The sequence below is a fragment of the Dermacentor variabilis genome, chromosome 1 (genome assembly GCF_050947875.1).
Source record: "Dermacentor variabilis isolate Ectoservices chromosome 1, ASM5094787v1, whole genome shotgun sequence".
NCBI lineage: Eukaryota > Metazoa > Arthropoda > Arachnida > Ixodida > Ixodidae > Dermacentor > Dermacentor variabilis.
Genome location: NC_134568.1, coordinates 132,752,017 through 132,824,105, shown reverse-complemented (window position 1 = coordinate 132,824,105; position 72,089 = coordinate 132,752,017).

The window sequence follows — 72,089 nt, the reverse complement described above, 5'->3', positions numbered from 1 at the left end:
TCAATTGGACATTAATGCTTTCGCGTTCACAACTTATAACAAGTGCTCAAGAGTCCTCAGATTTTTTTGTCACAAGATCGAGGAAATGCGATGGCTGAACGGCGAGCCCGAGATCAACAGCTTGCTTTCCCACTGAGTCTGTTTCATGGTGCTGCTATCCCGTGCACGGTAAGCCCCCTGAATAAAACTAAAGGTAGCGACATGCTTTCATCATGCTTTCATCTTGCCGCCCGAGCCGGCGAGAGAGGACAGGCGAGGAGGTCCGCGTTTCCTCTTTAGGTGGAGCGGAGTCACGTGGTTGCGCTCGCGCCGTCCCCACGGAAACAAGCTCGCCCTGCCGGCGGCGCCTCTTATTTCCTTGATCTTCTTTCTTTTTTTTCCGTCTTTTTTTTAAGTTGCGTCGGCGCCGCAAGGTATATGGACGCCATGCAACTTGCTCTCACTGCGCTGCGGATGGCAATGTGTGCGGCGTCTTTCGCGTAAGTTTCGCTGCCGCTACTGTCGTCGCAGAAGTTTCTCTCGCGCGGTGTTCTGCTGCGAAGTCTGAAGAATGCGACAATGGAAAAATGGGGCTGCATTATAGCAAAACTGGGCTTTCTAAACTGCGCAAAACTAGTGGCTCTCGCACTACGCAACAGCGCAATGCGAGAGCCATTACACTCGCAAATCTTCGCGGCATCCGCCGCCAAGGTTTGTGAGTGGTAGCAATGGTTAACACTCCCAGGGTTACTTTTGACAGTAAAAAAAAAAAAAAAAACATAAATACTGCAGAAAGTGGACGGGAAAACGGCGTCGCGGTAGCTCAGTTGATCAGAGCATCGCACGCGTTATGCGAAGAGGTGGGTTCGTATTCCAACTGCAGCCAGTTGTTTTTGCGTCCCATTTCATTTCCATTAATTTCTCATCTTTAACTCACTTAGTAGGTACAAGTAATTTCCCCTTTATTGTCCTTGGTGTCCTTGTTTCCTGGCATATGATATGATTAATAAAAATCGGGCCACTCGGTTCCCTTTCTTCTCGTTCAAAGGGGAAAAAAATACAATAAATAAATACAAACAATAAATACTCTGTGCTGACCCATTGGGTATTATGTAGAAGGGTTATGTAGGGTGAAAACTAGAGAGGTCAAGGATTGCACTCAGTTTGAAAATAAAAATAGCAAAATTAGTCAAGAAGAAATAGGCACATCTGGAAACAGTCAGGGGAAAATCAGATAAATTCAGGCTATAGTGCTTGCGAACAAATGTGCGGCCATAGAACAGGAAGATGAAACTTACATAGATATAGGAAAGAGACCATAACTGGAACAATTTCAGAGGCCAAAGTTGAACTTCGAGGTAATGCACCAAGACAAGAAACGGGTAAGATCTCCCATGTAACAAACGACCTAATAAAGAAACAACAAAGCCTGAAAGTGTCTAACTCAAGAGATCGGACAGGCGAGTTGGCTAGTTGATAGTTAGGCTGGTTGATAGTTCAGCCAAACCCGAATTGGCTGAACTATCAATGCTGATAAGTAAGAAAAAAGGGAGTGATATCTGAATTTACAAAATTGAAAACATTGAGGAAGTAGTAAGAAATTGGACCGGGACGAAATCAATCAGAAGGAAACTTGGCATAGGAAAGAGAACCGTGTATTCACTGAAAGATAAGCATGGTAATGTCTTTCGCAATTTCGATCATACTATACTAAAGGCGGCAGACGAATTCTATACTGAACTGTAAAGTACCAAAGGCAGCCAGGTTACCTTCCTAGTGTTCAAAGCAACTGTGACGATGCGAAAGCTTAATGCTATTGAGTGGCCCCTCCGAATATTTTACCTCGTGCGAAATGACAAATCTCATTCCTTTATTAAATTTTCTAATTCAAATATAAACAAAAAAATCACAGGGAGCTGAGCACGACGAAAAGGGTGGTTGGAAAACGCCGACACATCAGTGAAAGGCAAAATCGTCACAGAGAGACCGAAACGTCACAGACAAAGCAGTGCGAGTTGGCGCGCGGTCGTGATGGAGAAATCAATTACCCGCATTCGACAATTTTGAGCGTTTTCCTCGCACATCTCTCTCAATCGACTCAATACCTCCTAGTAATATTGCTGTTGAGAGTCTGTCCAGGAGGAGCCAATTCCCGCTACACAATTCTGAGAACGCCGAACAAAAAAATAAAAATAAATAAGGACAAACAATGGCCATGGCCATCACACGAGCGCGCTTGCGGCAATTCTTTTTTTTTTTTCGGCCTTTGTGAACAAGGGGCCCTCAATAGGCCAAAAACCTGATTCATTTCGGCGTCATATCCATAGCACCACCTTTCGTTGTCCTTGATGATCTTCGAAAGAAAGTTTGGGTTACTTTCGAGGTGATTTTTCTAATCCTGGAATAAATCAAATAAGTGTTCGCTGTTTGCTTTTTTTTTTCTCCTTTGTTAGCAGGCGGCGAACAGACTTTCCGGCAACACGTGGCATGCCGAAGTCAGCACTCGAAACCTACTCACCACAGCTCCAAATCACACCAGCAGCTTCCGAAACCATGTCAATTTGAAGCTTTTGTTTCTTTTCTTGTTGATAAACGTCGATTTTGCATTGCATTGTTGCTGCAGTATCTTTGTAACTAGTTTTTCACAATTACCTGTTTGTTCGTAACGTATACCGACTAATTTTCATGTCGCTACTTGTATATCATTGAGTATATGTATGGACGTGTTTCAAAGTTTTAGATTAATCTTTTTTTGTACTGTACCACTCCCCTCAGTAAAGCCCCTGTGGCCTTGAGGGAACCTGGAATAAATAAATAAATAAATAAATAAATAAATAAATAAATAAATAAATAAAGAAGTTGTATACCTATTACTCTGGTTACTTTTTTGTTCAACCTTTGTGACAATTAGTGAGGTACGCCTGGCAGAAGGTCGGCCGAAATTAGGAAAATTTTTAACGCTCATTTATCCTCTAGGAACCTCTCAAACCACTCAAACACTCGCGTATGGCTCAGTTTCTCCTCCATAACCGTTATTTGAAGCATTTCAAGTGTTTCTTTGATCACTTTTCAAAGGAGGAACCAAAATCTCAGCAAGATTTACTGTTAGTTAAAAAACTGGCGTCCCGATTCCACAAGAGTCGCGCGACAACAGTTGCGGCAAGTGTCACCACAAACCCGAACGACAGCTTACCGTGGCGTCGGCTTTGCACAAAACTTGTGAAATGTCCACCTACACCCACGTAGCGAGAGAACATAGCAACACAATTTTTCGAGGAGTACCATGAAGCTATCCCGGGTTTACTACTTGCTTATTATTTTCTGGTAATTGAAGTAAATAATAATGTGACAAGAGCAAAAAACATCAAGACTTCGGAAAATTCTGCGCGATGACAGTGTAAACGAAGTTCCGACATAGTCCTAGACGCCCTGGAGCACACAGATACAAAAGGCGAGAGTATAAACTCCACTGCGCACACTGTACTATGATGCGCCTATTATACAGAAAAAGAAAGAAATAAAGAAATACAGAAGGAACACAACGCAAAGCCAAAAACTGTACATCTTATCACGGCGTAGCCGTGGCGGCCAAGGCAATTTACATTGCACACTACACGACGACGTTTACGGGCCGAAATTCTCAAATTAAAGGGCACTCACGCGAGCAGCCTCCTCGGTAAGCGCTGCTGAGCAAACACGGCATCGAAATCAGAGTTACACGGGCGCAATATTAATTACCAAAACTGCGCTGCCTTAAAGCTGGTCCCGAGAAAAACCGGTCGACAGAAGGGTTGTCACGTCCTACGGAAACCGCACCGTGGGAGAGAACAACGTGAAAGTAAAATCCCTCCGTTCTCTTTCGGTGTGGAAATCCCCTTAGCGATTGTGCTCCTCTTTATGAGCGTGGAGATAAGCTCACCATTCCCACCGTATCGTTACACCATGACGAACAGCGCAGTTTGCAGTGAACGCATAATGAACGCGCAGAATAAATAGCTATAATTGTGCACGGCGTTATTTAGTTAACAGGGACCGAGTGTGTCCTGGTCGCGTAACGAATAGAGGGCGAAGTGAGATCACCAGGTCAGCGATGTCGTGGAAACTTGGCAGCATTCCAATACCATGGCGTGTACTAGGCTGTGGCGCACGCAGTGAAAACGCAAACGGCTATGGACATTTCGTGAGTTGGGTCATCCTGCAAGCCTAAATATACAACATGTGATCGAGAGCCTGCGTAAAGGCACGTGGATTTAATGCATAGCGTTGCGGCTCGCTGGAACCCGGGCACGTTTCCTCTTTATAGGGCGAAAGCCGCACGGTTGCGTCTGCTCGTGTACGGCGTGCATTACTTGCAGCGTCGGAAGGAGCGCTCGTTTCGGATACGTGCGTTGCATAGCGTGCGCCTCGACTCACTCAGGCTGGTATAAGAGCTGTCTATTCGTGACACGCTGTTATTACACGCGGGATGTTTCTTGATATTTTTTATGTCTTATTCGCAGTGTATACCCGCGTAGAAGGGCCCCTGCTTAACTTCAGTGTTTCCAAACCTATTGCTTTTTTTTTCTTACTAAGGCATCTACACTCGTCTTCTCTTATTAATTGCCAATGGTTAATCCTCCCCCTATAGCCTACCTTGCGCATTCAGATAAAAAGCTAACTGAAACGCCATTGAGTCTCACTGCTCATTTTATGCGCCAGTTTATTTGGTTGAGTCAGGACACATAATTCATACATTTTTAATATGAAGGAGGAGGTGCCGGTTGAAAAATTGTATGGGGACCTCTAGTCAGTGATGGTACGTCGAGCGAAATAATACTACTAAATCTCAAGCATAGCCAGACAAATTAAAAACACTGAAAGAAAGACATACTCGAAACGGTTAACGTATTGCATTTTATGCATTCATACCTGACATGGCACTCTGTTACTTAATAAGAATGCAAATAAACTGGTTTATTTCCCGCAGTCGGCAGCATATGATTGACATGATGTTCTAACTTCGTATGATTTTCACTAGCAAGAGCAGCAAACTGAGATCACTCATGAGGAGGAGGCAGATCAGTTATTATTATTTTTAACGCTGTTAAAAATAATAATAACTGATCTGCCTCCTCCTCATGAGTGATCTCAGTTTGCTCTTAAAAATAATAATAACTCATCTGCCTCCTCCTCATGAGTGATCTCAGTTTGCTGCTCTTGCTAGTGAAAATCATACGAAGTTAGAACATCATGTCAATCATGTCAAGCATAGCCAGACAAATTAAAGACACTGAAAATAAGACATAGTCGAAACGGTTAACGTATTGCATTTTATGCATTCATACCTGACATGGCACTCTGTTACTTAATAAGAATGCAAATAAACTGGTTTATTTTCCGCAGTCGGCAGCATATGATTGACATGATGTTCTAACTTCGTATGATTTTCACTAGCAAGAGCAGCAAACTGAGATCACTCATGAGGAGGAGGCAGATCAGTTATTATTATTTTTAACTGTGTCACTGCAAATTTATTTGAGGAGGCGATTTGCTAAAATGATCTTGTAGCCATGACGTGGAGTTAAAGCGTTGTTAAGTAATACGCAGGCAGGAAGTTATTATTCGGACGTGCTATGACTTTGTACAAAAGCGAATTGCACAAGCAGTGTATCGAACCCTCGCAGCGCACTGCGGATTTTGTTTATTTCTTCATTTCTTTGTAAGATTATCGTAAAGCACTTGGCAATTCCTGCAGCGGTCATCGTCGGACACGGGCAGGCATCAAAACGACTAGGAGAGTGCAGCGCATAACAGCTAGCAGCATAACAGCTAGCAGCGCACAAACGAAGCCTCCTTTTTTTCCCCAACAATTAGGGAATGCCAAGAAAGAGAAAAAGCTACTCCTTTAAGTGCCGTATGCGATTCATTTCCAAGAACGCTCACTCCGTGAGTGCTACTAAGAGAGAGAGACAGAAAGGAAAGGGGAAAGGCAGGGAGGTTAACCAGAGAGGGAGATCCGGTTTGCTACCCTGGCGCTGGGGAAGAGGAGAGGGGAGGTAAAGTGATAAAAAAGTAGAGATAAAGAAAGAAAGGAAGGAGCATAGACACACAATCACAGTCGGCCACTGTCGCCGCATACTGTCACCGCACAGCACAGTAGCACTTGCAGCACTATGAACATCTGTTCATGCTACAGCCGCTTGCCCTATTCTGTCGCCCTCAAAAACCACAACAGTGCCCTCGTCACCCTCTGCTGCGATGACTTGTGATGGAGAGGTCTGTTAGAGGTCTTCGGTCAAAGCGCGCTATCGCGTTTGCGAGCTATCGTCTCTGTAAATTATAGCGAGGACAATCACAGAGAAGGTCTTGAAGAGTCTCCTCGTTACCACAATCATCACACGAGGCGTTGTCGGCCCATTCGATTCGTAAAGCAAAAGACTTGATGATTGCCACCCCTAGCCATATTCGACAAAGCAGGGTAGCTTCTAAAGTGTGCTTAAGAGCTAACAGGTTGGCCTATTTTCACAATGGCCCACCCTGCATCTGCGATACGCACCGAATTTGCCCTTAGGTTCAGGTTTTACTTAAGTATAAATTGTATATTTCAGGTTCCTTCCTTCTTCAAAAGCTACCTTTCGTACGTAACGTGGCCGTTGTCACGTTTATTTGTACGCAATTTAATTGTTTTCTTCAGGCAGCTATAAATTCGGTTCATTATATGTATATATATATCGCCAACACGGCAAGATTACCTGCATTTACCAGCCGCCAATATCTTGTGCTACAGTAGCACAATACCTGCGCATTCATGCAGATATTTGCGCTTCGTCAATATGGTCGGAAGCGTCGGAGCTCGTGTTCCCAGCAAAACTTCTTACGCTGTATTTGTTCGTGTACGAAACGATGCCAGCCGACTGCGACATCGAGCTTGTGATTAACGAAGGTGGCAAGACAACTGCAATCAGAATTTATGGAAGAAAGGCTTTGTGTTGAACTCGGCCCTGCAGTGGGCCTCCGTAAGAGTTGACATTGTCTTCCACCGTAATTTAATTGATCGAAAAATGTGGCGAGAACGTCAAAGCCAAGAAAAGATACCTGCGTATCGATTTCATCAGCTATGATAGGCCCCATATTTTTATAGAGATGACAAAGACAGCAAAAGGAAATAAACAAAAAGAACGGCGCTTCTGTTTTTGTTTACTACAAATTCGTTATTTCGTGATATTGAAACTAGTAATCTTAATTGCGGCGATTCAGCTATGCAGCATCTTTCTTTTCTTTTCTTTTTTTTTACTGCGAGCATTCTTTTTCCAATATAGAGCCCACAAAGTTCATTCAAATCACGTTCCTACAGATACATTACCTGCCCGGGCAGACATAATTTGCAAGAAACCACAGTAATCAATTGACTAATACGACTAATTACACCAATTAGCTTCTGAGTTAAAAACTGTCTATATATGTTTAAATATGTTTATATCGAAGAGCAGAAGGCGATCGTCGTAAGAGTCTAGTTCCTCGTTTCGACATTTCAAAAAAGGACATGTAGACCGAAATGCCTGGTGTCTCATTGTTCCATGACTTTGTCTGATTACACACGCAACACCACGAAGCGCGCCTCCTGGCGCACGCCTCGTCACGTTGCAGATCGGCATAAAACACAGCTTCGCTATAGCGCGCGGTAAAGCTGTCTGTCTCGCCCATAATGTTGAAGAGACTATGCGTCTGATCGGCACTTGCGTAAATTCGCCAATCAGAATCGGCTCGTGGGAAGTTTTATTTGCGCTTTCTTTTACGCAACATTTTTACGTCCCACAGGGGTTGAACGGAGAGCCGCGTGCGTAAGCAGGTAAATTGACCGAATAATTTGACGCCCGTTATTTCAATCTACATGGCCATTATAAAATGTAGAAGCCCGTAACTAGACTTCTATTGCGATTCCCTTCAACTTTCTAATGTAAACACATGCCATAAACTTTATAACAAAGAAGTGAGTTAGCATAATTAGTGGGGTTTACGAAGAGGTTGCTGCGGCTTTTCTTGCAAATCACGTCTGCCCGCGCAGATAGTTTTTCTGTAGTGATTGGATGGATGGATGGATGAAAAACTTTATTAGGGTCCTTTAGGGCGCGCACTAGCGCGCAGCGGGCCGCTCCCACGTCGGGACAGAGAGGCCGAGTCTCTCCGCCGCGTCGCGGGCCCGTTGGACAGCCCATAACTGTTCTTCGAGGTTGGGGCTGTGTAGGACCGCATCCCAACGTGAAGAAGTATTGTTTTTATCGCTGTGTAACGCGGGACATCGCCAGAGCATGTGAGGTAAATTTGCTAAATCATTGCATAGTGCACATGCATTTGTTGTCTGAATTTCGGGGTACACCTTGTGAAGAAGTAGGGGGTTTGGGTAAGCCCCCGTCTGTAGAAGCCTTAGTGTCAAAGCTTGAGGTCTATTGAGTTTGCAATGTGGGAGGGGGTAGATCCTCCGAGCCAAATAAAAGTGCTTAGTAATTTCCGTGTAGGAGGAAGGAGAGTCCCGATTGTCAGTAGCCCCAGCGTCACGCTGCCCGGTAGCTACGCGGTTGATGATCCCTCGCGCAGCTCCGTGTGCCGACTCGTTGAGGTTGGGCGGGGCACCCTCGATCTGTCCCATGTGGGCTGGAAACCATATCAATGTGTGTGGCTTGATCTCCTTGCTTCCTAGTATCCTTAGGGCCAGCTCGGATATGGTTCCTTTGGCAAACGCCCTAACAGCTGATATGGAGTCACTGTAGATTGATGTCCTCTTGTCGTCCAATAAGGCCATCGCTATTGCAACCTGCTCTGCGATCTCAGAGGACGTCGTCCGAATCGAGATTGCGTTTGTTATTTGCCTTTCATGATCTACGCTAACTACAGCGAAGGCCTGTCCGTCGACGTAGCGCGCTGCGTCTACGAAACTGTTCTCCGAAGCCCGTTCACGAGCCTTTTCCAGGAGAGCCTTCGCGCGCGCCCGACGTCTTCCCACGTTGTGCTCTGGATGGACGTTTCGTGGGATCGGGGCGACAATGATGCGGTCCCGCTGCTCTCGAGGGATGCTACAGAATTTTGATTTGATTACTGTGGGGGAAACGCCCAGCTCCTGTAAGATGTGTCTTCCAGCTTGTGTGGTAGATAGCCTGACGAACTGGGCCCTCTCCGGTGCTTCCGCTATTTCCTCTAGCGTGTTATGCATGCCAAGTTGAAGTAAGCGTTCCGTGTAAGTGTATATGGGGAGGCCAAGAGCTCTCTTTATTCCTTTTCTGATTAATGCGTTGAGCTTATCCCGCTCCGATCTTTGCCAGTTGTGCATAGCCGCGACGTAAGTGAAATGACACATTACGAACGCATGTACCAATCTCACGAGGTTATCTTCTCCGAGGCCTTGCTGCCGGTTGGCCACTCTTCTAATTAGTCTGATGGCATTGTCCGTCTTCTTAGTGAGTCGCAGCACTGTCTGGTTGTTTGAACCATTCGACTCTACCATCATGCCGAGAATCCGGATAGCATCCACCCTCGGAATATATCCTCCGTCGTTTGTGCGCAGGTTTATGTCGCAATCGGCGAGTGGTTTCCACCCCTTTGGTTTCGGGCCTCTTCGCTTGGGTCGATAAAGTAGCAGTTCCGACTTGTGCGGTGAGCACCGAAGGCCCGTGGACTCAAGGTATCTCTGGGTAGCATCAATCGCCTCTTGCAGGGCCGTCTCTACCTGTCCGTCACTACCTCCCGTACACCAGATGGTAACGTCGTCTGCGTATATGGTATGACTGATACCATCGATAGCAGAGAGTGTCCTGGATAGCCCAATCATGACGAGGTTAAAGAGAGTTGGGGATATGACTGCCCCTTGTGGCGTCCCCTTAGACCCCAGCTTGATCATGTCTGAAGTCAGGTCCCCGATCTTAAGGGTGGCTTCTCTGTTTGACAGGAAAGATCTCGTGTAGGAATGAAAGTGCTTCCCCAGGTTAAGACTCGAGATTGTGATCAAAACGAACGAGTGAAGAACGTTATCGAAGGCCTTTTCCAGATCTAGACCTAGTATGGCTCTCGTGTCCCGCGTAGTACAGTCAATAATGTGATGCTTGATGAGCTTCATCGCGTCCTGCGTCGACAGTCCGACCCTGAAGCCGATCATGTTGTGCGGGTAAATGTCGTGGTCCTCCAGGTAGCGTGAAAGCCTGTTTAGGATTGCGTGCTCAGCAACCTTCCCTACGCACGATGTGAGCGAAATTGGGCGGAGGTTATCGAGGCTGGGCGGCTTGCCTGGCTTGGGGATAAGAATGGTGTTGGCCGATTTCCACATTTCCGGGACTTTACCGCTGCTCCATGTTTGGTTAATGATGTCCGTTAGGTATTCGATGGACTTTTCGTCCAGGTTCCGTAGAGCTTTGTTTGTGATCTTGTCCGGACCCGGAGCCGATCTGCCGTTGAGGGCATGGAGCGCCTGCCTGATCTCCTCAATCCCGAATTCTGCGTCGAGCTCAGGGTTGTCGGAGCCTTCGTAGTCAGGGGAAGGTGGTGTAGGGCCCGATGCGACTGATAGGTACTTCTTCACTAGTTTGGATAAAATTTCATTGTTCGAATATTTTCGCTTTGCTGTGTGTAGGGTGCGCGCCAGTGTGTTGCGTTGGTTGGTTTTAGTGTTTGTCTCGTCGAGGAGATGCTTTAGGAGGTTCCAGGTGCCCCCGTTGCGCAGCTGCCCGTCGATCGAGTTACACACCTCATCCCATTGTTGCTTAGAAAGGGCTCTGCAGTGTTCCTCTATAGTTCTATTGATTTCCGATATCTTTTTTCTTAGCCTACGGTTGAGCCGTTGTCCTTTCCACCTGGCGAGGAGCGACTGCTTCGCCTCCAACAGGTGAGCCAGACGGCTGTCCATCTTTTCCACTGGAAGATCGGTACAAACCTCTTTGGTAGTAGCTTTGATGTCTTGTTTAACCTGTACAACCCATTGTTCGAGGCTAGGCTTCTCCACACACTCCGTTCGCTCTTCCCTAATTTTGCGAAATTTGTCCCAGTCTGCGTACTGGAACATACGCTGTCTCTTCTGCTCGACTTGGAGGTGCGTGGCCAAGATGTAATGGTCGCTACCAAAGTCTACCCCGAGGTTCGTCCACTTGACGGCTGCATTGCTCCTGATAAAGGTGAGATCCGGTGTCGTGTCACGGCTCGACGATGTTCCACATCTGGTGGGGAACGCTGGGTCCGTGACTAGCATCAAGTTTAGGTTTATGGCCTCACGCCAGAGTTCCTCCCCCTTGTTAGTGTTATATGGGTAGCCCCAGGTGTGGTACGGCGCGTTGAAATCACCAGCTATGATCAAAGGGGAGTCGCGTGCTAGTTGCGTGGCCTTGGTGATTAGGGCTTTGAAGCGTTGTCGTGGAGCTTTGGGACTACTGTAGACATTCAGGATGAATATACTTTCGCGGTTAGTTGGGCTAGGAATTATCTCTATCATCATGTATTCGACTGTACTTGCGTTCATATTAAGGTCGTGAGTGATGTGGGTCAGCTTGTTGCTAATCAGTACGGCGATCCCCCGTCCTTCTTCATGTTTTGCTACGGGCTTGTAGCCAGACAGCGTGAGGTTAGATGTTAATGTTTCTTGTAAAACGATAACATTTGGCTTCTCTGCGTGTGAGCGAATATATTGTTGCAGGGGAGCCCTCTTGGGAAGGAAACCCCTGCAATTCCATTGCCACATTCTGAATGAGCTAGTTTGAGTGGCCATCGTATTGCTCTTGAGGTGCTGTGCTAACCTTTGGAGGGCCGATCGCCCCCGAGCTGTTACTAGTCGATGCTGTTGCTGGGAGTGTAGGAGCTTTAGGTACCAGCACAGGTGTTACAACGTTTTCTAAGAAGGATTCAATTTTGCTGATCCGCTGATTAGTGCGCTCCTCCATGGAAGCCATGTTGCTGTGGAAGAGCGAGAACTTTTCATTTATCTGCTTTATGCTGTCACTTAGAGCGGAGAGCAACTCGCGAATCTCCGATTTGGCCCTGCCTGGTGCTCTTTCTTGCTCGTTAGCGATTGCCCTCTTCTTAGCGGGCCTCTCTGTATCGATCATCTCAACCATGGGGACTTCCATTGGCTGAGGAGCTGCCGGTTGCTTATCCGAATCGCTCTTCTTAACCATGGGGACTTCCATTGGCTGGGGAGTGGCTGGCTGCTTGTCAGCCATGACGGGTTGACTACCCTTCTTAATTTCGGCAATTTCTGTCATCAATCGAGCTATGGTGTTCTTCATCATCTCGTTTTCGCGCTCAAGTTGTGCTAGTCTGTTGTTACCTCTATCATGTTCTGGCGGTGAGCCCCGCGTTACCTTTTCCGGCGTTCCTCGAACTCGGTCGGCCCAGGTTGGGTAGCACTCGGGTCGGCGATCCCTGGAGCAGGACCTCGAGCAGGACCTGAACCGGACTTGACTGCCTCGGCGCCAGGATCCGGAACGACCCCTGGAGCGTGATCTGGTCCTGGTTCTGGAACAAGAGCGCCCTCTGGATCGAGAGCGACTCCGTGGGCTCCCTCTGGAGCCAGAGCGTCCCATGGATCGGGAGCGCCCCCTAGGCTCTTGCGGTGGAAGTTGCTCGAAGTGATTCTTGATGTCGCTGCTATGTGGTGTTGACGAAGCCCCACTTGTTGAAGCTTCCACCGTCGCACTCTCCCATCGCCTCCTTCTGACGATGTATGGGATCTGGAATCTCTCCTTGCACGTTTTGTCCGCCGTAGGGTGTGGGCCTCCGCACAACCCACACTTTGGCGTGCACTGGTGTTGATCGTCCGGGTTGACTGCCCCACATCCTCTGCAGGTGGACTCTTCGGGAGTCGGGCAAACGTCGGCACGATGGCCGAGTTTGCCGCACGCGTAGCAGATGTCAACTTGTTTGCGATAAAGAAAGCATTTCACAAGGACTGGGCCATAGCGTACGAAGTTCGGAACCTTGAGTCCGTCGAAAGCAATGATGATTGTGCCTGTGTTCTTAATTCTCTTGACCGCCAAGGCCAGCGGGTTTCTCTCGTTGATGATGTTACGTTCCAGGTCCGATGGACTGTCGTTGAGGTCGATGTGTCTGATTACCCCTTTACACGTGGTGTGGGGGGCGGCCTCGTATGCACTGACTTCAAACATTCTTCCAGCCACATGAATTGCCCTGATTCTTGTGTATTTTGAAGCGTTGTCTCGGTTGGGCGTGCTGGCCACCAGAATGTTTTGTAGTATGTTAGGACAAATGATGTCCGAGCTTATCTGCGTAGGGGTAAGACCCGCCGCTTCCACGATCGCCTTGCCGATCACGGTCGGTCCTGTCTTGGCAATATTCAGCCCTCCGCGGGGCCGTATAATAATTTTGGCATGTTCCTTGGGCATGGGAGGCATCCGTGACGCCCTGATGATTTTGCTCTTGAGCTTATCTCCATTTTCCTGAGTTCTGAATGAGGCGCCGGCGTTACGCCTATTCCCCCATATGTCGCCGCTAGGCCGGTTGGCAGAGTCCGCCTTGGCGGACATACGCTTCGAAACTGCCGACTGCCATCCAAATTCTGCTGAAAATTCTTCAGGAGGAAGATCCTGCCCTTCCACCGTCATCTGCATAGTTACTGAGATCTCAGAATTCTTGCTCCAGCTACACTTGGCGACGCCAATGGGCGCTACGCCGGGCTAGGCTTGTCGTTAGGGCGAGAAAGGCGGCGACGTAGTCCGAGCACAAAAACGTTCATAAAATGGAAGAGGCCACCCACCGGAGAAAATCCGATATCGATGTGATCCTCTTCCCCTTAGACGTGCGTTGGTCACAACATGATGGAGATTAGAGGCGAAAATCTTGCCAAAACACACACACACACACACACACACACATGCGCGCGCGCGCGCGCGCCCACATACACGCACGTACACACACGCGCGCACATACATACACGCACACACACTGTACAAATGGCGCAGACCCTTCGCAAGGTCGACTATACGACCGCAAATAATGCTACGCTTACCATCCTTGCATGTATTACGTCCAGTACTCTTGAGCCAACGAATAAAGACTACGAAGTGCCCAGTACACGTGGGTAGCGGGGCGAACACACGTTAGGTATCGAGCGGACTCTTCATTGCGACATTGCTTTCTTTATCGAAGTTTCCTAGCGAAACCGCCCGTGACTGTCCTGACCGTGGCTTCTCGGTGCTGCAGCTGTCTCGCCGAATAGCTCGCACATAAAAAAAGAAAGTTAAGCAAGTGCGTTATCGAACTTCGGCCCACCAGCAGATTAGGCCGATGCTCTAACCATTCGACCGGAATCACAGCTTTTTCTTTTCTATTACAGGGAATCAAGAACGTAGGACTTACACTAAGCATACCACAAGTCAATGTATACTCCTATCGTGCCAACGCCAGCCATCTCTTTAAGATTATTCTCGCGTGTTGGTTGTGAGGATGGTTTCCATACTTTGGCACGTATACCCACAACGAGCATTAGTTGCCTAAGAAGCGGGCGGTACATTTGAAGTAATTACGAACTGAATAAATTCAAGCCAATATACGTACTGTCACAGTGTGTAGCACGGGGGCGCGAAAGTACAAGCGCGTGCGCCTGCTTCCTTTACGCCAAAGACGCACGAATGAAATGGGAAAATTTATAGCATATATAATTAACCGCTTCACGAAAGCTTCGCTTCAGAATGTTTCTATATATGCGCGTTCAATCTGCATTATTATTATTATTATTATTATTATTATTATTATTATTATTATTATTATTATTATTATTATTATTATTATTATTGAATTCTTCACTGTAGGACAGAGATAAATGGAGTATACCCGAGATTCTCTTTGAATCCCTCCACATCAATCGATATATAACAGAACGGTTCTGATATATTTTAGTTTGACAATAGAATTTGGTTCGAAACCACCTTGCCACTGTTTTCTCCATCCGCATTGCATGAATAGACGTGCTTGTTCCAAAATAATCTGTCGCATCAGCACCTGATTCAACACGAGATTACTCGGTGGGTAGATTTCCTCGATCTGGGCCCGTAGCCTGCGACCTGAGATGCTGAACCGTTTGAAGCAAGGTGTGCTCAATGTTCGCAGAGAGAAAAAAAAGAATTCTGGTCTACCCTGAGTGTATGAACGGCTTGTTGTACTGAACATCATCAGTTAACGTACAGTGCGACCCACTGCTAAACGGAAAGCCTAGTTCAAACTTTGCCATCGATTGTAGCTGAGATACATGAAGACCTGCGGGCTACTGATATGCACAGATGTCTACCTGGACCTGTTTCTTCGTAGAAATGACATTTTCCAATAAAGTTGAAAAGATGTAAAGCTTATAACAGTTTCAGTGTTCCCTTGAAGACTGGACCGAAATGTACTTTTTATATTTCATGTATACCCTACATCTCGTGACTAATAACTCCGCCTCAAGGTCTCTGTGCGATATTCTGAATATGGCGCGAATTGGGGCTGCAGCGGCTGTTAGCGTCCTGCATTACCGTGGCACGCAGTGGTTGTTATAGACGACTCGCGCGATTCAAAGAATATACTTCTATATACTTGAGTCGATAATGTTGCTGATACGAGAGAAACTTTACCGGTGAGACTAGAAGTCCGCTGCTTCAGCCACAGTTTCAGTTCTTCACATCCATAACTAAGCTGACACCAGCCGCGAAGACATTACAGCATTAGACGGCGTCAGCTATGCCTGCGCAAGAATATTATTCGATGTTGCCTCCAAAATACTTGAGCACGCTTCGCCAATCTCCGTTTTTATGCTTAAAAACGCGATAATAGCACCATATCAGGCACGATGTTTTTCTGCGTGTGTTTGCACGCATTAACTGCGTTAATGTATACCTTTCGCATACCTACAGTGGTTAACGGGGTCTACAATTGCTAAGTCTATTACTAAGTTTATTGCGGGATCCATTATTAAGTCTGAAAAGCTCAATATTTTCTCGTGTAAGCGTGCTAGTAGGAGAGAACCTCCCTGGTTTTGAACAGCTGGGAGCGTGTTCGATTGTCCGGCTTGTTTCACTCGTCCGTATATGCCAGTTCTGGGCATTCTGTACATTGAAGCCAAGCCATAAACTTCTCATCCAATCGTTTTAGAAACGGCACATTGAGTGTGGGGGCGTTGTCGGGTCCCAGCACTTGACCTTCGTATAAGTTTAAATGCTGTATGACTTCGATCATACATTTTTCTCAGTACGCAAGCAGGGCCCAACGTGTTGGCGGTCGCCCTCCGGCAACAACATTTCGCTTGCGCCGACAAACTTGCCCTTGCTTAACCCGAAAGCTCTCCGTCGCCGCCAGACGAAAGCCGGCCGGACCACGGAAAGCCCCGTCATAACTGTGCTGCGAACGGTCGTTAGCTGACAAATATCATAAGGCAACCCGCGTCTTTCCGCATCGATTGATTTCTCAGAGCTCCATCGTTTGTGCTCCGCACAATGGGTTTTATTCGGGGGCTTTTTGAGCGTACGCGGAAACGGCCCGCTCATCGTGTCCTTGACGTGTGTTTTGTGGCGGCCTCTATTGAGAGCTTTGCTACGCACTAACCGTTTACGGACGGTTGCACGCCGATATCGTACAGAAGCGCAATGCGGTGTATTTTTAGCAACGAGGCAACGCTCGGGCGGTCGGTGTGCGTGTAACGTGAAAGAAGCCCATCTGTACTCGTAGTACGCCCGACCGTTCACGACATTGCCACGAGCTTCGCGCAGACATACGCAAGATTGCCGGCAAGCGATGCGAAAACTGTTGCCAAGTGCATGCGAGCGGTTCATTAATTTGTTAACGTCAATGCAGTCGGTGCTGTTCGCCGAGGCGGACGCAGAAATAGTGTTCGCGCCCGCAACATTAACGTACCCATTTTGGCACGTATTGCTTACGCCGGGACGCTCGATGACGCATTTATTTAAGTCAGGGCTGTTCATCGGCCTGAAGAACGCTCACCGGCTGATACAGCAATTTAGGAGCGCGTGTAATGATTAAAAAAAACAGATCAGACACACCACTAGGTCCCTGCTCTCACCTACTCAGCTGCACAAAATTCATACGAGTAGGAACGTATTATTTATTTATTTATTTATTTATTTATTTATTTATTTATTTATTTATTTTTACGTGTGGGCCGGCGTTCGAAGATCACAAAATGACACACAGTGGTTTAACCCCGCAAGGAAAGGGCACATAATGCGCCTAGTAGGATTCCAGTCGAGAAGCGCGAAAGATAAAAACGCCGTTAGAACATAGCGTATCTTCAAGAGAATGGGCCCTACAATGTAAAACTATTCCAATATGTTTTTATTCCAATCTCCTCACGTCAAATGTGCGTAAGCCCCGACGGAAGGATCGAACGGTCACCCGCAGGGTTATCTGAACACACCAATCAAACGCTCTCCTCGTTCATAGGAGGTCACTTTTGCTTGCTTGAAAAGCGAATAACATTGCCTACACTGAGCAGCTTGTCTTATCTAATTGGCGTACAAGAGGCGAGGAGCACGCTCAAGTGGAGAGGGATTCGATGTGGCCGAGCCACTGCACTCAAAATCGATAACCGAATCAAGAGGGTGGTGCCGGCGTCTACGATTGGTCCTCTTTCCCTTACTTAGCTTGCGGTGGCTCGTCGAAAGTCGCGGCGGCATGCAACGGAAGCTTAAGAATGACGCCGAAACGGATTCTCAGCAAAGAAGAGTTGGCAGAACTAGGTCGTAAATGTGCCGAAAGTGCTCGAAAACTTTACACGGCCACGCAAAAAGTTTAATTATACGCAATTAAACCCATGCGCTTCGGCAGGTGCGAGTCGGCAGTGCCTGAGCGATCGGAGGCAGCCATTTTTTATTCCTTTCGGAACGGGGGCGCTATAACGCAAAACTATTCCAATTCTGCAATCAGCCTTCCGTGATTGGTGAAAAACTTTCTTGGACCACCCCCATTTCACCTGTGTGTCACGCGACGTCACGAAAACCGCGATAGCTCCGCATCTGATATGACGTGTATACACGGATTATGCATGATTTGACCAAACAAAAGAAAAATAGTTATTTCTAATTCGACGCCTCTTCGTCATTAGCCCTCGGCTATCGGTCAAAAGTTTTCAGGCTGCACTCACTTCACCTGCCTCTCACGCGACGTCACGAAACCGCAAAAACTCACCGCGTCAAAGTGACGTGTACGCGATAAAGATGCATTAATATGCCGAACAAAACTGAATTTTCTTCTGAATAGCCGCCCAATTCCTCATCCGCCGCGGTGAGGCATAGAGCGCAATGAGGCCACCTCGCGGGATGAAACCTTGGCCGGGCGGCCGCATTTCGATGGGGGGCGAAGTGCAAAAACCACGCGTGTACTTAGATTTAGGTGTACGTTAAATAACCCCGGGTGGTGAAAATTATTCCGGAGTCCACCACACGGCATGCGTCATAATTATGTGGTGGTTTTGGTAGATAAAACCCCAGAATTTAATTAAGAGGATGCCTGACATCTTGCATAATCAATCTAGGCGAAACGCGGATATGCTCCCATCTGGCAACCCAGGAGCCGATTTCAATTACACATGTTTCTGTTAAAAACAATAAGAAAGAAGAGAAAAAGTAAGCAAATTAGGCTTTAAAAAATATTTGAGCACAAACTTCTTGTGCACTTTAATGGTTTTTTAAAGAAATGTCACAAAAGGCGGACAAATACAGGCACACACATACAGAAAAAAGAATCACCACTAGAACTGACGACCGGGTTAGCTGCTAATGATTTATTATACGTACGGTAGCGCAACGCAACACGATTACAAGGACGGGAACAGGACGGGCGGCCGTCCTGTTCCTCTCCTTCTCGTTCTGCTGTATAGTGTTATCGTCCTCGTAATGAATGAACCACCAAGTCCAAAAATCTGATATAACTTCCAAACAACAACCAAAAAACTAATTGCAATCGCGCGGACATCAGTGGATAGTCTGTTTTAAGCACATAAATGTAGGAAATATTTTACAGTTAAGTAAAATGCTCACTTTTGTTTATTAGACAGATAATGATACCAAGAAAAGCGTAGGGAAAAGTGACAGTTTAGAACCAATTATGAATGACAGCACTATTTGGCGCCTTTTTCCCAAAAGAGGGGTGTATATTAGAGAAGTTGCATATATCTGTTTCCTCTACTTCCTCCTCCTTCGCAGCGATTCTTTCGTATACCGGAATAATTTTCAATACAGAAGTTTTGTTCGCTATAGAAGCATTAACAAATTCTGTTTACAAAACTGCAATATATAGGCTTGCACCTCAAACATATTGCCTCGATATTACGTTTCCTTTCCTGAGTTTTGTTGATTCGTAAATAAAAGAAAAATGCCTCAAAGCTTCAACAGATGTGGTCGTAGCAGTGACTGCATTTCGAGAGTTTTTTTTTTTTTTCATGGGGGCAAGATTTTTTTTTTTTTCAGATCGATTCAACCGCAGTCTTAAAAAAAAAAACCTTTTGCGATTCACATATGTTTAAACCCTGAGGGCAATAGCTAAGACTTCCTCTCGAATGTCGGTGTTTAGAGAGCTCTCGCGCATTACTTTCGTCCCTGTTAGGCAGGCGACGGTTTAGGAACGCTGAATTCTTGTGCGTGCATTACGTCATCTGTGTATTTTCTTACTTTGTACACCTGTTCAACTTGGACCGCATCTTGGCCTTGCGCACGTGTGCGGAACTCATTATACGCGCGTGTGTCGGGACTCCGTATATAGTGTGTGGTGCAACGAGTCCTCGCCTGTTGTCTCTGCATGTGGCAGCGTGTCTACGACTATATGCGGACTTGGTTCGCTCTCTTACCTAACCGCTCTCTATATTTTCCGAATGTGTGACGTTACTTATTATTTGACGATATTTGCCTTAATCTCTTTACATTATAGTGAACAGGCGTAGCCGTCACCATTATAGTGTGACAAAATGCATTTCCTTTACTTTAATTTCAATAGGGGGAAAAAAGAAGCGCACAGCGGATGTCTGAATCTAATTGTAGCCTCATATTCGCAAGTGCCCGTCGTTCAGAGAGTTGGCGTAGGTCCAGAGTTATTCAAACAATGCAGATGAGAAGACGTCCCGAAATGAACGACGTTCGCCTTGCATTGTCCACCTCACTTCGGTGCTGTCGTATTCGTACGTTGTTTCTATGATGTTAAATCCCGACCAACTACTGCAACTTCGTGCGCTCACGTTCAGTTTACTTCTTGTACACCGCGCACGCACATCAGACATATTGACAACTGCAGCCTTCTCGCGATCGAATGTGGAGCGTATGTTTAGCTGTCTGCAAGCAAGTTATGCTGGTGGCCTATGGTTTAATGAGCGTGCGAATGCGTTTTTATATTGTACAGCATATTCCGACTTCTTCGCTTCTCTGTAAACTTAAAGATTGATCGCAGTCTAGCGATACCACTTGCGCCTCGATGCCACCTGTACGCATCGCGACTTCTTGCATCGTGCGAAGGACGTCGTGCACTAACCACGATAGCTTCCGTGCAGCACTGCTACGTTGTGTACCTACGATGTGGACAGCCGTGAGGGGTCCTTCGTAGTCGTCTCAGCGCCTTGGATAGGCGCTTCCTCTCTGTGCAGACAGTGTTTGAACCATATTCGTGCCCCTGCAGGAAAAATACAGGGTGTCCCAACTATCACGCACCGGGGTTTGAAAATATGCGAATGCCACGTAGCTGGACAGAACCAAGGTTATGTTGTTTGCCGTCACTTGGAGACACTCAGACTGTTCTTTTTTCTAGATTCCGCCTAATTACATAATTAGCTGTAATTAATTGATCAACTTCTCAAATATAAGTAGATTAAAAGTGTCAGTGAGAAAATTGTAGAGGAACATGAAAAATTTACAATACAGCGTTCCGTTGCTCAGTATGTGCTACGTGAAAGTTCTTTTCCGAGCGCGAAAGAAGCCCGCGAATACACGCAAAGTGCCTCGAGCGGCCAGTCGTGCGGCAATGTAGCTATGTAGCATTTGCATATATTTAAATTTTGGTGCATGGCAACTGGGATGCTCTGTATATTGGATTGACAAAGGTGATGTGGGAAAAGCCGGGAAATTAATCAGGCTGAGCCGAGTTAAATAACCTTCCATAGGAAAGGGGAAAAGGAACAGAAATTAGGATTTTCTCATTGATAGGGATCGCATCGATTCTTTGTAAGCAAGAAGTTATGCGCTTTTTTTTCTTCTGTTGTCGATTTTCCATTCATGCTTGAGTTGTTCGTGTGCTGCTATAATGTATGTCTTTTTCATTGTTTTTATTCGTGGTCCATGCACTTGTTTTGTTATTTCTATTTGTCGTTTTCGTTTTCTTGTTTTTGCTTGGCTAACATTTTGAGATAGCCATTCTTATAAGGGGCAAATCTTTCCATCCTTCCCAGCTAATAAAGAAGCAACAGAAAGCTCAACGTCATTTGTATTTCAATATGAAATTTAGCCTGATGTGGACGATCACTGCGAGCTCAATATAATATAAACTTGAAAGACCGTCGGTTAGGGCGTGTTGGTAATTCATAACTGAGGTTTTTTTAGCTCACGAAAAGGGACGAGAGACAGAGGCAAGTCCGCGCCTTGCCTCTGTCTCTCGTCCCTTTTCATGCGCTAAAAAACCTCACTTATAATATATTCAGTACGCGCTCAAAAATAAAAAAAAATGTTTCAGCATTATTTTTTTTCTCCGTATTGTTTAAGTTCAAAATGTTTAGCGGAAGCGCTCGAAAAATGCACATCTCACCCCAGCTTTACGCTCCCATTGTGACGCACTTAGCACTTCCCTATACAGGGTTGTTCGTCAAGTAACCAGATTGGGTCTGGCAAAAAATATATATATATATATATATATTGATCCGATTGATACATATTATTATAATTCTTTAAAATCGTCTCCTCGGGCGTCGATACAGCGCTGTCAACGCGATTCACAAGCTGCAAAGCTTCCCCGGAAATCGGCTGCCGTAACCTCTTTCAGAGACTCTGTGACAGCCCGTTGAATGGCGGGAACATCGTCGAAACGGTGACCTTTCAGGCTGCGATGTGCGCTTCTAGCTTTAATTAACCCTCTATTGCATGGCGTCCCAGATTTGGCACATAGCGATTACCATTTTTTTTATCTGCAGGTGTGAGAGGCCCAGCTGAGGACGTGATACATTCAGAGTAATTGTCATAGTCATGCGTATTTATTATGAGCAGAGTGCTACCATCACTTGAGCAGTACACAAAGCAGAGGTGAAGTAGATTTCGTGAAGCCGCGTGAAAGTCGGATGGGAGAACAAGAGCAATTGCTATTTTTTTTTTCTCGCAACATTTCTACCGCAGAAACACGGAAAAATTATTTGGGCATGTTTTATGCATGGTCTCATGAATTAAAACCCGTTATTAGTTAACTACTTTAGTGAACTGGAAATTGGTGTGTGCCATATTTGGCGCAGTATGTATTTGAGCGGGAAAATAGGCAATGTGCTGCCATCTGTTCGGTGGCGCACAAAACAAAGATAAACAATGTGTTGCCTCCGAGATTGTGCAGTACAGCCTTATCGGGCAGCCTCAATTCGTGCAGACTCAATTCAAAACAGAAATTGAATGTCCGACCTCTCACAATAAGTGCCTGCCCAACAAGCGACCAAGAAGGCCTTCTTCTCAAGATATCTTATCCCGGATTCAAGCCAAAAGAGCACGGGGACCAGTTGCCGCAATGCCACCCAAAGATGTCCGATCTGACCAAATCGGCCACTGGCCAGAATTTGACGAGAAGTTGCAAAGGTGCAAGCGGCCATCTTGCACAAAAAAGTCGTCACTAAGATGCAGGAAGTGCAGCATTCATCGATGCCTGAACGCAGCAAACGATTGTTTCGTTTTATTCCACACATCGCGCTAACAAGAGCACAAACAGTCAAGCTTTGTTTTTCCCCTGTGGCAACAAGACCGCTCGGCCATCTTCATGGCATGCCGTATTGGCACAAAGCTGCATCTTTAATAATACAGTCGTAATAAATCCGAAAATGTTAGCGTATGTTTTTGTTCATTCAATTTATAATACAAGCTGAGAAATTTGTATTTAAAATGACTTTTTCATAATTCATGCAATATACGGTTGCTGCTTCGCACATGTTTCGCTGTGCTCACAAAGCACCGCCGTCGAAGCTCCTGGCGATTCATCTGTATGTCGTAGGGGTGTGCGAATATTCGAAACTTCCGAATAATGACACCAATAGTGTCCTATTCGATATGGTCTTCGAATCGAATTGTCACTATTCATAAATGCGAATATTTTTCTACTACTTTTCGAATATTTCAGAACGCCAAGTGCGCCTTAATAGATATATGATTGGAGGAAAAGCACGGTAAGTTTTCATCCTCGCGGGCATAGTATAGACGTGAAACATGAGAACTCGTTTAGTGGAAAAGGCTACGTCACTTAGGTAACCATACTTTACAGGCTGTAGATCAATCATTCGCTCTCTCTCAAGCGTTCTGTGCATGCGAAGAAACTACTTGTTTGCTGCTAATGCTCCAGCTGCGCCTTCAATAAAGAACGCTTCAGAACGTACTATGTAATGGCAGAAGTTTGCCAAGTTTACGAATAGTGTGATATGAACGTCCTTTTATATTACTTGTGATAATGGCAGTTCATTATTCGAAAACCTTTCGATATTGGATTCGATTTGATTCTCTTCTGGCACTGTTCGATTCGCATTCGATTCGGCCTCAAAAATCACTATTTCAACACCCCTAGTATTTAGCGAGTTCGGTACTTGCACCTGGAAAGGCTACCGCTAAGACAGACGCTCGAATTCTTTTACGTGAAATTATTATTATTATTATTATTATTATTATTATTATTATTATTATTATTATTATTATTATTATTATTATTATTATTATTATGCGGAAGTGGTGGTAATTACGCAGGTTTCAGGCTAAAGCTCTGGTGGGGGGGGGCAACAAAATAACGCGATGAGCCGAATAAAAGCTCCCACTCGCGTTTACTCTTTAATATATAGGCCGGAGCAATTATTTGTCTTCAGTGGGAACCGTTTCCATGGGTGACGAAAGGCAAGGGTGCATCGTCCGGTCTCCAAGGCCAACGCACATGTCCTCCGCCAACCTGCCCTTTCTTTTCTGGCCTACAACCAAAGACCCCGATAACTCACATAAGATTCTGTGAACGTGAAACGCAACGCGTACGCGCAAACGGCGAGAATCACGTAGCGCTTCGTGCCGCGGGCGCTTCGTCCTCGGCGCCCGAGAAAACGAGGGAGCGAATCACTGGAGGACGGAGTAAACCTGCCGGCGGCAACTATCGGTGGAGAGGAGGGGAGCCATATGAGAAACGCCAATGGGAGAGGCTGCACCGTTTCCCTTTCTCAGTCCCTCATTTGAAAGCCCCTGCTTGATGCCCCTCGTCTCACGCCCGTAGGCCAACGTTAGTTTAAGGGATAATGGACATTGCCAAGACCACTAGTGAGGCGTCAGATACCCGGAATTATGAAGAAACCTCACGTTTCCTCCATTGGCTTGAAGCAGCTCACCCTGTCCCATATATTTACATTATATAGTGGGACTGTACAAGTATATACCGATGGTTCGGTCACGCCATCTGCCACAAGGGCCGCATTTGTCATCCCACAACTTGGAATTACTCAACGATTTCGATTAGACCACAAATCGACATCTACGGCTGCGGAACTTGCGGGAATACGGGAGGCTGTCCGTTTTATGAGAACGCAGACACTCCATAAATGTCCATAAATGTCCATAAATGTCCATAAATCGTCCATAAATGAACGATATTGTGCGATGCCAAATCAGCGCTACAGGCGCTAAAATACTTTTTAAAGAAAGGACCATACTACCTGCTCGTGCTGGAAATCGTCGAACTTCATCACAGTGTCGAGTTAAGTGGCCACGTGATCACCTTTCAATGGGTGCCTAGCCATTGTGATGTTTTTGGTAATGAACTCGCTGACAGTGAGGCAAGATCGGCCTACTCTTCCTCTGATGAAGTACGGATTGCCTACTCGCGACACGACACCAACTCCATGATCAAGGCACTCATGCAGGACCTTACAAAGGCTTACAGAGCCCACTCTGATAACATTCACAAACGTCTACATACGACTGACCCAGACGGTAAATTCTGTTTGCCCCCGAAGCTTACACGGAGCAAAACATCATTGCTACACAGGATTCGGCTCGGCGTTGCTTTCACCCGTCGCTACGCACACCTCATCGGCCAATCGAACAGCCCTGATTGTGTACACTGCCAGATGCCCGAAACACTGCAACACGTACTGTGCGACTGCCCAGCATATATGCTGGAGCGAAGGACGTTAGACAGTTTCCTAGCCAGCGTTGGCAGACAACTACTGTCGGAGGAAGCTATCCTTGGCCCATGGCCTGACACTGCAATTTCAATGCGTGCAACAAAAGTATTGTTGAAGTTCCTGCAGGACACCAAGCTCGACGACCGGCTCTAGCGAGGCAACTGTCGCATGTACATAAGCACTCACCACTTCTCTTATCATCATCATCCATCCCAATACTTTCACTCCCCTTCCCTCTTCCCCAGTGCAGAGTAGCAGACTAGAGCGCACTAGCTCAGGCCGACCTCTCTGTCTTTCCTATCAATAAATTATATTCTATTCTATTCTAAGAGAAATATTTCCGCTCTATTAGTCACTTACTTTTCTGCAACACCTAAAAACCACTCTTATCATTAGGGGAGGCTGCATAAGCCGCAAAAGAGGCCAGAACCATAGACGGATGGCAACCCTGCTTTGAAGTTTCCACACCGAGTCGCCGTGACGTCATTGATTTTGCCTGCGTCTGAAGCAGGCCTAGTTAATTTTTCATTTCCGGCGAACATTTCTTTAGTTTCAACGAAAAAAAAACAACATATTTTGCTGCCTGAGTACCAAATACAAAGAAAGAAATCTTAATTTAAAGAGAAAAAAATGTGTCTGGAGCAAATGCAAATGCAAACTCCCTAATGCGAAATTTGAGCGCAGTTGTATACGTGTTTTCATTTCGCAATATAATGACTTGCGCGAACAATCTGTCTCGTGCGGCACATTGCAAACGGAGCGAAATGTGGCGCGAATGCCTCGCTAATCGCGAGATCGCGACATGCGGCGCGTGGGTGACGCGTGGGCGCGATTCACAGCAGCCTCCGCAGGCAGATTTACATTCATGCAGTGCTTTGTTTCCATACAGACAACGCGTGCTACTCTGACGCCATCTCGTAGCTATCGTCGCCACAAAGTTCGTCTTGCGCAGCACTAGGCTTTTCTTCTCACGCTTTCGCCATACCTTCTTCCTCCGCTTTCCTCCTCGAGCTCTCTTCGCTATTGCCACCTTTCATCTTCAGCTGCTCACTGCGTTCGTATTCATTCTTCGCTGTGTTCGTTCGCTCGGTTACGACGGACACCGCCGATTCTCGCCCCAGGAACGGGCACCTAAGGGCTGTGCTCTAAGAATTAAGCCGCTCCTAAGTACTGTGGTAATCGATGTTATGCGAATCATTCTACTGGTAGCTGGCTGCCCAGCATCGTTTGGGATTGCGCGAAACGCCATCAGGTAGACCAACGTGTCTGTGTAAGACGAACGGCTATGTATTTGAAGCAAGCGTGTGTGTAACGACAGCAGCAAGACGATGGTAACGACGATAGTGCGACGCAGACGGCAGCATTCCTTAATCGAGCCTTTCGACGGGAGCTTAGGACATGCCGATTGTTGAGTTCAGCGTAGGTACTGGACGAAGCGTAAGCGAGAGAAACACTGATTGTGACGTCATCAGCCACTAAACGTTATACATTCGTGCATACGGTAAGCCACAAACGTTTACGGACTACGGGGTCGCAGTAAACGTCCAATTTTTTAGCAGCCTGTAACAGTATTCAGTAAAACCTAACATCACAATGTTGTTCGCATATACTCGTAGAGCCTGCAAATGGGAATATTATTTTTTAATTTTTATTTAACAATACTGTAGGCCTTTGCACAGGCCCAAACAGGAAGTCGATTGTAAGATATACACATGAGCATGGGAAAAACAGAAAAGGAACAAAAAATATAGAAAGCAAAAAAAAAAACAGCCATATAACAGCACTGGTATTCAACACAAGACACTTTCTTTGTTTCTCATGAATCAAGGAATAACAAAAGGTGCTCAAAACAATCGCAATATTAGTCGTATAACATTCTTGTAGTTAACGTGGATCTATAAAACACCACTATTCAGCACATTGCAATATATACATTTGCAATCATAAGGCAGTATGCAATCACACGTGCACTAGTGTCCAATCACTCAACCAATTAGGCTGCGTTGTGGGGCTGCGCATATATTAAACTTTTTCTCAGACCTCGTGTTCCGTAAATTTTTCTTGTTGACTGTATCTATGGCTATGCCTGTCGTGTGGTGTATCTTAAAATTACGATGCCTTTTGCAATTGGGCTATGAAACGTTAAAACTTCTTAGACCGGGGTCGAGCATGAAGTCGGTATAGCATCTTTTTTTTTTTATTGCGATAAAGACTTGCCCTTAAGGCATAATTCTTGATGTGTATATGTGTATTATATGTGTGCGGTGAGGTCTGTGTTGTGTATGAATTGAAGCAGTGTTTTGTGGAATCTGTTGTCATGTATCCAGCGGTCATAGCTGGTTGTCACACTGTAGCGGAGGCCGGCTTGCAGTAGGAGACGCGAGCGTTCTGATTTTAAACCAGTACATGTCCATATTAGGTGGTATACATCTGCTTCCATCACAGGAACGGAGCAGTACGGACACGTAGCACCCAGTGGTAAATGCGACCAGTTCCACCTTGAGATAACAGCCGGTGTAAGGGCCACCCCGGCCCGAAGCCTCCTAAGCACAACTTCCTCCGCCCTAGTAAGGTGAAGGGGGAGGGAGCAGACACACGGTGGGATAAGAGCGCGTGTGTCCTGCCGGAGAAAGTTTTTACGGGCTCGGAGCGAGTTAAGGGGTTGAGGTGGGAGGGGAATAGGCGGAAGATCAGGATTAGGAGGGCAGTGTGCCTGCTGGTCAGCAGCAATGTTGTGAGGGTTCGCTGAATGGCCTTGAATCCAGTGTACCTTGACGCAAGTAGCTGTCTTACTATTCATAGTGTGTATTGTCTCGCAGATTTCCATCGCCTTATCAACCTTCTTGAGTTTCTGAATAGCCGCTAAAGAATCAGTGGAGATATCTAGTTGCTTGATGGTAGGCAGCTTAGATGTCGCATCTTGCACAACGTCGTGGATGGCTTGAAGTTCCAGTATAGCATCTCAACGTTTCGGCGTAGCGTTAGCTGCCACGAGGAAAGTACTCGGAAATATGGGCCGATCCGGTAGATGGCGCAGTCTAACACAGCGTTTCAAAGCGCAAGCTGTTTCGAGGAAAGAACGCGAGAAACTGGCACGTGATGCACGCGCCAAACGTCTCAAAGAGCTAGTGAGCATTGGCACGAAGGGGGGTTGGGTCTTATAGCCCGATAACCCTCACCAACGTAGAGTGCAAAATATTTATGAAGGTTATGGCCAAGCGATTGCAGAAGGCGCGTTATAAGATTGCTCGTCAGACACCATCCGACAAACGATATCAATGGCCGCAGTATTGCCACAACGGCAAACGTCGCAGTAAGTGTGCTCGAGTGCTGCGACGTCACTGGTGATCAAATAGCTATGCTACAATTTGACCTTGCAAAAGCCTGCGACCGTGTTTCACATGACGTACTTTTCTATTTGCTTCATTATTTGGGCAAAGTAATATTGGAAGGCATCAAGGTGGCGTACGCAAAGTTCACAATACTGTCACTTGGTGGTGACGTTGAAGAACACAGTAGCAATACTGTGAAGGACAAAACTAAATTTTATTGGGCGAACACGTGCCCACAAAAACAGGCTACACTTACAGCTCAACGATAGCGGCGAACACGGTCGGCGATCGTCGAAAATCTGATCAGCGGGTCCAGCACGTCGGCTTTTATACAGCAGTCACCGAATGTTCCAGACTAATCATTGGGACCCGTGTGCCTTCCACAAAGTTCTACGCCATTAGCGTCACGCGATGAAATCAGGCAAGACAAGGTTCGGCGACAACAGACAGCGGATAGAAGCATCGATAACTTTCCAGAAACTTCGGATACATGCAGGCGCGTGACGCGCTGTGCGATAATATTTGTTAAACGGCGAAACGTGGTCACCCGTTAAATATAAGTACACGTGTGAATACCATTTATTGTAAATGGTGAACTGACCGATAATGTGCATGTGTGCTCCAGTGTCAAACAGGGATGCCCTTTTTCGTCTTTATTATTTGAAGCATATACGAAACCACTCCCTCTATTGATCGCAAGTAACAACATTATGAATGGTTTCAAGCTGCAGTCAGTGCATGTAAAAAGTCAGCGCATCGCTTATGCGGATGATATCGCTGTGTTTTGAGCAAATACGGAAAGTGTCCATGATGCTGTGTCTGCGGGGCCAAAAATTCTGTAGATATGCCAGGTAAACTGCGAGAAAAGTTCAGGGGCGGAATTAATTAAGCTGCGCTGTTCGTGCGCAATTTCTTAGCCAATAAGTTCTTACGCTAAGATAAGGGTGCAACCGAAGTGGCAGTGCATTTAACTTACGGCGTCGTATGCGGGCGAGCAGGAAGCAAAGCTCACATTAAACGACAAGAAATGAAAGAAGCGCGGTCAACTGACAGCATGATCGCACTTCATGCATGTCTATTTGAGGCTATATTTTTACGGCAGATACCTACACAGCCCCAGTCGACAGCTTCCGTTTCCGGCCGTCTGCTGCAGTGCCGACAAGCGCAACCACGCTGGCCCGTTCACCGCACCGCCGTCAGAAGAATGGCAGTGGAAGTGTCGCGCATTCTTCTCACATTTCTGCGGGGAAGTACACTGATGGACACATGTTGGCATTCTTGGTGCAGAAACAAACGTTCAGGCAGAGCAAACGCCGGCCAGGTCGGCCCGGCGAACCCCGCCTATAGCAACGTCACCATCACCACATTGAAAAGCGACTAAATGTCTTTGTTTCGACACTAACTACAGAAAGGGGAAAAAAAAGAAAGCTGCAAAATATATTGTTTATAAGGCCTCAATGGAAGGCGACCAACACCCGTATGTTCATAGGTATGGTGTGCGATCGCTCTGCACACAGTTGCAGGTGCGGTTCGCATCCCACGCATAGGCTCAATATCAGCTCCTTCCGCAGCTGCTATAGCGTCTAAGAGGTTCGTCGACGACGTCGTCAAACGCCTACCGACGACAAAACCAGCGCTCCCTTCGCATAGGATCCTTGTCGAGGGAGATCGCTATGAAAGCAGCCCTAAAAGAGAAATGCCTAAAGAAGTCGTGTCTACCGGCATTCCCAAATTATGACAGAAAACTTCCCTACATAACATCCGCACGTGCAAGTTTCGCTACCTATCACACTATGGCATCGTATCAGCGTTCACCGTTTCTTGACTTCTCCTCAGCTGATAAAACAGGATGACGCCTCGCACGAGGTCAAGAGTTTGTTTTGCAGGTCCAGGCGGCCTCATTCCGACAAAGGTGAAATGCACGAAGGCGCGTACACTTGAATTTTGGGGACCGGCAATAATTCATAGCTTGGTGGTGTTAGGGCTGCTGTAATCGCATCGCTGGCACGAGTTGTTGGGAACTCGGCGCTGACGCCCGTTGTTGCACCTGGGTCGCAAGCCCCAAGGGTAGCGTTGGCCTGGCGGCCTGGGGTACAACTGGAAGCATCCGAAGGTCCCGGCAAAGCATGAGTCGACAGGTAACAACAAAACAACTTGTTTATTCTAACATCGCAAAGAGTTGGCGGTCAGGTCGACCGAAGTAGAGAGACGGGAGAGCACGTTACTCAACAGAAGAAATCGGAGCCTTCTTGGCGTCCGGGGGCAGCTGCTTTTATACTCTCGCTGTTGAGGGCAAGAAGGAACCCTTCTATAGACGAGCACGTGACTGTGCCGTTCGGGCACAATGGGATAAGGTGGCGCAGCCGTCGTGCCGGCGCCGCTGGGGCACAATGGGAAGAGAAGGTGGCTCATATGTCGTGTCGGCGCCGGTCAGACCCCTCGCTTCACAGTTGTTGGGAGCTCCTCTCCCCGGCTGCCGCGCTTCGACAAGCGTGGGCACCAATATGCACATACACTCACACACGCACATGAAGACACGTGGCATTGGAACATGCCTGGACGCGCTTGGCAGGGAGGCGTAGCGGCGGCGCCGAACGGGCCAAAATGTCTGCCGCTTTGAACGAAGCCCCGGCGTCCGTTGCATCCGCGCCGGCTATACCGCGCGTCGTAGGCGAAACGTAACAGACCGCCCCGCCCGGGGAAGGAGATCCCGATGGTCAGGGGACTGCATCCGCTGTCCGGAGGGATGTCGCTCGATGATGCTCATAACCGAAGTCGGGCGTCCCTCGACGTTTCTTGAGCGCAGCGCACAGAGAAGGCCTCGTTCTCTCGTTCAGGTTCGCACAGGACACTGCAAAGTGACTTCGGGAGAGTTCACATTTTTGTTCTCGTTCCCGGCAAGCGTTAGAACTACGCTGAAACTCAACCGCTCAGTCAGCAAGCACGGCACAACCCTCACTAAGCCCTGCCAGGCTCTTTCCCCTTCTATACCACTGCCTAGTTCCTTACAGTAGTCTAGCAGCACTTAGAACGCGTCCACAAATTGGAAAATTGCACTAGAAAGCATGTCATCACTTTGAAACACTAAGCAAAAGCAATATGTTAAAAATCCTGCCTCAGGAAGAAAAACATCAGTAACAAACAATTTTGAGGCTGATTCCTACGTTAGGGGCTTCGACTTAAGCCATCGGCGTTACCGTTGAGACTCCCCTTTTTGTAACGCACCTCAAAGGAATATTGTTGCAAAGCGAGGCTCCAGCGCAGGAGGCGGCCATTTTTGGGAGAGATGGTCTGCAGCCATTGGAGAGGGCAGTGATCCGTCTCAATGATAAACCTCGAGCCGGCTAGATAGCATGACAATTTCTGAACGGCCCACACGAGACACGCACACTCTTTCTCGGTGGCGCTATACGCCTGCTCACGATTGGTCAGTTTACGACTAGCATACAGGACGGGGTGTTCTACTTCTCCATTTTCCCGTTGGCACAGTACAACGCCCATGCCTCGCTCACTAGCATCGCACTGAACAACGAACCCTTTTGTATAGTCTGGCGATCGTAGCACAGGCTGGCTTGTTAGGGCACTCTTTAGGGCGCTAAAAGCTCTTTCCTTTGTCTCGTCCCAGACGACTGTTTGCGGCTCTGTCTTTCTTAGAGCATCCGTCAGGGGGGCCGCGATATCAGAGTACCTGGGGATGTACCTCTGATAGTAGCCGGCGACACCTAAGAACGACCGAATATCGGTCTTCGTGCGCGGTTGCGGGAAGTCTCGCACAGCGGCCACCTTTATTTCAGAGGGGCGGCGACGACCCTGACCAATCACGTGACCGAGGTAGACAACCTCGGCCTGTGCTAACTGGCACTTGGGAGCCTTGATTGTCAAGCCCGCTTCGCGCAGGCGGGTTAGCACTGCCCGCAAGTGTGCCATATGCTCAGACCAGGATGCGGAGAATATCGCTACGTCGTCTAAATACGGTAAAGCGAATTCTTGCTGTCCCCGCAACACTTTATCCATGAGGCTTGAAAAGCAGTATGGGGCGTTCTTCAAACCAAAACTCAACACTTTAGGACGGAATGTTCCCATTGGTGAAATGAACGCCGCATACCTACTAGCCTCTTCTGCAAGTGGAACCTGCCAATAACCCCTGACAAGATCTAGGGTGGAAATAAACTGAGCGCTACTAACTTTCTCAAGGCGCTCCTCGATGTTAGGGATCGGATAAATTTGATCCTTAGTGATGGAATTAAGCCTGCGGTAGTCGACGCAAGGACGAGGTTCCTTGCCCGGTACCTCAACTAAAATCAAAGGGGAGGTATAATCACTCTCACCTGCCTCAATAACACCGAGCTGTAGCATTTTCTTTACCTCAGCCTCCATAATATCGCTCTGGCGGGTGACACCCGATACGCCTTGGATCGTACTGGCTCTGGGGAGGTAAGTTCTATATCATGAGTAAGGACAGAAGTCCTACCAGGCCTCTCAGAGAACAGACCTTGAAACTCTTGTAAGAGCTGGTGTAGTTCGGTTTTCTGCTCAGGCGACAGCGATGCTTTACTGATTAAGTCACTAATGACTTGATCGGTGTCTTCCCTGTTCGTCACTGAGCCTAGTCCCGGAAGCTCGACCGGAAGCTCTTCAGGAACGTTTACCATCATGCACACCACTGCTTCCATTTGTCTATAAGGTTTGAGCAGATTACAGTGGTAAACTTGCTGTGCTTTCCGCTTTCCTGGCAGACTCACCACGTAGTTAACGTCCGACAGTTTCTGAACAATTCGTGCTGGGCCCTCCCACTGCACGTCTAGTTTGTTGTTTAGCGATGTGCGCAATATCATGACCTCATCGCCCACCTCAAAACGACGGGCCCTGGCGGTCCGATCATAATAAACCTTGGCCCTCTGCTGGGCCTTTGCCATTGCTTCACCTGACAACTCCTGTGCCCTTCTTAAGCGTTCGAGGAGCTTAAGCACGTACTCCACCACGACTGGGTCGTCGCCCCTGCCTTCCCACGATTCTCGAAGCATGCGAAGCGGAGACCGAAGCGAGCGACCGTACACCAGCTCAGCTGGCGAAAACCCCGTAGTTGCATGCGGCGCGGTCCTTAATGCAAACATCACCCCAGGCAGACACAGCTCCCAGTCAGTTTGATGTTCAAAACATAATGCTCTCAACACGCGCTTCATGACGGAGTGGAGCTTCTCAACGGAATTCGACTGTGGGTGGTACACTGAGCTGTGTAACAGCTTTACCCCACACCTTTCGAGAAAAGTTGTCGTCAAAGCGCTAGTAAACACTGTGCCCTGATCTGATTGGATTTCCGCAGGAAAACCAACTCGCGCAAATATGGACAGTAGTGCATTGACTATCTCAACTGAGCTGACTTCTTTAAGCGGCACTGCTTCAGGGAACTTTGTCGCTGGGCAGATCACAGTCAAAATGTGTCTGTACCCCGTGGCTGTTACCGGCAGAGGTCCCACTGTATCAATAACGAGCCGTCTAAAAGGCTCCGTAATGATAGGTACCAATTTCAACGGCGCCCTCGATTTGTCCCCTGGTTTGCCCACCCGCTGACAAGTGTCACATGTCCTCACGAAATGGTCTGCGTCCCGAAAACACCCTGGCCAATAGTACTCTTGCAAGAGACCGTCCTTAGTTTTCTTAACTCCTAGGTGTCCGGACCACGAACCCCCGTGCGACAAGCGCAACAGATCCTGACGGTAGCATTGAGGCACGATCAGCTGATCGAACTCCACTCCTCCGCGGTCTAGATACTTCCGGTACAGGACTCCACCTCTTTCCACAAAACGCGCATTTTTCCTGGCGATACCTTCCTTGACATTGCAGCGTATGTTTTCTAGGCTGCCATCCTTCTTTTGCTCGGCTATCAAAGCCGAACGGCTGACTTTTAGCAACCTATTAAGTCCGTCTGACGTAGGCGCGATGAGCAAATCTGCAGATAGCTCTTCTAACTTTCCCGCATCGGCAATTTCCTCTCCGGTATCTGGTGCCTTTAACGTTACAGACTCAAGTTTATTCAGTTCGGGCGTGCTCTGAATATCAGCTTGCTGCGCCTCTGACCCTTTCTCATTGTTCGATAACGTCGGCCCCGCAACTACCGCCTTTGCAGCGAGCTCCCGAACCTTCGATCTGGTTAAGGCCTGAACGCTAGCCTCTCCAAACAAAAGCCCCTTCTCGCGCAGGAGGTGATCGGACCTGTTCGAAAATAGGTACGGTTACTGAGGGGGCGGCATAGATGACACTGCGGCCTCCGTTTCAAGTGCTCCGAAAGGTCCTTCAATAAGCACTTTTGCTACGGGCAGACACACACTATGAGCTTCCACGGCTTGCTTGATCCATGCGCACTCGCCCGTGAACATATCGGGTTCTACGTAGGACGGGTGAACTACATCCATCGTAGCTGCGGAATCGCGAAGCACTCGGCACTCTTTCCCGTTCACGAGGAGGTCTCGCATGTAAGGCTCGAGAAGCTTCATGTTCTCGTCAGTGCTGCATATTGACAAAAACACAACTTTTGGTTTTGTTTCCGGACACTGCGCCGAAAAGTGACCCGGCTTCTGGCACGTATAACAAACGCGCGCTTGCCTCGTCTCGAACCGCTTTCTGCGTTCGGCTTCGGCTGCCGCCGTCTCCTTAGGTTCGGTCGCACTGCTTTCACTCGCATCCGCACTACGTGTGTTCCCCTTTGCTCTCATGGGTGTGAACTTCGGCCTCTCAAACTTCGAGCCAAACTCACCCTTTTGACCGTCCTTAGCTCCGCGAGCCCGACGCGTCACAAACTCCTCGGCTAGCTCAGCGGCTTTAGCCACCGTACAAACGTCTGGCCTTTCCAAGACCCAGTACCGCACGTTCTCAGGTAACCGACTATAAAACTGTTCTAGCCCGAAGCACTGCAGAACTTTATCGTGGTCACCAAACGCTTTCTCTTCTTTGAGCTACTCCTGCATGTTTGACATAAGCCTGTACGCAAACTCTGTATATGACTCACTTCTGCCTTTCTCATTTTCCCGAAACTTCCGACGGAACGCCTCCGCTGACAGCCTGTACTTCTTTAGCAGACTCGATTTCACTTTGTCGAAATCCTCTGCCTCCTCTCTATTCAAGCGAGCGACTACGTCGGCCGCCTCGCCGGGTAACAAAGTGAGCAAGCGCTGTGGCCACGTTTCCCGAGAGAACCCCTGCTTCTCGCACGTTCGCTCAAAGTTAACCAGGAACAAACCAATGTCCTCTCCAAGCTTAAACGGCCGCATCAGGTCAGTCATTTTGAGCAATACTCGTTCTCCTGCACCGTGTGCCTGACTTCCATTACGAGCGCGTTCCATCTCTACCTCAAGACGCTTCATTTCCAAAGCGTGTTGACGCTCTTCTTTTTCTTTCTCTTCTTTACGTTCACGCTCTTCTTTCTCTTTCTGTTCTTTAAGTTCCCGCTCCTGTTTCTCTTTTTGCTCTTTAAGTTCGCGCTCCTGTCTTTTTGACCTCTCCTCAATAGTCTCAAGGCATTCCGACAGCTCGTCATCCTCAGCCTCTAACTCAAGAATAGCCTTTAGCAGTTCTGGTTTTCTGAGTTTGTCTGAGACATCCAGACCCAACTCTCTTGCAAGCTCCAGCAATTTCGGTTTGCGCAACGACTTCAAATCCATGGCTGCTCTGAATGCTGCTTTCTCTACTGCCTATTATTGTCTTGCCGCAAACTAACCCGGCAGCAACGACAACCACAATTACCAGCTCTGTTTCTGACACTAACAAAAGCCTGGCAAAGCTCAGAAGAAGAAAGTCCCGCGCTCACCAAACCTCGCAGCCAAGAATTCAGCGCAGTCGTTCCGCTGCAGGCAACCAGTCATCACACAGGGCTCGTTGCACTGCTCCCGGATGGTCGTTGAGCTGCTCAGCATACAGTCAACTGCATATTTTCGCTGCTGGCCTCCGTTGTCGCGATCTCACCGCTGGCAGACAGTTGTTGTAATCGCACCGCTGGCACGAGTTGTTGGGAACTCGGCGCTGATGCCCGTTGTTGCACCTGGGTCGCAAGCCCCAAGGGTAGCGTTGGCCTGGCGGCCTGGGGTACAACTGGAAGCATCCGAAGGTCCCGGCAAAGCATGAGTCGACAGGTAACAACAAAACAACTTGTTTATTCTAACATCGCAAAGAGTTGGCGGTCAGGTTGACCGAAGTAGAGAGACGGGAGTGCACGTTACTCAACAGAAGAAATCGGAGCCTCCTCTTGGCGTCGAGGGGCAGCTGCTTTTATACTCTCGCAGTTGAGGGCAAGAAGGAACCCCTCTATAGACGAGCACGTGACTGTGCCGCTCGGGCACAATGGGATAAGGTGGCGCAGCCGTCGTGCCGGCGCCGCTGGGGCACAATGGGAAGAGAAGGTGGCTCATATGTCGTGTCGGCGCCGGTCAGACCCCCTCGCTTCACAGTTGTTGGGAGCTCCTCTCCCCGGCTGCCGCGCTTCGACAAGCGTGGGCACCAATATGCACATACAATCACACACGCACATGAAGACACGTGGCATTGGAACATGCCTGGACGCGCTTGGCAGGGAGGCGTAGCGGCGGCGCCGAACGGGCCAAAATGTCTGCCGCTTTGAACGAAGCCCCGGCGTCCGTTGCATCCGCGCCGGCTATACCGCGCGTCGTAGGCGAAACGTAACAGGGCCTGCAGTCCCGAAATACGCTGTCTCTCATAGCCCAAGTGGCACCTCATAGAAGTCAAGGCTCATTAGTGAACATGACCACAATGTTCAGCCCCAACGTTTCCATAATTTTACCAGTCGCATAAGAACACACGTTCAAGTGCACATCAGAATACTGCACAGCACCGTACACGAAGTACATAACGAGTATGCATTCTAGCTTGTTTCGGATCAAATCGGCTCAAGTCGTCGAGTCTTGCGACACTAAGCACTTTCTTCGGAGCAGCCACTGCACATATAGTACGAGGACAAAGGGGGGGGGGATATCCAAGCTGCGACAGACACCGTGTGTGTGGCCGTGCGGGCGTGCGTGTGTGCGTGCGTGCGTGCGTGTGTGTGTGTGTGTGTGTGTGTGTGTGTGTGTGTGTGTGTGTGTGCGTGTGTGTGCATGCGTGTGTGCATGCGTGCGTGCGTGCGTGTGTGCGTGTGTGCGTGTGTGTGTGCGCGCGTGTGTGTGCGTGTGCGTGTGTGTGTGTGTGTGTGTGTGTGTGTGTGTGTGTGTGCGCGTGTGTGTGTGCGTGTGCGTGTGTGTGCGTGTGTGCATGTGTGTGTGTGCGCGTGTGTGTGTGTGTGTGTGTGTGTGTGTGTGTGTGTGTGTGTGTGTGTGTGTGTGTGTGTGTGTGTACGTGCACGCGCGCACGTGCGTGCGTGCGTGCGTGTTCATGCGACAATCATGAACACAGCGAATGAGCGAAAACCTTGGCCACAGATACCACACCGCTTCGACTTTCGACAATATAATTGAAGGCAGAGGCTAACAGCGCGGAAGAGGACAGCGAATTGTACTACAGCAACAAGTTTTGATCATTAGAAGCGTTTAGGCGTTTTTTTTCTTCGTTGTTTCATCTAGCATGGGTAATTATAGCCTAAAAAGCGTTGGGGAATATAATCATGCCCAGCCCTATGAGCGAGAGAAAGTTCAAACTATTGAAGAAAACGATAGAAGTGCTCAACATAGATAAGTGACAAACTTGACTGTTGTCAGGGACGGACCCTGCACTGCTATTTGATATAGTGCTATCTTTGCAGCGGCGGGCATCGCAAGCTCACTTATCATAAGAACAGTTTTCCCTTTGTGAATACGCTTCTTTCGTAAAATATTTCTTACGCCAAAATGTGTTCGTAAGTTCGCTTAGTGAATTCCGCCGCACGTTTTTGACAAGGTAGTTGGAACATCAAGCTGGAATACGTTTCGCAGTTGCCGTGGTCATCCCTACCGACGATCTGCTATCGTGAGCAATATGAGCGGGAACACGCGAACACGTGGCAAATAGCTTCGTAACCGACGTGGGGCGATTCTCGGCGGCCGCTGTCGGAAACAAAATGGAAAGGGCGCCGCGGTTCCGCCAACTGTTTGCACTCCCGCCTCGCTGGAGTTGCTAGGAAGCAGCACCTGATTGCGTGTCATCGGCCGCTAGCAATGATACGAGTTCATATTAGCGCGCGCAGCCACATCCAACGACCCATCAGGCTACGTAACTACTGAGGGATCGGCCCTGACGTAACCTGCCGTGATACACAGGATTTGCTTATATCTAGGTGATGTTGGCTGAGCATTGATACGCTTGTTTTATTATGTTATTTCGAGGAATATTTTTTTTGTGGGAGTAGACCACGGCTGTCCGTGCATAGCAGTCACCTGTGTTTCAGCGCCTAACGATGTCGCGAGTGCCTTTGCATAAGCGGGAAGAAGTCGTCGAATTGTCAAAGAAACGTTACACGAAGCGCAACATTGCTGCCTTGACAGGCTGCCACTTGCAGACCGTCGGCAGGATAGTCCAAGCATACCCAGATGAAGGACGCATTAAGGATGCGTCACACAAGAGGCGACCCCTCGCCACGTCGATGAACCAAGACCTACAAATTGTTGCTGCAGTCAATGAGAAGCCATTTCAAAAGGGCGAAGGACGTGTGCAGTACTCTCGACCTGGCACATGTAAGTGAGAGCACGGTACGGCGAAGGTTAACGGAAGCGGCGCTCCGAAGTCGCATCGCCGCTCAGAAGCCCCTTCTCACAGCTGCCAACAAAACTGCTCGCCTGAAGTTCGCTGTCGATCACCGCAGCTGGAGGGTGGCGGATTGGAAATATGTCATCTCCGACGAATCTACTTTCTCGAGCCGCTGGGACCAGCAGAGAAGAACGTGGCGCATGGAGAACACACGTTGCTGTCCGCAGAACATCAAGGAGGTGGCCGCAAGCGGACGCACGTCAGTAAACGCGTGGACGGCGATTTTGCGTGACGGCCTAATTTACCTTGGTAAGAATCTCTGGGATATTTACGAATGCTGTGTATTGCACATTGCTGGAGCACGAGGTGATCCCATATTCTTTGAATGGTCAACACCCGGATGGGTACTATGTATTCCAACCGGGCTTGTCTCCTGCGCACGTAGCCAAGTTCGTGACACATCGTTTAGATGAACGAGGGGTAATGCGCCTTGAGTGGTGCGCGAAGGGTGCGGACATGAACATAATAGAGCATGTTTGGGCACGTATGAAGGCTAACCTTTCAACGCTCTCCTTGGACTTGGCGACCGCCGATGGCCTGTCGGAAGCTATGCACGAGGAGTGGAAACGGCTGAAGATGACACAGCTTTCGTCGAGGCTCTCCACGGGTCTCTGTCAGAAAGAATGGAGGCCGTCATTGAAGCCGGCGGAGCCATGACCCGTTGGTTATTAGCCCACCAAACGCGCAAGAAAAGGGCAAGCTAATGGTGATATAATGGAGTACTTTTTCATGTGCATTCAAAGTTTGTTATCATGTCGCAAGCGTCAAATAAAATATCTCAGTGCCCTTCCACCCTGTGAAAAAGGATGACCAGCGAAGCTGTGTATGTGGGCCCCTTAATGGTGAACTCTGCACCGCTGCGGGTCGGCCTGGCATTGCACCATCTCCGGGATCGGCTCACATATGGGGAGTTTTTTGCTTACAACAACGATACAAAAATTTCCTTGTACGGTAGAGGTATACAGCTTGGCTGTAAAACTTTTCAACCGACTGTTGCGTGCAACTTCTCCCCGTTCTGCGAACGAGGATACAGAAAAATAGGTACAAAAACAATACTGCTTTTTCCTAAGCGTGAACGCTATTACAGACGCTATAGTATCAAGCCGGTATCACTGCTAGACGTTCCGTGCGTGTCATAGAGAGAGAGAGAGAGAGAGAGGGGTATCTTGCGCAGAACTATGAGCAAAAGATTGCTCTGCGTACTATAACCACCTTATCATCGCTAGCGGCCGGTAAGGCGCAATCAGCTGCCGTTTCGTAGCAAAGCCAGCGAGGCGGGAGTGCAAAAAGTTAGCGGAAGAGCGCCCCCCTTTAGCTTCTATTTCCAACAGCGCCATCCGCGTATCGCGCTAACTCGGTTTCGAGGCTATTTGCCAAGCGTTCGCGTGTTCCCGCTCATATTGCTCACGATTACTTTGGCGTGCCACTAAATCATTATCGATATCCCAATGCACACTGGACGGAGCCAATCTTCACTATGAACGAAGCAGCAGGTCGTTAGCAAGGAAGAACGTTATCAATGTTTTCGCCAGCAACCACTTGCATTGTATTCATAGTATTCAAAATCTGGTGCGTAATACACGTATTCTGCGCATCGCGTTCCAGCGTTCAGAAGATGCATCGGCTCTGTGCCGTATTTATTTGGGCATCGAGTGTGGAGCGAACAAGCAGGACGAACTTATTCCGTTCCGTCAAACGCGACAGGCTTGACTCGTTCATTTCTTTTTGCGACAAGTTGCTTCGTGTTTTATTTTTATTAGAGAACAAAACGGCGGCTTTCTGTAAGAATTTAATCAAATACGGCTGCACAGCTTACTTTCAGGATACTGTGTGTCATCCAGCCAAGACATGCCCGGTGCTCTGAGAGGATACATCCTCGAATAGTGCTCTCTGTGAAGATGCTGACTGTCAGATTTTCTGACGTACTTGTGCAACGTTCCTAATAAAAAAAATGCACAAAGACCATAATTGTTGATACACTCATGCTATAGGTATAACGATCATCACAGGGTGGAGGATAAAAAAAAATGTATAACGGGGTTAGGAAATGCGCCCCCCCCCCCCCAGTTAGACCACACATAAAAGCAGTCTTCTTCAGTTTACATAAGAACACACTACCAGTGAAAGAATGGCTGAGCGATAAAGGCCTGTTGTTACCTTGGACGACAAACTGTCTACTCTGCCAAGAGCCTGAGACCATATAGCATAATTTCCTATACTGTGCTAGGACTCAGTCTTCCACTGGGACCTTCTACAGAGGACTAGTAAAAATGAATTGCCGCTCGATCCGTATGGCATTAGGTTTCTACCAGTTGATACCACAAAAATACTTTCTGACAATGATATGCTCACTGGCCTCCACTGCTTGTGGAGAGCGCGTCTGCAGGTTAGACATGCTGAAGTCGATATGCGCTCAGTAAGTGAAAATTTCATAGAAAGCGTTTTGTATTACAGACAGCTGTATCGGGCGCTGCCTGAACCGCCTGCTTGGATTACAGTGCTTGAAGACTTGGTTTTATTGAAGAAGAAGAAAATAAACTTTATTAAAAGGAATGGTCCACCAGTTTTGGTTGTGGTGGCCTCAGGTGGCGGCTCGAAGAACAGTTAACTTTTTCGTGTCAGCCAAGCACAGGCTGACTCGTTCTAACCAAAGTACTCTGTTTTGTTTTGTCAAAACTGGCAAAAGAAAAAAAAATGGTGGCCTAGTGGTTAGAGCATTGGGCTGCTATGCTCGAAGGCAGAGATTCGATTCTAGTGTGGGTCGTGCATTTCTCTTTATTGCAGAGGTCCGAAGCGTGAAGAGAGATGACATACCTACCAACCGCAAAATAATGTTTCGGGTTAAAGCATGTTGCATTATTTGTTTGGTGTTGGAATTACAAAGCGAGAAATATGACCGAACAGAAAGCACTACCGTGGCAATGTGTGGGGCCCGGGAGGGCTCATAGTTGCAGGTTCCTTTCGTTTACGACACGAAAGTGCTCCAAATGATCTGAAAAGCTTGGATTGATAAAACAGGAAAATTTTGGGTGGAAACACTCAGCGTGTTCCTGGACAGGAATCGCAAAATCTGTGCGTGGGCACAGTGACACAGCGATGGGGCACCGTCACGTGGTTTTGAGCGCTTGCTCTTCATGTCGGACATTTAAGCGCATATCTTGCGTGCGGTTCATAAGAAACTAAGTGGAGAGGATACGAGGACATTTATTTTAGCCGAACATAGTGTCGTAATTTGATCAGTTAGGAATCGCGCAGTGAAACTTGCAATATACCTCAGTGAGCCAACACCACACTGGGTCGCGCATCGCGAAGGACAACTAGGAATTGATAGTCTATGCACTGCTATCGATGTAATCGAATTTTCAATCTCCAGGTACCTCTTTTATGTGCTCCGCCGTTGTCCACGTCAGTAATTTGTCTCGAACTGAGCCTATTGGTGTGGAACGATGGGCGCGCACGATTACATCAGGTGAGCTCAGGGGATAAGTGATAACTGAGGACTGACGCCTGATTTCCAAAGCTGATTCCATGGCATGATATAGAGATATTCTTGAATTTCTAATTGACATGATTTTTGTCCCTTTTCAGTATATCTAAAACCAATGGAAGGTTAAAGCTGCGCGAAGAAAACGAGGACAAGCGGAAGGAATACGCAAAACACCATAAGCGCAGATGTGCGCTTGTAGTGGTTTGCGCATCTGCGCTCGTGGTCGTTTGCGTGTTCCTTCCGCTTGTGCTCGTTTTCTTCGCGCCGCTTGAACGTTCCTTAAAGCATGAACCAACTAGCCAGCAAGAACGTCCTATTAAAACCAATGGGTGGTTTTCATGCTAGGTTTGAAGCCGGAAAAGAATGTTGACATGCTTCTGAAGCTCTCTGCAGAACTGGTAGTGGTGAGCCTCAACAATAACAAGACAGCTAGAAGACCGTAACAAACACGCTGTCAGGTACGAGCACAACAAATCTACCTATAAAGAAATGACAAACGCAGCGCATAATTCTAATAATAATAATAATATTTGGGGTTTTACGTGCCAAAACCACTTTCTGATTATGAGGCACGCCGTAGTGGAGGTCTCCGGAAATTTTGACCACCTGGGGTTCTTTAACGTGCACCTAAATCTAAGCACACGGGTGTTTTCGCATTTCGCCCCCATCGAAATGCGGCCGCCGTGGCCGGGATTCGCATAATTCTAGTTCAGCATGTTTGCGTAATCTGTTTACCTTGTATCGTGCATCACGGGTGCCTATACTCCTGCCATTTAGCGTTCAAGTACGTTCAGCGAGTGTCTGAAAAAAATAAAACGAAAAAAAGAAACAGTGGCTAGCAACTACAAGATGACATGCTGACAGACAGCTTTGACCTAAGGCAAACTACTCTATAAACAGAGAACGCCTCCTTCCCACCGCTTCCATCGTCCCCAGTACTTCCTTCTCTTCAGCTGTTGAGCCTGGCTTTGCATGTATAGTGTGGTCAGTCTGCAGGCCCCCCTGTCACGAAAAAGAATGTAAACTTCGCCGGATAACCAAAGTGCGCTGTAATTGTTGTTTGACGGCTTTCCTCTATATGAGGCGAATCGCTGAGTTAGCAAAACTACACAGCGCCGCAAGTGGCGCCCAGAAAGCATTCGTGACGGCGAGGCCGTCGCTGCTCCCGCCACACGCTTCCCCGACGATGTGATGGGGCTGCCGGTCATGACGCGCTAGTCCCGGAAGCATATCGCGCTGCAGCCATCGTCTCCTGTTGGGGCCACCACCCGCCCCACACTGAGATCGCAGACAGCTGCGCACCCCCGCCTATAACTACGGCGCATGTTTCGTTGCTTACTCCTAGTTTACTTCCCGCTCCTGTCCACCCACCACACACACGCAGACACATTCTCTCTCGCGCACAAACACAAACACACTAACTCCCACCCTGGTAGGCCCGCGCACACAAACACCACCAAAGCCTTCCACTAGGCTGTAAGAGGAAAGAAGAAGCGGTTCCGCAGAAATAACCCCGACGCGCACACCTTGGGCGTGATCGTATACCGAGAAGTCACTCTAGCTTCGAAAAACCAGAGGCTATATCCTACTGCGGCTGTGCCAGTCCCCGAATGCGATGCGGCCTCCGATGAGGCCGAGCTCGTTAACCCTGGCGTCCGTAAACATGGGATCCCCGAAGGCGACGAATAATCGTGCTCTGCATCGTACTAGTTAGGTGAGCAATTAATAGAACCAGTGTGTTTGCTTCAGCGTTTGATTCAGGGAGGTGTAAGGGAAAATGCGCAGTTTTGATATCAGGGACAGTCGCGAATCCGTAGTCTGATTTGCCATTAACCAGTGGTTACAAGAAAGTTGGCAGTCACTTTAGCATGCGTCAAAGAGGATGAAGGCGAAAGCCTTCGAGCTCACGAGACAATTATTAAATTACTTTATATTGCATTTGTATTACATTTCTTTGATGGCATACTACGCTTTTCGCTAATAATAAAAAGATAAATAAATAGATAATAAATAAATAAGTAAGAATAATAAATAGAAATCTGGAAAAAAATCCTTTATTGCCAACGTGACAAGCATGCACGTAATGCATATTAACTAAATAACGAAATGGCCTAGTACTCGGCTTTTCTAATTTCCTGGAACACAGCTCTCGAGAAGGCATGTTTGCATCTCGCCAACAGCGTTTTTCCTTAGCTCCTGCTTTCTCTTTATCGTCTTTGCTTGCGCTTGCGAAGAAGTTATGCTTGCGAAGGAAGTCGTGAAATAAGCATGTGAAGACGGCTGACACGTAGTTGCGTTAGCGTTCTCCTACTCGATATAATGGGTTGAAATGCGTGTTTGTCCGCACGTCAATGGAAAGCGGAACGAGAGGCGTTGCTCACTTTTCCATAAAGCGATGCGGAAAACCTCCGCTTCAAGATTTGGCACCTTCTCGCTGGAGATGTCCGCGGGTAAGCAGCACGTTTCATGGGCCACCGAAGCCAAGAAGTGACGTCATCGCGGCCTGGCTCATTCACGGCACTCAACGCAGTTTCTGTGGCCGTGTGGTAAAAAGTTTCCCTAACCGACTCTTAGGGTCATGTGCGGCCAACAAACACGTTCTGGGAAAGCAACGTTATTTCCTGCACTTCTAGATACAATTAGTTCATATGTTGATTTACTTGACGTCTCAGCCTAATGCCATCACTACGGAGAAAGTTGCGGCACAGCGCTTCGGGTTGAATGAGGCCACAAATGAGGCCTTATTCAACATTGATCGTTACATCCGATGTGCTATATTGATCGGAATGTATGCGGAAAGTACAAAACCAACTTTTATAATGGACTGCATAGGACTGTATGCTCCAGTTTTTTAACCCCTATGACGTTGCTTATCATCTTACAATATTTTTTCAGTATTATTGTTGTTACTATCATGGCGAAGACGAGTAGCTATCGCCATTATAGTGTGACTACATCCCTTTCTTTTATTGTCATTTTAATAAAAAAAAAGTGGTCTTCTTGCACCTTTCGAATTTCCTGGGAGCCCGTTGTGTACACAATCAGGAGAGACCATATCGTGCGCACTTCAATATGAGCGCATGGACGTTCTTGCGTTCCGCTGCCATTTCAGTCTGCCGTCGCCTCCAGCAGTTGCGTCCGCAGTCTCACGTTCAGCACAACGTCACATGCTGAGGTACTGCTGTAGAAGCGTATACAGCATTTACGAGAAACATCCCCCTGCAGTATGCGAAATGACGCTCTCTGTGAAACACGTTATTATCGACTAATGATCTTCATGAATTAGGACCTGATATCTTCCAGTCTGAATTGTTTTCGTCGCATATGCTTGCGTGTATTCTCTATCTCGTCTTTTATGCTGCTGTATACAATTGCCTCTCAGAATGCAGTTTCATTTTTGTATATATGCTGTGTTGCACAAATACCTAGCTACCGTATGGCGGAAGTCGCTTTGTTCTTTCAATAAAAAAAATATATGCTGATCCCCCGCACTGCGGGAATCGATGTAACGAAGCTTTCTGCGCTGTTTGCTTTGATTGACGATAATTAGCTGACCCCCGCAGCGCGTCCGCCGGTTGCCCATTGTCTTGCGCCTCTAAATTCCAGAGCTGCGTTTCTCCTGTAGTCGCCACGAGTGTCAGCAGACTGTGACGAATCCTGGGGTCCACGTGCCGCAAAGCACCCTTTTGTTAGGGAAGCTCTTCTTGCTGCCGAGAGAGACCATGAAGACCCGTCAAATCAACCAACAATACGTTGGGTGCCAAACGTGGCCCGCCCTGCTGTCGTCACAGATTCTCCGAACGAGGCGCATGGTGGATTAACGCCGCCGTAGTCCGCAGTTTCTCTGAAGGAAGTTCATGGTCGGTTAGCGCTGTCGTCCTCGCTGGTTCTCTGAAGGGCGCCTCCACCGCGGGTCGATCGAAGCACGTGCAGCGGGCTGAAATAGCTTTGCAGAGCAGTACCCCTGCAGGCCGATCCTAACAATATTAAACGTTACCCTGCGTGTGCCACTGATGTTTGTCTGCGTAATACACAGAACACACAGGGGTAGGTGTTTGCTAGAGGCGTTGTTGTGCGCCGTACTTCATAACCTCTGAGAGGGTTGAGCGTATTCATTGCCTCACGTGGCACATCGCATCGAGGGAGAAGTATTAAACTTCAATTGAATTACATGCCAAAACCACAATCGGATAATGAGGCACGCCGTAGTGGTGGACTCGGGATTAATTTTGGCACCATCGTGTTCTTTAACGTGTCCCTAAATCGAAGTGCACGAGTGTTTTTTTTTCTATTTTATTTTATTTCGACCCTCTCGAAATGCGGCTGCCGCGGTAGGGATAAAACCTGCGACCTCGAGCAATGCCATAACCGCAAAGCTGCGGCGACGGGCATAGAAGTGTTGATTTGACTTGTGACTGCTACCCTAGTGTCACCAAGGCTCTAGAGTGCGTTTTAATGCGGCTGTGCCTTTGCACACTCTGCGTAAATTGTCCGCTTGGCAAATTTCCAGGGTGTTCATTTTTCAAAAATAGCAGAAACGTATCGTCATTTACCTTGAACTTCAATTTATCCAGTTTCCCCGCAACCACTGTCGTGTCTATAGTAGTAAATATAGCGTTTCTTTGCCTTCTCACGTCACCCTTTCCCTATCCCACCCCTCCCACCCCCGTGGTATGGAAACTGCGTGCGAAGAGTGGCAAGGTTGTTATTCAATCGCTTTGCGACTGCGTCGGTTTAGGTCCTAACCATTCTCTGCCTCATTACCCCATTCTCTCTACCATTCTAGCTTTCCTCTGGACTTGCACGTTAGTAGAAAGGTAAGTGCTGCAATTTCTGCAGTGGTTTTGGGGCGGGGAGGAGGCGTCACAGATAATTACCGCTGTCAAGGCGCCCGGGGAGCTCCAGAGGGAATTCTGCACATTTGACGCAGTGGCAAGGTCCAAGTGAATTTCTCGCGTCGCCTTTTTTCGCGTCACATATTTCGCACGCACCGCACGACACATAAACACGGAATGCGACACACGAGCACATTACGAGCCGGGCACATATCGGAAATATATGATTACTGTGGTTGCCGCGTGACGGACCTCTGTTCGCGCAATTACGCACGACGCCCAACTCGAAAGAAACCACGTGTCACGGCTTCCATTGCAAGTCACTCCGTACCAACAACACGTGCCATCCCTAAGGATCGCATGAAAATAAGAAGGGAAAGGACAAAGCGGGCACGCATGTTTCCGCGTTGTGCAGTTGCTACCACTTGGCGCGTCATCCTCGCTGCGACTGGGCCAATCGTATGCATTAAGGTAAACAGGACGCCGTATTCTTCGCCATTTTCGAATGAGGAAGTAAATGCGGAGGCACGCGCCGCAGCTCCCGATAAGCACCAAATACACCTGCAGGCATGTGTCGCGAGCACGCTCCTAAGTCGCATGTGCGTGCAGACGTCAACAACGGGCGGCAGGCGCAGGAGGTCAGAGCGTGCCCCGCACGATCAAGCGGACCGCCACCGGCACGAGATCATGAGCTTCGCTCTATGGCGTCAGAGTACAGCGTGACCAGATCACACCGGTCGGGCGGTGACAACATTGGTGGTACCGCGCGCTGTACCGACATGCGTTTTCTTGTTTCAGTTCTGGCATCAACTTAAACATCACTTCCTATATGGCTTGCAAAAATGGTCATATGTGGATATATATATATATATATATATATATATATATATATATATATATATATACAGTGTACCCCCTCCAACTAGTTACGCCAGAGCGAAGGGCGTATCTGATTGAAATAAGGTTCAGTTTAGGGTGTCCTGAATGAAACAAAGTGCATGAAAGGCTACAGCAAAGGACATACGCGCAACTACACGGCAAAGAAATTCAGTATAGTACTCAAAGCACCCAATTAGCATAAAGTAAAGCAAAGCAAAGCTTACCAACCAAACACGATATTAACTGACAGGCAACTCGTTTTATGAAGCAGACGTATAAGACGAAGTCCCGGAAGTCATTTAGCGCAAATCAACAGTTAATTCCACTAACGACGTTAAAAGTTCATCTAAAAAGTAGTCAGTGTAATGTAAAGTTTACAATCCATTGACCAGTATAGGACCGAAGGTCTAAGGTGCAAGACTCAGTCGGCTATCGAACTTACAAGTTGAAGGAAAAAATAAAAATTGCTGAAATTGGTGTGTGCGATTTGAAACGCATTATTAAAAAATAGTAAATTCGTCAAAACTGCACTTGGGATGTCGGCACTTTTAGCAGGAGGAAAACCCGCCTCCGAGTTCCATGTATACATGTGAAGGTCTTCCAAGATATTATACACTACTAAGTTAACGTGTACTTCTGGATGACTGCCACGTACGTATCGAGGCTTAATCACCAGGTTGATTGAATATTTTGTTAGAGGAAACGTTTGAGTGCTGCAACTTTTTGCTCATGGGCCCACGAATATAAGCAAGTGCCAGCTGCTGTGCTTTTGCAACTTTCATGCTTGCTGACGCACGTTTAACAGTTAGATATCGAAGATCGGCAGAGAGCTGGAGTATTCGTTCATTGCGTATTTCAGTGAAATCTTCCCAGAAACTTAGTAGTATTTTCGTCAAGTCCAGTCGTAATAATCGTTTTTATCAAGACTGTCATAGTACTTTGGGTGAAGTAAAGCTGTTAATTTTTGTAAGCAAATACCTTCCGTATACGTGTAATGAAGTAGCCACAAGCGTACTGCTTCCAAACTCTCCTGTTCATCCCATGGTTAGCCATACTTACTTATCCGCATAGAAGTATTATGGTCGGTTTTAAATACAATGCACTCGAATCTAACTTACTTCACCCTACACTGAGCAAGTTAATGAATTGAGGAATCTAAATGAAGTACGTTGGTTTCGCTAAGTGTCATTGTGGTATGTGTGGTATATGATTAATCTCAAGTAAAATATTTGCATAAGGTTCACGTATGTTGAACAAAGACATCCGTAATTCGCTAGCGATTACCTCTTTATATTACAGAAGCGACTTAAAAATCTGTCTTTCGAACATCCTCTTCCCGTGATTGGCTTTCTCAGGCGAATTCAATGAGGCAGCGATAGGACTGTGAGATTTAAGGATGAAATTGCAAAACTATTTCAGTATTGCTACAAATTAGCTCTAGATAAATGATTATCTGCGTGTTTATGACGGCGTAGGGTTTTTTAGAGTGTTCTTGGCGTTTCAAGACACGTAGACGTCATCGACAGTCGATATTTCGCCTAAATGGCGAAGCATTGACAGCTATAGCAAATATTAGACAACGAGATAAAGTATGGTTCGTAGTTTCATCGGCCGTATTAATTGCAGTAAACATTCCCTTGCTAAGTAAGTTAACATGCCTGGAGTTACGCGCACAAAGCCAAACATAAATAGATATCACTCGATGACCGCGAGCACTCGCTGTCACAGCGCAGGGGTATAACAGGGCCTGCGCCAGGGAGCAAACGCTTCGTGCTGCCTCTTGCTTCAACCCATCTTCTAAACTTGATATTAAGCAACCTCCAATACTACAGGCGCACGGCAACCCAGCGCTCACGAAGTCACCAGTCATCCCGGCTCGCCCTGAGCGTTTGCACCCGCCTCAGATTACCTCGAAGATACGGCGCGGCGGCAGCATATGCACTCAGCCGCTCGGAGACCCTGCGCAGTTACTACCAGGCTAGGGGAGAAGACGCGTGCTCTCGTCCCCTACCGCACGCTTGATTACGTGACCTCTAAGGTTGGGCACGCAGAAAGACAGCGTGTATCAAGCCACCACTGTTACGTTTCGCCTACGACGCGCGGTTTAGCCGGCGCGGCTGCAACGGACGCCGGGGCTTCGTTCAAAGCGGCAGACATTTTGGCCCGTTCGGCGCCGCCGCTACGCCTCCCCGCCAAGCGCGTCCAGGCATGTTCCAATGACACGTGTCTTCATGTGCGTGTGTGTGTGTATGTGCATGTTGGTGCCCACGCTTGTCGAAGCGCGGCAGCCGGGGAGAGGAGCTCCCCCAACTGTGAAGCGAGGGGGTCTGACCGGCGCCGACACGACGTATGCGCCACCTTCTCTTCCCATTGTGCCCGAACGGCGCCGGCACGACGGCTGCGCCACCTTCTCATCCCATTGTGCCCGAGCGGCACAGTCACGTGCTCGTCTATAGAGGGGTTCCTTCTTGCCCTCAACTGCGAGAGTATAAAAGCAGCTGCCCCCGGACACCAAGAGAGGCTCCGATTTCTTCTGTTGAGTAACGTGCTCTCCCGTCTCTCTACTTCGGTCGACCTGACCGCCAACTCTTTGCGATGTTACAATAAACAAGTTGTTTTGTTGTTACCAGTCGACTCATGCTTTGCCGGGACCTTCGGATGCTTCCAGTTGTACCCCAGGCCGCCAGGCCAACGCTACCCTTGGGGCTTGCGACCCAGGTGCAACAACGGGCGTCAGCGCTGGGTTCCCAACAACTCGTGCCAGCGGTGCGATTCCAACAACTGTCTGCCAGCGGTGAGATCGCGACAACGGAGGCCAGCAGCGAAGATATGCAGTTGACTGTATGCTGAGCAGCACAACGACCATCCGGGAGCAGTGCAACGAGCCCTGTGTGATGACTGGTTGCCTGCAGCGGAACGACTGCGCTGAATTCTTGGCTGCGAGGTTTGGTGAGTGCGGGACTTTCTTCTTCTGAGTTTTGCCAGGCTTTTGTTAGTGTCAGAAACAGAGCTGGTAATTGTGGTTGTCGTTGCTGCCGGGTTAGATTGCGGCAAGACAATAATAGGCAGTAGAGAAAGCAGCATTCAGAGCAGCCATGGATTTGAAGTCGTTGCGCAAACCGAAATTGCTGGAGCTTGCAAGAGAGTTGGGTCTGGATGTCTCAGACAAACTCAGAAAACCAGAACTGCTGAGGGCTATTCTTGAGTTAGAAGCTGAGGATGACGAGCTGTCGGAATGCCTTGAGACCATTGAGGAGAGGGAGACGGCAAAAAGACAGGAGCGCGAAATTAAAGAACAGAAAGAAAAAGAAGAGCGTGAACGTAAAGAACAGAAAGAGCGAGAGCAACAAGAGCGTGACCGTCAACACGCTTTGGAAATGAAGCGTCTCGAGTTAGAGATGGAACGCGCTCGTAATGGAAGTCAGGCACACGGTGCAGGAGAACGCGTATTGTTCAAAATGACTGACCTGATGCGGCCGTTTAAGCTTGGAGAGGACATTGGTTTGTTCCTGGTTAACTTTGAGCGAACGTGCGAGAAGCAGGGGTTCTCTCGGGAAACGTGGCCACAGCGCTTGCTCACTTTGTTACCCGGCGAGGCGGCCGACGTAGTCGCTCGCTTGGATAGAGAGGAGGCAGAGGATTTCGACAAAGTGAAATCGAGTCTGCTAAAGAAGTCAAGGCTGTCAGCGGAGGCGTTCCGTCGGAAGTTTCGGGAAAATGAGAAAGGCAGAAGTGAGTCATACACAGAGTTTGCGTACAGGCTTATGTCAAACATGCAGGAGTGGCTCAAAGAAGAGAAAGCGTTTGGTGACCACGATAAAGTTCTGCAGTGCTTCGGGCTGGAACAGTTTTATAGTCGGTTACCTGAGAACGTGCGGTACTGGGTCTTGGATAGGCCAGACGTTTGTACGGTGGCTAAAGCCGCTGAGCTAGCCGAGGAGTTTGTGACGCGTCGGGCTCGCGGAGCTAAGGACGGTCAAAAGGGTGAATTTGGCTCGAAGTTTGAGAGGCCGAAGTTCACACCCATGAGAGCAAAGGATAACACACTTAGTGCGGATGCGAGTGAAAGCAGTCCGACAGAACGTAAGGAGACGGCGGCAGCCGAAGCCGAACGCAGAAAGCGGTTCGAGATGAGGCAAGCGCGCGTTTGTTATACGTGCCAGAAGCCGGGTCACTTTTCGGCGCAGTGTCCGGAAACAAAACCAAAAGTCGTGTTTTTGTCATTATGCAGCACTGACGAGAACATGAAGCTTCTCGAGCCTTACATGCGAGACCTCCTCGTGAACGGGAAAGAGTGCCGAGTGCTTCGCGATTCCGCAGCTACGATGGATGTAGTTCACCCGTCTTACGTAGAACCCCATATGTTCACGGGCGAGTGCGCATGGATCAAGCAAGCCGTGGAAGCTCATAGCGTGGGTCTGCCCGTAGCAAAAGTGCTTATTGAAGGACCTTTCGGAGCGCTTGAGACGGAGGCCGCAGTGTCATCTATGCTGCCCCCCCAGTACCCGTACCTATTTTCGAACAGGTCCGATCACCTCCTGCGCGAGAAGGGGCTTTTGTTTGGTGAGGCTAGCGTTCAGGCCTTAACCAGATCGAAGGTTCGGGAGCTCGCTGCAAAGGCGGTAGTTGCGGGGCCGATGTTATCAAACAATGAAAAAGGGTCAGAGGCGCAGCAAGCTGATATTCAGAGCACGCCCGAACTGAATAAAATTGCGTCTGTAGCGTTAAAGGCACCAGATACTGGAGAGGAAATTCCCGATGCGGGAAAGTTAGAAGAGCTATCTGCAGATTTGCTCATCGCGCCTACGTCAGACGGACTTAATAGGTTGCTAAAAGTCAGCCGGTCGGCTTTGATAGCCGAGCAAAAGAAGGATGGCAGCCGAGAAAACATACGCTGCATTATCAAGGAAGGTATCGCCAAGAAAAATGCTCGCTTTGTGGAAAGAGGTGGGGTCCCGTACCGGAAGTATCTAGACCGCAGAGGAGTGGAGTTCGATCAGCTGATCGTGCCTCAATGCTATCGTGAGGATCTGTTGCGCTTCTCGCACGGGGGTTCGTGGTCTGGACACCTAGGAGTTAAGAAAACTAAGGACCGTCTCTTGCAAGAGTACTATTGGCCAGGGTGTTTTCGGGACGCAGACCATTTCGTGAGGACATGTGACACCTGTCAGTGGGTGGGCAAACCAGGGCACAAATCGAGGGCGCCGTTGAGATTGGTACCTATCATTACGGAGCCTTTTAGACGGCTCGTTATTGATACAGTGGGACCTCTGCCGGTAACAGCCACAGGGTACAGACACATTTTGACTGTGATCTGCCCAGCGACAAAGTTCCCTGAAGCAGTGCCGCTTAAAGAACTCAGCTCAGTTGAGATAGTCAATGCACTACTGTCCATATTTGCGCGAGTTGGTTTTCCTGCGGAAATCCAATCAGATCAGGGCACAGTGTTTACTAGCGCTTTGACGACAACTTTTCTCGAAAGGTGTGGGGTAAAGCTGTTACACAGCTCGGTGTACCACCCACAGTCGAATTCCGTTGAGAAGCTCCACTCCGTCATGAAGCGCGTGTTGAGAGCATTGTGCTTTGAACATGAAACTGACTGGGAGCTGTGTCTGCCTGGGGTGATGTTTGCATTACGGACCGCGCCGCATGCGGCTACGGGGTTTTCGCCAGCTGAGCTGGTGTACGGTCGCTCGCTGCGATCTCCGCTTCGCATGCTTCGAGAATCGTAGGCAGGGGCGACGACCCAGTCGTGGTGGAGTACGTGCTTAAGCTCCTCGAACGCTTAAGAAGGGCACAGGAGTTGTCAGGTGAAGCAATGGCAAAGGCCCAGCAGAGGGCCAAGGTTTATTATGATCGGACCGCCAGGGCCCGTCGTTTTGAGGTGGGCGATGAGGTCATGATATTGCGCACATCGCTAAACAACAAACTAGACGTGCAGTGGGAGGGCCCAGCACGAATTGTTCAGAAACTGTCGGACGTTAACTACGTGGTGAGTCTGCCAGGAAAGCGGAAAGCACAGCAAGTTTACCACTGTAATCTGCTCAAACCTTATAGACAAAGGGAAGCAGTGGTGTGCATGATGGTAAACGTTCCTGAAGAGCTTCCGGTCGAGCTTCCGGGACTAGGCTCAGTGACGAACAGGGAAGACATCGGTCAAGTCATTAGTGACCTTATCAGTAAAGCACCGCTGTCGCCTGAGCAGAAAACCGAACTACACCAGCTTTTACAAGAGTTTCAAGGTCTGTTCTCTGAGAGGCCTGGTAGGACTTCTGTACTTACTCATGATATAGAACTTACCTCCCCAGAGCCAGTACGATCCAAGGCGTATCGGGTGTCACCCCGCCAGAGCGATATTATGGAGGCTGAGGTAAAGAAAATGCTACAGCTCGGTGTTATTGAGGCAGGTGAGAGTGATTATACCTCCCCTTTGATTTTAGTTGAGGTACCGGGCAAGGAACCTCGTCCTTGCGTCGACTACCGCAGGCTTAATTCCATCACTAAGGATCAAATTTATCCGATCCCTAACATCGAGGAGCGCCTTGAGAAAGTTAGTAGCGCTCAGTTTATTTCCACCCTAGATCTTGTCAGGGGTTATTGGCAGGTTCCACTTACAGAGGAGGCTAGTAGGTATGCGGCGTTCATTTCACCAATGGGAACATTCCGTCCTAAAGTGTTGAGTTTTGGTTTGAAGAACGCGCCATACTGCTTTTCAAGCCTCATGGATAAAGTGTTGCGGGGACAGCAAGAATTCGCTTTACCGTATCTAGACGACGTAGCGATATTCTCCGCATCCTGGTCTGAGCATATGGCACACTTGCGGGCAGTGCTAACCCGCCTGCGCGAAGCGGGCTTGACAGTCAAGGCTCCTAAGTGCCAGTTAGCACAGGCCGAGGTTGTCTACCTCGGTCACGTGATTGGTCAGGGTCGTCGCCGCCCCTCTGAAATAAAGGTGGCCGCTGTGCGAGACTTCCCGCAACCGCGCACGAAGACCGATATTCGGTCGTTCTTAGGTGTCGCCGGCTACTATCAGAGGTACATCCCCAGGTACTCTGATATCGCGGCTCCCCTGACGGATGCTCTAAGAAAAACAGAGCCCCAAACAGTCGTATGGGACGAGACAAAGGAAAGAGCTTTTAGCGCCCTAAAGAGTGCCCTAACAAACCAGCCTGTGCTACGATCGCCAGACTATACAAAAGGGTTCGTTGTTCAGTGCGATGCTAGTGAGCGAGGCATGGGCGTTGTACTGTGCCAACGGGAAAATGGAGAAGTAGAACACCCCGTCCTGTATGCTAGTCGTAAACTGACCAGTCGTGAGCAGGCGTATAGCGCCACCGAGAAAGAGTGTGCGTGTCTCGTGTGGGCCGTTCAGAAATTGTCATGCTATCTAGCCGGCTCAAGGTTTATCATTGAGACGGATCACTGCCCTCTCCAATGGCTGCAGACCATCTCTCCCAAAAATGGCCGCCTCCTGCGCTGGAGCCTCGCTTTGCAACAATATTCCTTTGAGGTGCGTTACAAAAAGGGGAGTCTCAACGGTAACGCCGATGGCTTAAGTCGAAGCCCCTAACGTAGGAATCAGCCTCAAAATTGTTTGTTACTGATGTTTTTCTTCCTGAGGCAGGATTTTTAACATATTGCTTTTGTTTAGTGTTTCAAAGTGATGACATGCTTTCTAGTGCAATCTTCCAATTTGTGGACGCGTTCTGAGTGCTGCTAGACTACTGTAAGGAACTAGGCAGTGGTATAGAAGGGGAAAGAGCCTGGCAGGGCTTAGTGAGGGTTGTGCCGTGCTTGCTGACTGAGCGGTTGAGTTTCAGCGTAGTTCTAACGCTTGCCGGGAACGAGAACAAAAATGTGAACTCTCCCGAAGTCACTTTGCAGTGTCCTGTGCGAACCTGAACGAGAGAACGAGGCCTTCTCTGTGCGCTGCGCTCAAGAAACGTCGAGGGACGCCCGACTTCGGTTATAAGCATCATCGAGCGACATCCCTCCGGACAGCGGATGCGGTCCCCTGACCATCGGGATCTCCTTCCCCCGGCGGGGCGGTCTGTTACGTTTCGCCTACGACGCGCTGTTTAGCCGGCGCGGCTGCAACGGACGCCGGGGCTTCGTTCAAAGCGGCAGACATTTTGGCCCGTTCGGCGCCGCCGCTACGCCTCCCCGCCAAGCGCGTCCAGGCATGTTCCAATGACACGTGTCTTCATGTGCGTGTGTGTGTGTATGTGCATGATGGTGCCCACGCTTGTCGAAGCGCGGCAGCCGGGGAGAGGAGCTCCCCCAACTGTGAAGCAAGGGGTCTGACCGGCGCCGACACGACGTATGCGCCACCTTCTCTTCCCATTGTGCCCGAACGGCGCCGGCACGACGGCTGCGCCACCTTCTCATCCCATTGTGCCCGAGCGGCACAGTCACGTGCTCGTCTATAGAGGGGTTCCTTCTTGCCCTCAACTGCGAGAGTATAAAAGCAGCTGCCCCCGGACGCCAAGAGAGGCTCCGATTTCTTCTGTTGAGTAACGTGCTCTCCCGTCTCTCTACTTCGGTCGACCTGACCGCCAACTCTTTGCGATGTTAGAATAAACAAGTTGTTTTATTGTTACCAGTCGACTCATGCTTTGCCGGGACCTTCGGATGCTTCCAGTTGTACCCCAGGCCGCCAGGCCAACGCTACCCTTGGGGCTTGCGACCCAGGTGCAACAACGGGCGTCAGCGCTGGGTTCCCAACAACTCGTGCCAGCGGTGCGATTCCAACACCACCCTTCTCGGCTCACCCTTGCACCGCACCCACAGCATAAGACGAGCGAGCGGGGCGCTGTTTTGTCGCACCTGGAATTCATAAGGAACGTTACGGCGACGGCGGCGATGGCGGAAATTCACCTGGAGTGTCCATATTATCGCTGTTGCAGTAATAATGATAAAGCCACTAGAAGAGGTCCTCGAAGCACCTCCGGCTGCATACTTTTCTGCGCTCGCCGATCTAGGCATCGATGATGTTTCGCTACGAGTGGAAAAGCTGAATAGACTTTTCTAATGTCTACGAGAGGACATTTTAAAAATTGTCACCCGCCGTGGTTGCTTAGTGGCTATGGTGTTGGGCTGCTGAGCACGAGGTCGCGGGATCGAATCCCGGCCACGGCGGCCGCATTATGATGGCGGTGAAATGCCAAAACACCCGTGTACTTACCCCGCAGGGGCGTCTGCGTAAGCAGGCGTTTGGTGTGTTGCGACACCACGTACCCGAGCACACGAGGGTTGGGCCCTCCCGCGTTTAACCGTGCGTGGCTTAGCCGTGTCCGGGGAAAGGGGGATCCTGGGGGTTGAGCCGATGCTGGGTGTTTGGACCTTTAAGGCCCCTCGGCGGAGGCAACACACCCCTTTGGCCTCGGCTTCACGTAGACGGCACCCCCGGACTGACCCACCGGGGGGAAATCGGTAGTTGCCTTTTCCTGTCTCTCTCTCCCTCTAGTCTTCGTCTTTCTCTTACTTTTCATCTTTCCTGTCTTCTCCTAGCTTCCGCTTACTTCCAATTTTTCCAGGCAGCAAGGGTTAACCTTGTGTGAATAACCAGCCTAGGTTATATCATATTTGGTTATAGTGGTAATGTACATCTGGCGTTTGCAGGCCGTGTTTCACAGGTCCTGCAACGTCCCCTTGTAGGACTCCACGGTGGGTGGCTGGCGTTACTGCCGAAATTACAATCTCTAATGGCTTCTTCTTTCCCCCCATTACCTGATCGCTCCCTCAAGAGGGGGCGCACCGATGATGTCTTCGAATTTTTTGCCCGTCAAAAAGAAACTTTTCCTCGTTTCCATGTAGTGCACTCCGAAACACCAGACAAACCCGTGCGAACAATCTCGCCATTCCTCGTGTCCAAGACTCTTACCCAAGTTTTTGGTACAGGTTATAAAGCATCCAGGATGGCAAGCGGTGATCTCCTCTTGGAACTCCGCAACCAAAAACAATATGAAAAGCTACCCAATCTAGTTTCATTTGGTGACGCCAAAGTAGCAGTAACTCCTCATCGTACCATGAATACCACCCGTGGTGTAGTCTCCGATGATGATCTCTTGGAGCTGACTGAAGCTGAGCTCCTGGAGGGCTTCAGTGAGCAGAACGTCATAAATGTTAAGCGAATTAAGATGAGGCGTGATAATAAGGAAATACAGACCAAACATCTGATACTTACTTTTGGCACAAGTGTTCTGCCCGAGTCCATCGAGGCCGGGTATATCAAGCTCCGTGTTCGCCCATATGTTCCTAATCCCCTGCGTTGTTTCAAATGCCAGCGTTTCGGTCACAGTTCACAGAGATGCCGAGGCCGCCAAACCTGCGCGAAATGCAGTGCTCATGAGCACACCTCTGAATCTTGTGAAAACACTCTCCATTGTGTAAACTGTGAAGGCGAGCACGCCGCGTACTCGCGGTCGTGCCCGTCTTGGAAGAAAGAAAAAGAAATTGTCACGATCAAAGTGAAAGAAAATATATCGTTCAAGGAGGCACGTAGGCGGGCGGCATACCTGCTTAAGAACACATTTGCCGAAGTGGCGCGTCAGGGGGCAGCGCCACAACGGTCTCCGGCGGCTGACCGTCCCACACCCAGTGAGGCGGCAGTGACGCCATCCGCCCCCCTGGCAGCTGCAGCTAGCGCTGCTACGCCAACCCCGCAGAAGGGGCCATCTACCTCCGGGCAGGTGACCTCAAAGGCCTCGTCCAATGTGCCGAGGCCTTCACGCCAAACAAAGCGCTCGGAAGAGCGCGTGTCCAGCGCCTCGCAAGAGGCAATGGACACAACCACCAGCAAGACGGCTCCACCAGCGCCGAAGGAGCGGCGAGGCACTCTCGATCGCTCCAAACGAGACAAAACTCCCGTCACGGCGCCTGAAAAAGGCCCGTGAGCTAATCCTCGTGTCTTAAACACACAGCACTAAACACAAATAGCATGATGGCTACACAAATACTACAGTGGAATGTACGAGGACTTCTAAATAACCTCGATGACATTAGAGAACTACTACACAAACACAATCCCAAGTTGCTGTGTATTCAGGAGACACATATGAAACCTACTAACACAAACCTTCTTCGCAATTACTTCATCTTCCGAAGAGACCGCGATGAAGCTAACGCCTCTGGCGGAGTAGCAATTATAGCGGACAGGTCTGTAGCTTGCCGACATGTCGCCCTTCAGACGACCCTTGAGGCAGTGGCAGTTCGGGCCATTCTCTTTAACAAATTAATCACTGTCTGTTCTATTTATATACCCCCGAACCATCATCTGAAAAAAAACAGACTTTTACAACCTTATTACCCAACTTACCGAACCTTACATTCTTGTGGGAGATTTTAATGCTCACCACACGATGTGGGGAGACACACGATGCGACGCGAGAGGTCGATTAGTAGAAAACTTTTTAGTAAACACGGGAACATGCCTCTTCAATAAAAACGAACCGACTTATTATAATATGTATCACCACTCACATTCTTCCATAGACTTAGCTATCGGTTCCGCAGATCTTTTCCCTTACCTAGAGTGGAGTGTTATTAAAAATCCATACGGAAGTGACCATTTTCCGATACTTTTAAACTTAATTGAAGAACATCAATGCCCTCCATATACGCCTCGGTGGAAGCTAGCTTCTGCCGACTGGGAGCATTTTAAGGAATCGACCTACCTATCACCAGATTTTATCACAGATTTTAGTATTGACGACGCGGTAGCGTATTTTACCGCTTTTATCATCGAGGCAGCAAATAACTTCATCCCACAATCAAGGGGTACCTCATCCAAAAGACGAGTTCCATGGTGGAATGAGGAATGCAAGGAGGCGCGGAAAAAACAAAATAAAGCGTCGGGCATACTGCGCCGATACCCCACTACAGAAAATCTGATAGAATTTAAAAACATTAAATCGCAGTGAAGGCGGACGCGAAGGCAAGCAAAGAAAACAAGCTGGGAGAGATTCTTGTCCGGCATTAACTCCTACACACACAACAAAATCCCAATAAAGAAAGGCGTCAGGCAGGGAGATACGATCTCTCCAATGCTATTCACAGCATGTTTACAGGAGGTATTCAGAGACCTGGATTGGGAAGAAATGGGGATAAAAGTTAATGGAGAATACCTTAGTAACTTGCGATTCGCTGATGATATTGCCTTACTTAGTAACTCAGGGGACCAACTGCAATGCATGCTCACTGACCTGGAGAGGCAAAGCAGAAGAGTGGGTCTAAAAATTAATCTGCAGAAAACTAAAGTAATGTTTAACAGTCTCGGAAGAGAACAGCAATTTACAATAGGCAGCGAGGCACTGGAAGTCGTAAGGGAATACATCTACTTAGGGCAGGTAGTGACTGCGGATCCGGATCATGAGACGGAAATAATCAGAAGAATAAGAATGGGCTGGGCTGCGTTTGGCAGGCATTCTCAGATCATGAACAGCAAGTTGCCATTATCCCTCAAGAGAAAAGTGTATAATAGCTGTGTCTTACCAGTACTCACCTACGGGGCAGAAACATGGAGGCTTACGAAAAGGATTCTACTCAAATTGAGGACGACGCAACGAGCTATGGAAAGAAGAATGATAGGTGTAACGTTAAGGGATAAGAAAAGAGCAGATTGGGTGAGGGAACAAACGCGAGTTAATGACATCTTAGTTGAAATCAAGAAAAAGAAATGGGCATGGGCAGGACATGTAATGAGGAGGGAAGATAACCGATGGTCATTAAGGGTTACGGACTGGATTCCAAGGGAAGGGAAGCGTAGCAGGGGGCGGCAGAAAGTTAGGTGGGCGGATGAGATTAAGAAGTTTGCAGGGACGGCATGGCCACAATTAGTACATGACCGGGGCGGTTGGAGAAATATGGGAGAGGCCTTTGCCCTGCAGTGGGCGTAACCAGGCTGATGATGATGATGATGACAGGAGGCAAAAGTATGGAACGGGCTAAGGAGACTAATGGGAACACAATTTCAGCCATTGCCCCTTGTTGACAAAGAAGGAAACAAGTTGGAAGACCAGGCTGATGCTCTTGGTGAACACTTCGAGCGCGTGTCTAGCTCCACTCAGTATACGGAGAACTTTCTTAAACATAAAGCAATAGAAGAACTTAAGCCACTGTATCGGAAATCCATCCCAAACGATCCTTATAATCGTCCTTTTACGATTGCGGAACTTAAAGCCTCCTTGTCAGTATGTCGGAGCTCTGCACCGGGCCCCGATAGAATCATGTATGGTATGCTTAAGCACCTACACTCCGACACACAAATCACGCTACTTACACTTCTCAATACTATCTGGGCTGCTGGTTATCTCTCATCAAAGTGGAAGGAGGCTATTGTAATCCCTGTTTTGAAGCATGGTAAAGACACTTCATTGCTCACCAGCTACCGTCCCATAGCGCTTACAAGCTGCCTCTGTAAGCTTTTTGAAAAAATGATCAATCGCCGTCTCGTACATCTCCTAGAGTCCAGTAAAATGCTTGACCCATTTCAGTGTGGTTTTAGGGAAGGGCGATCTACAACCGACCATCTCGTGCGCATCGAAGCGAGCATTCGCGATGCCTTCGTGCACAAGCAATCTTTTCTATCTGTATTTCTGGATATGGAAAAAGCGTACGACACAGCCTGGCGGTACGGCATCCTGCGCGACCTTTCGGCGCTGGGCATCCGCGGTAATATGTTAACTATCATAGAGAGCTACCTAGAGAACCGTACATTTCGTGTTAAAATAGGTCCTGCACTGTCGCGTACATTCATACAGGAAACTGGGGTACCCCAGGGTGGAGTACTCAGCTGCACGCTCTTTGTCGTAGAGATGAACACGCTTCGGGCATCATTACCACCAGCTATTTTTTATTCCGTCTATGTAGACGATATACAAATAGGTTTCAAATCCTGCAATCTCACATTCTGCGAGAGACAGGTACAGCAGGCCCTAAACAAGGTGTCCATGTGGGCAGACCAAAATGGATTTAATATCAACCCCCACAAAAGTTCCTGTGTTCTCTTCACAAGAAAGAGAGGCCTGGTCCAAGATCCCTTTCTAGAACTGGGCGGACAACAAATTCCTATTAACAAAGAGCACAAATTTCTAGGTGTTATACTTGACTCCAAGCTTACTTTCATTTCACACATAAAATGTCTAAAAACAAAATGCCTAAAAATAATGAACGTACTTAAAATCCTATCCCACACTACATGGGGTAGCGACAGGAGGTGCCTGTTGAATCTTTACAAGAGCCTAGTTAGATCACGGTTAGATTATGGTGCCGTAATATATCACTCTGCTGCACCTAGTGCGCTGAAAATGTTAGACCCCGTTCATCATCTGGGTATCCGCCTGGCCACTGGCGCATTTAGAACAAGCCCGGTGGAAAGTCTATATGCAGAGTCAGACGAATGGTCACTACATTTTCAGAGAGCGTACATCAGCTTTACCTAATTTCTCAATGTGCGCTCCAATAAAGAGCATCCGTGTTTCAAAACTGTAAATGACTTAACGTGTCAAACACTTTTTAATAATAAACCCTCCATGAGACTTCCTTTCTCACTGCGTGCAAGAGAACTTAGCACGGAAATGGATGTCCCTGTTCTCGAACATCGACTAATGCCTCCAACTATGCTATCACCGCCCTGGGAGTGGCAGGTGATAGACTGTGACGTATCCTTTGTAGAGGTCACAAAACACGCACCTGACATCGAAATCGCTATGCATTTCCGCGAACTTCAATCGAAGTACAGCTGCCCCGAATTCTACACAGACGCGTCTAAATCACATGCTGGTGTATCTTATGCTGCTGTTGGTCCCTCTCTTTCTATATCTGACTTACTGAACCCGCAAACAAGTATCTTCACTGCAGAAGCTTATGCAGTACTGTCTGCAGTAAGACATATACAGAAATTAAAACTCGACAGAGCAATTGTATACACAGACTCGCTAAGTCTCGTAAAAGCGCTAATTTCATTTCAAAAGCTTAAAAACCCTGTATTCATTGAACTTTACTCCCTCTTATGCAGTATTTATATATCACATATACATGTAGTAATATGCTGGGTACCTGGCCATAGAGGTATCGAGGGTAATGTACTGGCTGATAAAATGGCCACATCACTAAACACTTCTTCTGCAGCTGCTGTCCCAGTCACAGATCTGAAGCCTTTCTTGCGTAAGAAACTGCGACAACACTGGCAACGCATGTGGAACGCAGAAATAAACAATAAACTGCACGTTATAAAGCCACAGCTCGGTTTTTGGCCCTCCCCATCAAAATCACGGCGAACAGATGTCCTATTCTGCCGCCTCAGAATAGGGCACACATTTGGTACACACAATTTTCTTCTTACTGGAAATGAACCGCCAACCTGTGGTCGATGTGGTGAGAGGCTGACCGTCCTCCACGTCCTCTTGGAGTGTCGCGAAGCCGAACCTGAAAGAAAGAAGCATTTTCCTCTTGCATATCGTCATTGCATACCTCTTCACCCAGCTATGTTTCTTGGTAAAGAACCATTTTTCAACACCAAAGCAGTCCTGAATTTTTCAAATGAGGTTGTCCTACATGTTATGAGCCCAAAAAATTCGTAGCGCATCCTCTCTCCAGAGGATGCCGCTGTGATAGCTGTTTTGTATAGCACATGCCTCCAGGCCCTTGTGTCTCAAGGGCTCTAACGAGGCCATGGTGCTCTAGTTAATTTTAGAAACCTATGCATTTTTTTATATATCGTATCATTATGTTGCCATGCACCTTAATGCACATAGTACACGTCATTTGTCATCGCCATAATTTTATTACACGTACATTTTACGCACTTTAGAGTGACTATATTTTAGGCCCCTTTACAGCCACGTCACATCAACTTCCCAGAATTCATAACTCCACTGCGAAATCACTAACACTTGCATGGCGCTCTTTGGCCATACCTGGCCCTTGCGCCAATAAAAACCACACATTCATTCATTCACCCGTGTACTTAGATTTCGGTGCATGTTAAAGAACATCAGGTGGTCTAAATTTCCGGAGCCCTCCACTACGGCGTGCCTCATAATCAGAAAGTGGTGTTGGCGCGCAAAACCCCATATTTTATTTAAATAATAAAAATTATCGATTTTGCTCATCATAATACTGACGAGGTGTTCGCCAAACAAAGGTCTTTGTTGGCGCAATGCATGATTTGATTTTGCCAAACTGTTCGTTTGGCGTTACATCCTATTTCACGAGATGTAGAGCGTTGTTATTGTGTGGTTATATTCGGATTCCGCTGACAGATAACGAGTCCATCTCGGTGATAATGCTAAAAAGCGGTTGAGATGTCTTGACAGAAGTCCTGCTTGTGGTTCTGAGAATGTTTCATTAAAATATGTATTGAAGGTATAACCCCTGCTCTCCACCAATGCCAGTTGTCGAACAGTAAAAATAAGGAAGACGAAGAATATTCCTCCCATAGAAGCTGCTTTGTTTTAGTGAGCAGCCTTTACCACCACGTATATTGATGATAGTACTGACGCAAACTCATGCGCGCAAACTTGATGGCGATACGTTAAATGAGCGATGTGTTGTGGTAGTGACCAGAAAATGAAGCGAAATAAAGCATGCAAGCAATTAACAGTTTTTAATTAGTGTAGAATTAATTATCAGTGAGTGTTAATCTGGTGTATTATTTACAATCACAGAAAAATGGAAATGAAATTGATAGAGGAAACAACAATTAAGTTGCCGAGGGTGGGAGCAGGACCTACAACCTCCGCATGACGCGTGTTATGCTTTAGCAATTGACATACGGTAACGGCTGTCTCTCCGTCTACGTGTTAGTCAGTGACTCTCAGTTGCATTTTCTTCCACCTTTATTTCCATTTTCTGTTATTAAGAATATGAACCTTGTCGTAAATATAACCTTCAATGATAATTTCAATAGAAGAAACCTAGTTTTCCTTATCTAAGCTTTTCTTGGCTGCATTGTCTGCTGCTTCCATATACGTGCATAATAATATAGCACTAAGGGGCTTTCTAAGAAAAGTGTAGTCTCGAACGCTTTTTAATGCAGGCATTGTCTTTGCGTACAAAATCAATTATTTACGCCGACATGTCTCATGCTGCCCCCCTTACTCATGCTGCCCCCCTTCTTTTTTTTACTGCTGCTTAGTGAATGGGTAGGAAGGCAAATACTAAAAGGTCTGGAAGAAACATCGTAATGTAAGCCGGCCAAAATAAGCACCAGAAAAATAAAGCCACGCACAACGATCGCTTCGTGCCATACATACATGTCAGCGTGCAGCCTGAACACGTCCACTAGCCGTGAACTAGTTATCTCGTGCATTCCGGAAGCAGTTATGACGCTATGCTGGCTGCCGCAACTCCGACATTTGATGAAACACTATAATTGATGCTGCGCCTCTTATCCGCGAGAGTCCAATGATTTTGCCCCGAATTTTGACGACGAATACTTTAAAGCTGGTGCTTGTCTCAGAATTTATGGTAAATGAACGTGGCTTCGCCGCTAAGTACAGTTATGCGGTTGCAAATTGTGTACTGATTGAAGTGCAAGATTTTGGAAGTTAATAATCGTATTTTACGTAACTAAATAGTTAAATAGATAGCAACAGTCAGTTGCTATCCTTCAGATACTGTAGAAGAGCTCGAATGGCTTTGTAGGCTGATGAGCTGTGAGGTCGGACCCGAGACCTTTGCTTCTGTATATGTCCTATTCAAGGCCCATTGGAGAGTATGGCGTTATTTATCGAAGGGATAACAGTGGCACAGAAGATGATCGATGGTCGTTTCACACTTTCACTTAGTGCACATTGGTGAGTCCGTCATTCCAATGCAATAGTTGTAGGAGTTAGCGAAGGGTACTCCTACCTACAGCCGACACAACAGTGTTGCGTCACGTCGTGAGAGGTTTGTTGGTAATTGCAGTTTCTGTGGTGGGTTGTGGCTGTGTAGTCGACGGTTAGAGTTCTGCGGAGTAGGCCAGTAACTCAACGGGATGGTGCGCGCGAGATTGCGAAGCTCTCTTGCAGCGCCTGCTGTCGACAAAGGTATAAGGAGTGTCGGTGCTCCAACCTGGGCGCACCGGGCAGCGTCATCCGCGAGATTATGCAACAATATCCCGGCAGCTACTGAAAGATTATCTCATGTCCTCGTTCAGAAACGCATTGAAAAACTTCTTTGATTTGGGACCCCCCCCCCCCCCTCGCACACTTTGCAGGGCTGCTTTCGACTCACAAAATATTGCCCATTTACTAGGTGGTTCTTTTTCAATGTATTCCACAGCAGCGCAAAGAGCGGCGAGGTCCGAACCTGTAGATGCCGTGACATGTGCAGTCTGAAACTTGGTGACGACCGGTCGAGAAGGTATAACAATGGCCCCCGTCGAACTTTCCAAGACCGAACCGTCCGTATATAATCATGGATTTGGTTAGCGTACGAACTACGCAAAAGCACCAATGCAATCTGCTTGGAAGCCGCGCAGGTCTATTAATTCCTGGAATATCAAGGTACATAGGAGGCTTTTTCAGGCACCACGGAGGGTATGGCGTTCTTGTTGCGGGCGAGTATCTCAATGACGAAGAGTTCCGATTAGTCGCAACTTTATAAGACCAACGAAGTTTGTATTGACTAACTATGCAACTGAACAGCACATAAAATGTAGTTGCTCTATAGAGTTGCCAGCGACATGCTTTTTAGTCACGCACAGGCATTTGTATAAAAGTTTCACTAAAACTTAAGTGGCACGCCCTGTATATTGTTTCAATATTACGAGAAACTTAGATTGTCAACTTAAAAAGGAAGTCAATGTTTTGAGAAAAATCCTATTAAAATTATCCTATCCTATAATTTTTGTTATGTCCCCTCTTTCTTTGATTTTTATTTAATGGAAACTCTTGCGTTATTTAATCTTACTGTTTCTGCATCAGCAAACACGTATTCCCCATTTTCTCACAATCACTTACACAAAAAGTCTGATATGCCTGTTTTAGCAATATTCCATTTGGCTGTCATACATGTTCGAAAGGTTTTTAGATTATCTCTAGGTATTCATAAATGCATCTGTACACAGCGGCGGTCAAGGCGCCTCCGCAGATTTTTTCTGCTCTTCGATTTAAGTGCGACAAATACTTCATATACCCCATCCAGTCTCGTCAACAACTGCAGATTTAGCAGCCATTAATGTTGGACTTAAATACGTGCAATAGGAGTAAACCGCATCGAAGATTGCCATCTTTACGGTTTCCCACGTTGGCCTTAGCAGATTACAATGCAGTCAGATTGCTTGACCAGTTGTGCGCAGCATTACTGACTCTGCCAATAAAACTGCATCACGTGGGGTATCTCTCGTTGCCCAGTGGATACCTTCACACGTAGGGACCACCGGATATGAAGAGGCTGACCGGCTGGCTTCAGCTTGCGCTCATAACGAATGCGTATGCCCAGAAATTTTATGCAAGCTCGATGACGCTCGTCTGTTGATTCGTCGCCACCTACTAAAGCCGCATCCAGACCAGCGCGTCGCAACTTCAACGTTTCCGCCCCGTATTCGTGGTCGAGGTTTGCCTCGTCGCCCTATAGAGCACTACTCAAGCTAACGGTTGGCTGTGTGAACGTGTGCTAGCGTTTCTACCGACAAGGACGTGTCGCCAGCCCATCGTGTACGTCTTGTGGTTGCTGCGAGACACTTCAGCACCTGATATTGGAGCGTCCCGCTTTCATTGAGCAGCGCACGTCGTTAGTGAGGGACTATCATCATCATGGCCTGCGGTGTACGACACTTAACGAATGTTTGTACCCCAGCGGTTATGTGTCTCGACGCGATCAGGCTCATCACGCTCTGCTCTCTTTTCGAGGACCAACCTAGGTCCATGTTTGTAGCTTATTTCTGTTTGCAAATGACCAGACGTCAGACCAAATTTCTTTATTTTAACATTCTTTAGTAGCGTGACCTGCAGTGACCGGCCCTACTGTGCGTGACCTCTATTGTGTGTGCTGTGCTTTATTTTTTGAGATTTGTCATTTTGCTCTTTCTTTCCTCTTCCCTCCTCTTCTTCCTATCTTTCATTTCTATGTTTCTATATCCTGCTTCCAAAAGAGTGGGCAGGCGTTGTGTGCCCCGTCCGGTGGCCAGTTGCCAGCTTGCTCCTCAATTTACAATTATTGCCAAGTGTATATATGTTTTCAAAACAAATAATAATAATAATAATAATAATAATAATAATAATAATAATAATAATAATAATAATAATAATAACTTAGCCCAGCGGCTTATATTATTATTATAAGCTATTACGCGGATCAATACAGTAGGTGGCAAAAAAATGTGCACCTTCTTTTGCGATTAAGATTTTTAACAAAAGCCACCGCTGAGGCTCTACCATAGCTTACTTGTCCTCTTCTTCGTACATTCGTTCGCAATGGCACTGACGGCATTGAATGCTATTTAGTGCTATAACGAAAGATATGAGTAAGGTATCGTAATTCGTGATATAGCAGCCGCGCAGTGGAGCTCCCAATGTATAATATTAGAGCAGGTATACTCGGTTGTGCTGCACGTACGTGCTTCTTTAACACAGCTTTTTACAGCTATGTCGGGGCAAAACAAACACATGTTCATTTCTAAACGTAGCCACCTCAAGTCTCAGTTGAACTGAATTTGCAGCAGTTCATCCATGTTTACGCTTTGGTCAAATAGTTTAATGTTGTTTTATTGTGGATCAACATCTCCACTTGCATTTCCGGGCTACGTAGGCCAAGTTTGCCAACACTATTTTTACTGGAAACGCGCGCTGTTTGTATCACAGTTAGGTTGGACATCTACTGTGACCACTGCCAAGAACATCCAGAGCAAACAGTATAGCTGCTCAACGAATCCATATTTCTAAATTCGAAGCATTCTTTTTTTTTTCTTTTGCCTACTCGGAGCCAAAGTCAGAGTAAGTCATGCGCAAGGACGCAATAGCGTTTTGATGGCGTTTTGTCTCCGATAAATTCGGATTGATCCCGGCGATAGTGCAGTCTAAAAATGTGGACATAGCGCGAATTAAGGTGACCCACTTGACCGGTGCCGGACATAGTGCAAACAAGCACCGGATATAGTACGAATGAAGGCGGCTCGTGGCGGCAGATGATGCACAGAGACGCGCGCTCCAAGACAAACATGCTGAAGTTGTCATGCTGTCGTCGTCATTCAACCGCCTTCGTGCTATTGTGACCATTCTTTCGTTGTCATATCATCGTCGTCTTTCCACCGTTTCTACACTGTTGCTGTCACTGCGTTGTCATATCATCGTCGCACTTCCGTCGTCGTCTTAGCCATTGTCGGCATCGCGTCGTCATCACAAAGTGGTCGTTATGCCGTCGTGGGCCGTCGTCATTTTGTCGCAGTGATTGCACTGTCGTTAAACCTTCGTCGTCATGCCATCGTCTACAAGCCGCCGTCGTCATACAATCTTCGTCGTACTATTGTCGTCATGCCGTCGTCGTCATACCACTGTAATCATTTTAGCATCATCATCCTATTGTCGTCACGTCATCGTCGTCACACCATTGTCGCCACTCCGGCCAGCCTGGTCATCCCATGGTCGTCCCGCTTCTTTGTCGCGAGAAGACTCCCTTGTTCTTGAGCGCTCTATGCCGCCACACGCGATGGAATTGCAATCGCCCATGCTCTTTTGAATGAAGCGGCAACGAATCGAACCCGGCCAACCAGTGGCTCCCCCGTTACATGGATGAAGTGTTTGGCGTCACCCTAAAGATCCCCAACCGAGTACCCACTACGCAACGTGGTATACTGTCATCGACCCCATGTTGTCGATGTAGACGCTTGTGAGCAAAGTCCCGCACTTGAGAACTCACACGCCGCTACTATCAAACTGCGGCTGAAAACTATACTGTCGCTGAAAAAGGATCAAAGAAAGCGCTTAATAACAGCATTTAAGAAATAAAGAGTTTGACCACACATTTGTGCCGTTTATATCTTTCAGAAATGCTTCGCATTACAGATAATCATCAATGGCTGTTTCTGCCTTGATTTTTTGTTTTACGCTCCGCTATTTGCTCCAGCCTTGACCTCTCTACCTGAGCTTGCCAGTACAAACAGTAAGAAGGTGTAATACCGGGATAAATATTCGCAAACAGGAAAGCTGAGGAGCATCATTTAGCAGGGAACACGCGGAAAGTTTTCGCCGTCGGTTCATATGCGCATTATAGTCTCGTGGAGCACGCATCAGCGTTTCGCCATCTGCGGTATTGCGCTACGCTGCAACATTATACGATGCAACATTAATGTTGGCTAGCCACATTTCCTTGCGACTTCGCATGCGTATGCACTGATTTTCACTCTTTTACACGCCGCACCGTAGAAAGCCGCCTTTTCTGGACTGTTGTGAGCATCTGCAGTTGGCCCACGTCACTGCTTTCCTATAGTGTTTTTTGAGCACGTGGTCAAGCGCGCTTACAGAAGATCAGCACGGTTTCCGGCGGCGCTCTGCCAGCTATCGCTGAAAAGGTGCATGATTCAGTAAAATATGGAGCTTAATCTCCCAACGGCAACACTTGGGCTCTAAGAGAGAAGCCGTACTGTGGGACGGGGTTCTCAGTTAGTATTGACCCCTTGGGGCTCTATAACACGCGTCGAAACTTAGATTTGTGAGTGTTCTTGCATTTCAGCCCTATCTGAATGCGGCCATCGCGACAGAGGATCGAGCCTACGACTCCTGTGCCTCCTTATAGGAGCGCATCATGGCGTTAACTGGCAACTATAAATACCCTCATAGACGTTCAGCTTGAAAAAGAAAATAAAAGTACAGACAGGACCAGGTGGACACACACATCCTATTAACAGCTGTGCTTTACTAGAGAGAAGAACGCCGATATAGCCACTCAAAAAAAAATAACATAAAAAAGTTGCAGTTTCGCCTATAATGCGAATTAGTACGCAGTAGCTTGCGCATTTTATTGGCAGTAAATCTTGCGCCGCTTCATGCGATATCGGTTCACGTAAGCATTCGCAGATGTGCACGAGAAATATTTTTATTCTTTTCTTTTTTGAGAGAAATAGAAGAAAACTTTATTCATCGTCTTAGACTCCAATACGTATTCGCATATGAGGTGGCGCTCTCTGGTATAGGAGGGGTGGAGAGACGCGACTGCTTATTACTCCTCTTTCCTGTTTGAGGGTAGCACTATGACTCAAAACATGAACTAGGACTAACTCGCCCAGTTTACTATTGCTCTTTCCGCTCTTACCTTTCCTTTTCACGACTGGCTTCGTTTAAGTTCTTTACCTTCCGCGCTGTAGTATGGATAAGCTGTAGAGTGTGGCGTCAACCAAGCATTTTTAGCAAGCATTCAAAATGCTATGCACAATACTCTTCTTTGTTGCAGCTGCGGTGGAATGGGTGAGAGATGCGTGTAGAATCTCCGATTGGCACTCTGTGAGTCCCGAGTTCGAATACTCGCGATGCAATGCAACCTTTCTATTTTTTGCTTCATAAAATTCCCGCAATGCCCTTGGAAATTCTTGTGACGGACACCGG